This window comes from Dromaius novaehollandiae, chromosome 2, assembly GCF_036370855.1.
Source record: "Dromaius novaehollandiae isolate bDroNov1 chromosome 2, bDroNov1.hap1, whole genome shotgun sequence".
NCBI lineage: Eukaryota > Metazoa > Chordata > Aves > Casuariiformes > Dromaiidae > Dromaius > Dromaius novaehollandiae.
Genome location: NC_088099.1, coordinates 82,272,915 through 82,345,003, shown reverse-complemented (window position 1 = coordinate 82,345,003; position 72,089 = coordinate 82,272,915). Strand labels below are relative to the sequence as shown.

At 38.3% G+C, this 72,089-nt stretch overlaps 1 long non-coding RNA gene across 1 annotated transcript; it reads left to right on the top strand.

Annotated features, from left to right (window-relative positions):
• Window positions 1–14,932: 14,932 nt before the first annotated feature.
• Window positions 14,933–67,473, top strand: LOC112990964 (uncharacterized). Its single transcript, XR_003261197.2, has 4 exons — window positions 14,933–15,078; window positions 58,688–58,791; window positions 66,819–66,930; window positions 67,191–67,473. It is a non-coding gene; the product is annotated as an uncharacterized LOC112990964 (long non-coding RNA).
• The last annotated feature ends 4,616 nt before the right edge of the window (window positions 67,474–72,089 follow it).

The window sequence follows — 72,089 nt, the reverse complement described above, 5'->3', positions numbered from 1 at the left end:
TATCGTACAAAAAAAGCAAAATGTAGAATGAAGAAAAAGAAAAAAAAACTTACTTAAAGAAGTTACGTTCTGCTGTGTTACCACTGAAAAATCTAAGTTGAAACTCAAAAATGCAGAAAGTAGCCTGTTCTTGTATGGTGCTTAATCAGTTCTCAAAGTTCTTAATTGTCTTTAATATATAGAAATAATGTTAGCTTGGTCCTATTGAACAGGAGCGCTGCAAAGAGGAATAGCTGAACTGAACTGTTACAGTAGCCTTGCTTTTGTCAGGTAAGCTAGCCAGTGATAGCTACTTACTGTTAGCATTTTGTGTCCTCACATAAATGCATAACTATGTAATTTTTGACCTTATATAAAAATATTCTGTATTAGCATTTGCTAAACTGCATAATACCTTAATCTCAATTTGAGTCATAACAGACTCTTGCCAGCTTATATTCTCTATGAAGCCCATATTGTTTGGTGCATCTTGAATCCAATAAATCCCCAGACAAGTTTTAGAATTTGCTATTTTCCATCTACTCTAGTGAACATAGGGCTTGCTTGCAATGCAAGATCAAGTTCGGATTTTCACATGCTTAATTTAGAACAGAAATCTCACCCAGATATCTCAAAGGAATTCCACATTCAAGTTTAGGATGGAGTTCACTTTTTCTTCAATTCAAACCTTCTTGGGTCCTTTTGTCTAATAAATTAGATACTCTGGTTTGTTACCTTCTATAGTGATGCTTTTCCTGTCACAGTGGTTGTTATCTTTTTTTAGTTAACCAAAGAAGTGGAACAGTTTCACCTGGGGCAAATGACAGCTCTACCTAAGTGTATTCTATATCTTTGTGGATTAGGAACTCAGACTGGAGATAAAAGTTCAAATCAGTCAAATTAGGGATTGAAACCATGATTTCTCAAATCATACAAGAGCTTTAACTAACAACTTAATAACAGCGGAATGTCTCCTCTCTAGAGCTGGGTTCGTAAGCCAGACTCAGCCTTTCTTATAGGACAAGACTTAAAGCTTGGGAATAGAGAGCAAACCTCTGTTTTATGCAATGGTATACTGAGCACACTAGCTTCTGTGCAAACTGCTATTGAATTGGGGAGTTCAGACAAAGGGCTCACATTGCAAAACCTATGTGCATAACGGCTAAGTGCAACAGAGAAGGAGTGAATTCCAAAGAATGGTAGGATGCTCCCTGTATTGAGAGTAAACTTGGTGCTCAATTCTTTTTATTCATAAATGGTAATGAATTAGCTTGACAAACAATATTTTATTAAAGAGAAAATAAAAAAACCCCAAAACAGATAAGAAAAGGCTGAAAGATAAAACCCTATTACTCTATTATCTTAGTGCCTCTGTTCTTGATAAGGCGACTGTGCCAAAAGGTTTGCTAGGCTATTCCCTGTCTGATTTTCCCAAGCATTTGATGGCCTTGATAAGCATATTCCTGGTAACAGAGCATTCCACATCCGAAGACTGCATTTTTTCAAATGAAATAACAATTCTGTCAAGTCAGGGAAGAAACTAGTCATGTCTACTTAAGTTCTTCAAGTTGCATTATTTTATGTGCTATTACTTCTGTGCATTGACTCGATCAATATAATTTACAGTAGGGTTACTCTTGACCCAAGTCAAGTTTCTAGTGGAGGAAATTAAACAACTGATGCAGGATCCTCTGGCAAGTTGGAAGGTGTTTATGGATCAGCCTGGAGGAGTGTTGGTCCTATGCTTTTTTCCTGGGGAAAAAAAAAAAAAAAAAAAAAAAAAAAAAAAAAAAAAAAAAAAAAGACTGCTATGGAGACCAGGATGTCTCCCTTCCTCTTGTTGAACAGATCACGTAAAGACTTTTGATGGATGTTGCTGTGTTCCTCAGTTCATGGAATCTCATTGACAGTAGTACAAGCAATACAGCTGCAACTGAAACCAACAGAAATTTCATGAAGGAAATACCAGCTTTGATAATAGCCAATTATAATTGTAGTATTAAAAAGCATACTAATCTCAGATTGAGCATCTAAAATGGAATATTTTTGCCTTTTCTATCTTAATGATAATATTTTATGGATTTGTGTGGTGTTTGTGATGTGACCTATAGAAAAAATAATAAAGAAAGTAACTTTTAAACTGGACTTAACACAAAATCATAGGAAACTATAATGGACCCCACAGTAAAAAATGGAAAATTAAACACTGAAATGAAATGAGCACTGACACTTCTTAGACTAGATAAGCATAAGTACACTAGGAAACAGGATATTGTAACAGATTGGGGAGGGGAAGAGAGCCAACTCACACTAATCTTAATTCTAATTTCTTCTATGTGATGAAAGAATCAAAATTAAGCAATTTTAGCATGTATTTAATCAGAGAAATCCATATATTTCCTTGGACTGGTGCACTTCTCTCCCCAGTTTTATGTCCTACAATATCGTTGGCTAAATTCTTTCTCTTTTTTCACTTATCCATTCTAAGATCAAAGACAGATGCCTAGGACCTCAAATATTGCTCTTCTTTCCCATCCACTAACTATCTCAGCCTCACTGTATAAAATGTATAGATTTTGTAAAAGTAGTGACATTCATTTTCCTTTGTTTTTTAAAACCCTTTGGCACACTGGACATCGATGCATTTTTTTCAGGTGTTTGTTTCTTTTAATTTCCTAAAGATTTCTGTAATTTCATTCTAAGAAATTGCTTTTATAACTATGACAGGCCGTATTGTACTGTAAGCATAATTACTTATTAAAGCTAAATCAGATTTACAAGCTTGACATGGAAATATAATTCATAACAAATTTTCTCTTTGACCTGGTGATGGTGTGTTTTGATAAATGCCAGATATTCCTGGTAGGTTAGTAGAGCTATAAAAAAAGAAGGAGCTGAATTGCTAGCCAATTAAATACTGAACATGGAGAGGTCAAAGTAGAACAGCTCTGGACTTCCACAGTAAATGAGTCATTTAAAATTGTGATATCTCATTTTCTTGATGAATATTCTAATGAGGGGAGAAAATGGCTCAATATTAATCCCCCTCTTGTGACGGGGGGGGTAAGAAATGGAGAAATGATATTAAATTAATCTTCTTATAGGTTTGATACTAGCCTTTTGATTCTTATTACCTGATGTTCCCAGCTCTTTATATTTACAGTGACTTTGTTCATGCTAAGTTAGTTTATACCAAGAAGAAACATAGCATTTTAGTGTATTGGGGGGGGGGAGGGTTGGAGTAAGACTCTTAAATGTGAATAAAAATGAAGTAATCTTTCAGATGTACAACTGCTGTATAATGCCTTACTTCAGTGTTCATGATCCTCTTTTCCCTTTAACTTCGGAAATGTTAGATCGCAGCAGGAACAGATTCTCAGTGAAGTCTGCATCTGTCCTTACTGATCATTTGCCAAGAAGGTGATACTACTTGTTACAAACTGGTGGATGTTACAATTCTCAAGTTAGCTTAGCTTAGTTAGATTAAACTCTATCTGCTGCTACAATTTTTTGGCTCACTTAGTGGTAACAAACATCGCCACAGATGTATGAAGTTTTTTGGATTAAATGAATATATTATCCTCTGAAATATCTTGGCACTTCCATGAGTCTGACAGATTCATCAGGAAAAAAAAATCCAGAAAAGGGCAGAGTCAGTCAGTAATCCGCAATGTCACATTTTCTGATATTCTGATATTAAAATATCTGGGAATAAGTTATTATCCAGAATACTTTCTCTATAATGATCTGCTAAATTATTTTCTATAGAACACTACATAGTCTTATGTCTCTACTGAATTTTGTGCTGCTTCCCTAGAGAAACAAATTTCTCCATGTGTCTCTGTCAAAGCTCTTAGATCCTTTCTGCTAAACCTGGTAAAGACCAGTCTCCAAATGTTGAATTTATGTGAAAAGTGAACTTTCACTGACAGTTACAGCCATACAGGTTGGAGAAATAAGCTGGGGCATGTAGAAACTAGAAAACCAGGTCTCATTAATTCTAGAGCTCACAGAAGGACACTTTTGCAGATCTGGGAAGGGATGGTAAGATTGAACAATGACTTGACCAGACTGCGTTCCTCACATTGCACCTACCATACCTTCACAATGTTTGGAAAATACACTGCCACATCTTCAAAGCAGCTGCTTTAAAATCCTTCTGTTGATTTTCAGGGTGGTTTCAGTCAGGTATTCTCCTAGCTGTGGAATTAAATTGGACCATTTCCTAGTTTTTACTTCTTGCAATGGCAAAGGTCTTTGAAACTATTGTATCTTGTATACTATCCCCCATTCAGGAATTTTGTTGTCATTCATAAAATCAAATGCTCAAATGTTTTCATCAAGGTTGCTATCTGCTTGTGTCCATGAAAAAAAAAAAAAAAAAAAAAGTAGTATTTGGATATCATACCTCTCAACTTTGATATAGGAGTATGAAAGCAGCCCTTTTCCTTTGTGGTAGTGCAGGGAAACACAACTGGTGAAGCCAAATAATGTACACTATTTTGAGTGACTGCCAGGAGCAGCTGTCTGTTACCCTGGAGCTATGACTGTGGTACTGATGAGGCTTCCAAAACTGCCCTTCAGTACATAAGGAATATCCCCATTTCTCTAGCCCCTTGACTAGCAGTCATTTCTTGGATTTCTGTGCTGAGTGTGAAGATGGTTCCCTTGACAACAAGCAGTTTAAGGCAACGTAGTACATTACATTTTAAAACAGCATTTTGACAAGCATCTCTTGCAGACATTTCTCCTTCACCTTATTCAGACTCTGTTTACTTTGTATCAGAACCAAAAGTTCTTCATCTGCAGAATAGCTGAACTATTCATTTGCATTATCATGCGGTACCAACTTAATTGCTGTTGCGACTGTATGTTGAAAGAGTTGTACTGAGTTAGAGAAAAAAGGCACTAATCACTACAAAGAACAGCCCAGTTGCTTCAAAGTAGAAACTATTGATCCTTTTCCTCCTAATGGCAGGAGTCATGGTTCCAGAGAAATGGCGAGGTATTCTTCCTAAACATTCATGCATAAACTCCAGCAGTGTGAGCTTTTGTGGTTTCCCCAGTTAGACTCTTAATAAAATTCTGGTAAAAAACAAACAAATGAGAAGAAACCTGCAAGCTTGAAGAGTCGCACTGTGATGTTACTAGAAGTGTTTCTGTTACTGTTAGCGGAGGCAAGAGTTCAGTTCAACTCTTAATGCAAAATTTTGATACACTTCCAAAAGAATAATGTAGAAAAGAGCAAGCAGCAGTGGGGAAAAAAAGGTAATTGCCTTTACAGAAAATCATGTTTTTTATCAGTTGGGTGCAGAAAATACAACCAAATTTTAAATTCAGTTACAGTGAGTGCTAAACTTTCACAGTCCAAGTAAATAACAAATGCTTGTTAAGAATGTCACAGTTGAAAGATAAGAGACATAAAAATTAGACACTCAAAGTCATAGAGAAGCAGTAGCAAACCATTGAAGAACTCCACAGAGCAGATAATGGAAGTGAGATTCTGAATCAGTGCTGACAGAATTATTGATATTCCTGTAGTGGAGTGAAAATGTTGATAGGCAGAAACCCTAAGACTCAATTCAAATGGCACCTTTCTGAATTTAAGAGCTCTTTAACCTAGATTGAGTAATCTGTTGTCTGTCAGGCTTAGTCATGTCATACACACAAATGAAATAAAGTTATCCAATTACTTTCAAAAGGACTGGAAAACATTCTATAAAAGTAGCCACTAGTAACTGATATCAGGGAGACCAAGCATTTACCTACTTCAGAAATATAATGTTGACCTTCATAGTGACACAGGATATTGAGATGTTTGAACAGGAATGAACAGTTTGCAGCAGGTGTTAGGTGCAAATGGTTCATTTGACTATCAAATATCTTCACAGTCACCTAGTAAGGCAAGCACAGGTTACTAATTTTTTGTTGCCATTTATAGTTGCTTATTATTTTTTACAGTGATGGAGCTGAGAAAATAGCTCAAGTTGAACTACGCTTGATGAAAAAAAATTTACAGAGATGAAAAAGAGAAAATGCAAATGTTAAAACATTGCTACAGTTCTGTATTGGCATTTTTAGAAATCAATTTTGTTGTTTTATAGCAATTTCCTAGAATACAGGATAAAGCTCAATAGTTCTAAACACTTCTTCTACTTCTGTTATTTAACAGCAACCTTGGAATGTTTTAATAGTATAGATGAGTATGACTTTCTGACCTGCTGAAATCAGATCTAGTAGTTTATTGAGTCAGTAAATTTCAGGGTGATGTCCAAGTGATGTTTGTGATCTCCAGATGTTCTTTAGAAAGAATTTTAACACAACTGCATGCCATGCCTAGTCTTCTGTTCATGTATTTAGCCAAGCTCAAGTTACAATAACCGTTTTGGAGCTTGCTATGCCTTTAGTGCTTCCCAAAGAAAAACAAACCAAAACAAAATAGGGTGTTAGATTGTGGTAGTCATCATGTTGCTATGGCTATATTTTTATCCCTCTGCAAGTTCTTTAGTTGCAAACTTGTTTAAGAGGCAAAGCACAGACATACAGTCCCAGGAGAAGGCATGAAAGGTGGTTCTCCTTGTTTGGTGTCCTGTGGACCAGGGCAGTATAGGCCCCAGTATTGACCCTTGAGGAGCTGCACTCATGACCAGCTGCTGGTTTGACTTTGAGCCATTCACCACCACCATTTGAGATTGACAGTTTAGCCAGTTTCCCACCCATCTTGTGGTTCATCTGTCCAATTCAGATCTTACCCACTTGTTAATAAGGATGTCGTGGGAGACCATGTCAAAAGGCTTGCTAAAATCAAGGTAAATGACATCCATGGTCCCCCCTCATCCACTGAGCAAATTCTTTCCTCACAGAAGGCAATCAGGTTGGTCAAGCAGGATTTGCCCTTCGTAAATCCATGTTGTTGTGACCAACCCGTACAATGGAAGAAGGGTCAGAGAAGATGGGGAAGGACAATGTGCTCATGAAATACAGGGAAGAATATAGGATGTAACTGACCACAGCTGTTGCAAAGAAAGCTGAATTTATCTCAACATAAAGGGGCCTGGAGGGTGGCCTTCATTTTAGATAAATGTTGTATCAGCTGAGTGGATCAACTAGTTGTGTAAATGTTTTCCCCCGAGTTAACCAAAAGAGTGTGAATGTCTCCCTGAACTAGCCAGACCAGCATGGGGGAGTTACATATATGTGGCTCAGCCCAACACAGTACACAAACTGAAAAGCAAAAAGGACTTTGAAGAGAGCAACGCACTTGAGCTTGTTTCAGCCTATATATTCCTCTCCAGCGAGGGGGGAAACCCAGCATTGTGATGGTGAGCATAGTATAGAGACTGGTAATGGGAATCACATTTGTATTGTGTTTCAACTGTATGTTGCAGTTGCTCTATAACTTACACTTGTATTGTGATTTCAGCACACTGCTGTATCATGCTGCTAAACCAAAATCCCATGTAGCATCAGGTATCTTCAAATAAATAAATCTGATATTATACATTACACACTCCAGGCATGGACTATCTAAAAAACCTGGTTAGAGTTCTGAATGTTGACAGTTGACACTTCCCAATGATCTTCTTGTCCTTCGTGTGCTTCCATGATCACCTATTCTTTCTTTTATAGTGCAGAAGGTAATTACTCTTCCTAGATGTTGAGCTCTCAGAGCTTCTTTGCATTATTCTTGTATTTTTGGCAAATATGAAAGGGATGAATGGGATTAAGGATTTTACCATAGAAGGTATCTTAAGTAGCTGAATTATCTAACTTCATAACAAAGTCCTTTTATCATAAAATATATTAACTATGTTAATAGAATATATGAACTAAGTTAACTATAGTAGAAAATATTAACTAGCTCTTCTAATTGGATCGTATTTAATAAACTCACAATTTAAATTTTTATGGCTGAATTTGAAGAGAAATTTTGGCTGTTTTTGCTTTTGAAATTTATGGAAATTAGAAGAATTCTTAAAAAGAGACCCTTACTGTGACATACTTCCAAATACTTCCTGCAAGTCAGGTCTCAAAGAAATATTGTTTGAGAGAGCTTTTTACAGGTGAAAGAAATACATCTTTTGTACTTTTATTCTGAATGAATTTATCAGTGTTTCATATTTTCCATTTTCCTTTGTTAACCTTTTGAAATGGAGCTTATTTTGAGTACTGTTATGTATTTAGATGATCCCTTAAGGTCTTTCTACTGCTATGAACAGAGAAAGTTATGTGTCAGTGTCACTGCTTTGTCAAATATAGTTACATTATGGTCAGCAGATGTTTTCAGCCAGTGAGAGCAATAAACTAACAAGATACATATTTGCAAGACACATAGAAATAGGAAAAAAGAATAAGGAATGAAATTGCTATTAAAATTATGGAAGCATCATTCCTCTCCAATGCAAGTAAAAATGCTTATATTAACAATATATTTCAATTCACTGTACCCAGGGGCCCTCTATTCTCTTTTATAGCTGAGGAAACTATCCCAAACCTTTACAGAACTAGCTTTGGAAATTTGTGCATGTAAATTTAGAATCTTAAACATGTGGCTTGACAGAATAGAGCTCATAAAGTTCTCACTGAATTTTAGTTGTGCCAGTAAAACTCTAATTTGGGCCACTTGTTCTATGCATAATTTTATATACCCAAGACTGAAAGTGTAGTAAATAACAGAGTTCTGAATTGAAACCATCAGCCTCTATCTAAATGCACAGTTAAACTTCATCCACCTCAATACCAGGTAGTAAGTACTTTAGTAAGTGTTGTGGAACAGATAACTTGCACACTCCATCTAGATGCATCTGTTGATGCTGACCACCATTTTTTCTATATAGCTTTAAATTACAAATAAAGCCCTCTGAATTATTCACTATATAAAAACATTTATATTTTGAGAAATCATTGGGAAAATCTTAAGGTAGATACATAACATATTAAACATTTTGCAACTGGTTCATGTTCACAATTCAAGTAGCATTTGTACTGCTTCTAAGTAAAAATTTAAAAAGCTGAAAGTTGCCCAAAATGTGTTAAATTACTAGAGTTTTGCTGGGATTGTATTTCAGTGCAGCTCAGACTTTTAGTCTTGGGTGCCCTGTATTTCATAATGAGAAAATCTGTAAATTAACTCTCCCCACTTAATTAAAATTCTTAAAGAATTTCCCTCTGTCATTTCTTGCACTTAGAAGGCCTGTAAGCATTGCCATGTGGAGAGGTCTTCAGAAGTACCTCAATGCTGCAGAAAGTTCCTAATGATTGATAATCGAATTCGAACTACATTTTGTTCAAGACTGATGATTAGCTGCAATGTCCTTTTCAAAGGCCATCTTGAATATTTGCATCTTAGCTGCTCACTTGTGATTCAAGATAAAGCTGTGCTTTCTTGTGGACTTTGGAAACAGCAGGCAGATTCTGTCAAGAGATGACAACGCTTTTCCTTGTGAGGTTTTCAGTTTAAATGTTAATTCCTGTAGGTATTCCTGTCTGTGTAGTGAGTCCCATGCTGATTCCCATTAATCCATAGCTTGCAGAAGCATAACAGAGTTGAAAGGTGCTTTCAAGATCTTTTAATGTACAAGATACTCTGTCTAATAGCTTCTTGAGTACTGCCTCAGTGAAAATCCATCAACATTTTAGCATACTTCAGGTACTTCAGATTTAAGGCTGTCTATTTGAACGATGTATGACTTTGTAGCGTGTTTTTGTCATGAGCATGAACACATCCCTGACTAAAGAAAACCGACATAGGAAAAGGAGTTTATTTTCAGGAAGAGTCTATTATCTCTGATGTGGCATGAAATAACACTGGTCTGGGAAATGAAACGAAGTACATGGAAGCGCTCAAGGACATAGAAATAATCTGTTGGATTGAGCACAGGACTAGAAATACATGAATAAACAAACGCATCAGTGCTGTGCTGAACCACTTCCCCAGTCCTTCTCCCCACATGCTCAGACAAGACAAGCAGTCAGAAGGAAAGCAGCAAATAACTGAGCAATTTATTCTTTGTTGTGCCTCTGAGAGCAAAACCAGGCAGAATCCCCCTTTCACTTCAGATGCGATGTCAAGACCAGAGGCATAAGGCTGTCTTCCTTCAATCCGTCAGTTAAAAAGAAGAATGGAAAAGGCACTCCCCCACTGGGTGACTATAGAGGTCTAGTTTAAAGTTTTTGTCTATATTAACAACATTTTTGCTCCACCTACTGGTAAGACGGTTTGGAGTCCTCTGAATTGCTGTCAGGCACTTGCACCTCCTGCAGCTAATCCTTTTTGTTCCAATTCGAAGTTCCATCGCTATGCAGAAAGAGGGAAAAAAATGTTCATACCTGTTTCTAAAATTTGGAAGTAAAAGGCAAATTCTAATTTCAAGGGGAAAAGAATCATCATGGCTCAAAATGTAAAAGCATAAAAATGTTTCATGGGGTGAGGCTGATGCTGCTAATTCTGAAAAAACAAACCAAAACATTCGACATGTTTGTAATTTAATTTTTTAGCAATTAATTGGCCATTGTCTAAATTCTGTCTTGTTATAGCAAAGAAAAAAACTCTTTGAAGTCTTTATGTCATCTTCCTTTCTAGCCTTGTAAGGGAGCTGACAGTCCTTCTAAAATGCTGGTTTGATATCAATGAGTACATCTGAGTTCTGTTGGCTCAGTTTGCTACATTTTTTGATTACTGGGTGATGTCAAGAAAAATGGGACTTGTGAGTTTATTTGCACAGCTGTTGTAATTGCTTATGTTTGGTGTTAAGCCAAGAGGTCCTCAAAGGTTTATTCTGCTGTTTTTGAAGTTGTCGGCTCACTGCCTCTGTTTATTAGAATGATATCCAAGCACTGATTTGTTAGATGTATTGTTTCAGTCTTGCTCACTGGACTGAAGTCAATGAATAACCTTCTTTGAGAATTACTGATTCAACAGCTGTAGCTTTCTCTTCTGATTGCAGGCTCAGATCTTCATGAGGAGACTGCAGTAATATCATGACAAATCTTTTATAAGCTTTGTCAGGTGAAGTTCATATCACTAAATTGATCAGACCACAATTTTTCAAATGGAGAAAAAAAATCCTCACTCATAGCTGAGGTTCTGTGGATGCTTCTAGTTTTATTAGCTACAATACTTTATGGACTGGTGTATTTGAATTCATATTAAAACGATCTCTGTTAACTATGTATAGAATCACAGAATGGGTGAGGCTGGAAGGGACCTCTGGACATCATCTGGTCCAACCCCCCAGTGTCCAGTTGGGTTTGGAATGTCTCCAAGGATGGAGACTCCACAACCTCTCTGGACAACCTGTTCCAGTGTTTGACCACCCTCACGATAAAAAGTTTTTTACACACATAAGCTTTCAGCCCACAACAAGTTATGCTGGTACTTCACCATATGTGTATCACAGATAAAAAGTGAAGTGCTTGTGTACTTTTGCAAAACTGCATTATTATGACTAAAACTATAAAAAGAATGAGGCTGCTTAGCACAGAACTGGAGATAGAATTCATATACCTGAGCCTACAAATGGGATCAGAAAACCCATGTTCCATCTTTTATTTTACTATTTTATTATTTTTATTTTATTATTATTTTATTTATGTTCCAGCTGTCCAACTTCTATTTAATGAAGAAGAAATGCTTGAAATAGCTGACTGTCTTTGATTCTGTAGGTTTCCTTAGCTGTGTTTCTGAGACTGTCTAAAGTCCTACAAGTTTGACAGATGAATTTTTGAATATTCAGAAGCTAAACAAAAAGTCTGCCTGTCTATTGTCCTCTAAATGTAATGCAGAAAAATTTAAGTGCTTTTCAACTCTTTCTAAGAGGAATAAATACCAAATCTCAGAATTATCAACATAGTGGATATGCCTTCGTGCAGCCTCAAGATGTGTAAATCCCAGACAACACTTGGATTTCAGGTGTTGCTGGAACTATTCCTATCAGCTGCTTTTAGGTCTTGACTAACTATAAACTGACTAATACTGTCTGATTCTGACTTCCTTTCTGCAGTGTCTTTAAATCTGTTGTATGTAAGAAGTAAGAAGTAGGTGCAAAGTTCTTTTAGTAAAGATTAGGGGCTAGAACAATTAATTATGTACTTGCCAATGCTGGCATAACCAGAAAATATGTGGGGGTATTCACCAGAGAATTTGCAGCTTTTTGTATCAACAGACTGCTACAATAAATAGCTATGTTGCATCTGAGTTTACTTGGACTTGGTGCCTCAGAATCAGTCACTTTGTGTGGCAAGGCTGGCAGAGGAAACACACATATTACACACACACGGACACACTTACACGGACACACACAACACACAAAACCACAATTACTAATCCCCGTAATATAGTAGAAAGTAATTGCTAAGTTGGAGTTGCAAAAGATAGTAAAAGGCAAAGCAAAAAAGTAGTGCTTTCTCTACAAAAAGGGAGAGGGACCTACTGACACTGAAGTACTAGCATTGATCTGGTGAAACATCCTTAACTGGGAGGCACAATGCTGGAAAAAAATTCTGTCTTTCTTTTTTTTCTTTGGTATCATTCTTGTGGCTTTGATAGTCTTCTGTATCTTCTCTGTGGTGGCACATCATCATGTGCTCTTGGAGGCCACTGCTACAGTTTCCAGTGATCCTCTTATCTAGCTCTAGTCACAGAAAAAAGGACTTTTAAAGAACAAGCATTTGCCCATTTTTTTTTGAAAGTGCATCTGTTATGATGTAAGGTTTTAATCTTCACAAGTCGAAATACACTCATAAAACAATTGACCTCATGAGAATGCCAGAATCTTAACTTTGCAATTAAGACAATTTGATCTGACAAGAATGTCAGTAGTGTTAGTAAAGCTCAGCAGATTCCATGAAACTGATTAAAATCACAGGGCTAGATACCTATTCATTGGACTGTTATGGCAAGACTAGAATGAATTTTTAATACCTGGTCCACTAAAGTGATGAAACATTCTTAGCAGAGACTATGCTATGAAAAAATATCTTAATGAATAGACTTCAGTAGTCTTAGGGCTACACTTTTCTTCTGAGCAGAACAACAGCTCATTTGGACAGCTAAATGTATGGCATATTTGAAAATGAAATAAGTATATAATAATTAAAGTGTTAATTAGCTTTGAGTTATTGGTGTTATTTGAGGTCAAGTGAAAGAGTTCAGGAAAATAACAGATTTTTCTAGAAAGATTTTTAGCAAAATAACATCAGAAATGCCAAGACTGAATATCTTTGGATGGTATTAGAAAGGAGAATAGTATTGATGTTGTGATGTATTTAGTTAACATCTTGGTTTTCTGAAGGCTGATCAAGGTAAAACTAACCTTTTTTATAATCTGTGATCTTCAATATTTAAGGAGACTGAAAAAGTAGGGCTTAGGAATGTAAAAGGAGAGAGAAAAGAACATAGCTGGGATCAAGACAGAACTTTAAAGCAGGAGTTTAAAACGGGTAATGCAAGAGTAGGAACAGAATTATTTTTAAACTATTGTAGTACACAATGGATTGAGAGAACGTGTAGGAGTGTAGATCCAGAAATGGAATGAAAGATACCTGTACTCCTACAGAGTATTTCACGTTCAGTCATATTGTCAATATAAAGTTCTTCAGCAATACCATAAATCACATTCCATGTTCGAAATTCCTACAACTGGTTCCTTTCTAAAATCTGTAATAATTTTGAAATATTATTGGAAAAATACCCTGCCCAGGATTGCTGCCTCTGACTCTCAAAGAAGGTTATTCTGTCTGCATTACATTCCTCCCTAAAAAAAAAGCGTTAATATTGCTGTTTTCTTCATTTTAGCAGACAACAGAAAAACAGCTTTTACATAAATATTTCTGTTTCTCTTCCATATTACAAGCAGTTAATATTCCTTTTCATCTTGTTGGACTGAGGTGTTTTTCAAAAGGGGTACCAAAGTAAACAATCTGTGTGTAATAAATTGCCTCAGGTTAGTCTTAACCACCTTACCGGGATGTAAAATTCGACTGAAGTTAAAGAAACTTTACGGTGCATAAAAGCCATTTTGTAAGGAGAAGTGGAAGAATGAAGTAATGCATTTTATTCACATTGTGTACACCAGGTCAAGAATTTTATCTCTTCAAGTAGCTTTCGAGGAGGAGGAAGGTGGGTTCAAACCTGGTGAAGTGGCATGTGTTAATCTTCTCCAGTTAAAAACTCCATTATGTTTTGATTGGCATGTATCTCGCAACTTCAACTTCTTTCTGCACATGCTCTGTTAAAAACCAATTAACTTCCAGTGTAATCAGGTATTTATCAGTTATGCAGTGAAAAATGTTGGGGGTGATAGCAATGACAAACAGGCTTACTAACTAATCAGCTGTCTAATTAATTTGAAAGACTTTCATGTTTAATAAAAATTATACATAATATCAACTATTTAAAGCCTGGTGATAAATCTATCTGTGGAAAAGCCTTTGGGAAGGTTTAGCTTGAAATATGTTCAAAAGGATGCTGAAAAATATAAGGATTCTACAGTACAAGATATTTTGGTCTCCAGTTGCTTATGTAACCTTCCTCAGAGGTTAATAGAAAAATCTAGGAAGAGAAAATGATTTAACTAGGGTTCATTAATAAACAACCCTTGCAGTGATGACAGAGGAACTAGCATCCCTGGAAAGACCCGTGTCTGTCATTGGGGAATATTTAATTTTCCGATGACTCCAGAGCAGATTTGCACTTGTCTTCAGTTATTTAAAAACATGACAGCTTTTTTTCCCCCTGTTGCCTCCCAGGTAGGTAATTCTGTGCTTCGCGTAAGGGCCTGGCTCCGGGCAGCGGGGCCACGGGGTGCCCTGTGCAGGCGGGGCCGCCAGCTGCCCTGCGCCGGTCACACCCGGTTCCAGCCGCCCCGAGGCGGGTGGAACCGGCCCCGCGCAGCAGCGCTGCGGCCGCTCGGGGGCTGCCGTGGCGTGAGGAGGCAGAAGGTGGTGTGTGAAGCGCTGCGTTTTTGGAGCAGACAGAGGAGAGGCGGGGAAGGGGACGTTGTTGCGGACGCGGCAGGGGACGCTCCACGCCAGAGCAGGCGTGCCTCCGAGGGACTGCGGCCCGACCCGTGGAGGCCCCAGTCCCCAGCTGAGTGTAAGGTGAGGCGAAAGCAGGGGGAGTTGAAGGGAGCAGGAGAAGTGCTGGGCTGAAGTTGAGCCTTGGAAGGGGGAGAAAAGGTGTTCCCCTAAAGGTCTATTTAATGGTTTGTCTTTTTTTAATCAATATTGGGATCAGGAACTAAAAGTTTAAGTTAACTGGCAGTGAATTAAGTGAAATTCACCGAGTTGAGACTGTTTTGCCTGTGACGCTAATGGAAATGTGACCTAGCTTTTTAAGCTTACTGATTTCTTTTGCATGCTGACTTTAGACATGCCTCCTTATTGTGGTGGTATTCTTCAAGCTGTTTGAACTGATACTGGTTTCTGAAGGTGTTTTTCTTCCCCCCCCTTTTTTTTTCTGGTTTGCAAGAATGAATGTTCATGAATTTATGGTAAGATATATGCATGTTAATAGGTATGGCTAATGGAAAATCTGGACATGCATTGGCCAACTTTAATGTTTTTTTATGCAGTCTGGAGACCAGAACTATGGTCTGGATGCCTTGATTTCTTATCCAGTGCTTTGGGCACACAGTGCTTTGAGAACTCAAAGACAGGCAAGCGCAAGCCAGACAAGCAAAGCAGGCAGCATTATCCTGCCCTGCAGACTCAGACCTTTTTTTGGGTTGCCTCTTCTAGATGTTGAGCAGCTGGCTAAACTGCACATTAATCACTGCTTTAAATTTCACTTTACATCCCTGGTTATTAAAAACACTGCAGCTGGTTTTTAGATTTCTTTAGCAGATATTGGGAGTAGTGGCAATCTAGGTATAGGCTAAACTTACCAGCTGCTGTGCATGCGGCTCAGCAGTTATTGCTGTAAAGACAGTAGGTTCTTGGGGCAGGAACGGTGGTTTAGATATCAGCAGGGAGTAGTAACAGTTTTGCTTATGATTTAAACTTACCTGTGATTTGTTCTTCATTTCGGAAATGGATCTTATACAAACACTAGGCTATGCAGGAAGGTGCCTAGAGCTAGCCACTAGGGAAAGTAATTAGGGGTTACTGAAAATTTTCCAGCTGTTCTAGTTATAAAGAATGGTTTTGAGTACCTGCCTTCCAAAGTAGTTGAACTATTATGAGGAAGCAAATGACACCTATCTCTGTTTTGAAGGAATTTAAATTACAGGTTTGTTTGCAAACATTTTTCAAAGGACAATGAAACAGTTCAATTAATGATGCTTGTGGGGGGGGAGGCTTACTAATGGGGACTGGAGCATGCTTTTGTGCTCCATGGTTAGAATATCAGTTGGGAGAGTGGGCTCTCTTTTCTTCCCCCCCCCCCCCCCCACCTCCTTAAGACTTTCTGCATTTTTCTCTGACTTTAAAGTGATCCCTAGAACAGGGAGCAGAACAGAAAACTATCTTACTGAATCTCATCTGGTTTGGCAGGTACCTGAACACTTTCATTTCCTTCACTCAGCGTTTCAACCACTGAGCTCTTCTAGTCTCACAGGAATGAATATTAGATGCTGTGATGGGTTTTAAGCAATGATATATCTTGCACTTTTTAGTTGCTCGGGATCTCAACAGAAAATCCTGTCATAGGCTTGGACACACATCAGTGTGTGTGTGCGCGCATGCTTTCTTGTGCATGCTTTGCACAAAATAGACGTTTAAGAGTACAGAATAGCACAAAAGAACATTATACATTATTCATCATGAACAATAACAAGAATATTTAGTTGCTGTGTTTTGAAAAACAGGAAATGTGGCCCCTATGTGAAGGATCTTACAATTTCTCCTATGTGGCACTTTTACTCTTGAGCCCAAGTTACCTGATGCCTGCATCCCAGAGCTTGGGAGTAGCTCATGGAAATCCTTGTTCATGGCTAATACTCAGGACGTTTTCTAAATCCTAGTGTACCCACACGATGATGAACTTGCTTCAGCATTTTCTGTATATTTTATCTTTATTACTTTTAATATTCATGGTATATACTTAATATTCATTGCAGTTTATGTCATTTTTGTTAGCACTTCACAAAAATCTTTTTGCTTTACACAATGAGTGTATTTGGATGGATTTGGAGAAAAAATTTTCCTACCTGAATATGACTTAAAATGATGACTGCCAGGATCTTGGTGGAGGTCAGGTAACTAGCAAGCCTGTAGAAGGCACAGGATTAGAAGGAAGCTTCCTGGTCTCGTCCCAGGGAAGACGGAGCATTTGTGTTGGAGTCGGGTGCATTTTTGACAGAACCTATGCTTAGGTAGTATGAGGGTTTTTGTACACTTCAGGAGAACATAAGCTATCCAAAATTAATTGATCTTGTTTGAATAGCATTAAATTCAATATGAGAAATAAATATACAAAAAGTCTTCATTCCGAGAACATCTGAATACTTCTCAAATTGTATAGATGCTGTAGATCATGTGCTACATCCAGAACTTCTCCAAGTCTGTTGAAGTAAATTTGAAATACCAAACCAGTTTCTCTTTGCTCCATACAATTTTGAAAAGCCTCTGACAACTCTTTGCTAGTTGTTACCTTAAATGCTTGAAGAAAATCCCATTAACAGTATAATCTTTATTCAAGAGAAAAATCTCAATGTGTATTTTGCAATCATAATTGGAACAAATTCAGTGGAGTATAAATGCCCTTTTCTACTACTAAAATTTATCCTTAGAGCTATACTAGCGAGGAAAAAAAAAATCCCTTTTCATTTAATCCCTTTTTCTTACTGGCATGCTGGGTTAGTCTGTCTCCTTCAACTGTGCCTTAAAAAGTTCTGCTTTTCCACTTGGCTCCCCAAACTGATGCCTTTTCTTGAGAAGAAATTCTTTTGAATTACCAGTCCTTCAGTATTCAGGTCAAAACTAAACATTCCAGACTCTGTGGTTCTGATGCTGTCCGCTTATGATTCTGAGTTACAGAAGCACTGGTTTTTAAAGGACATTCTTTACCTGATGTTATTTTCTTTTACTATCGCAAACTGACTAGTCCTGAATTATCACTGTCTCTTATATAAAATGCTGTATCATACAGGTCAGTGTATCGCATTCATAAATTAAGTTTGCCACTGCAAATAGTCATAGAAATTTAACTTAAACTAATTTGTGGGAATTACATAAGCCGTCAGAAATATTCTTTTTGAATATGTCATTACATGCAACACTAATTTTCTACAGAATCACAGAATATTTGAGGTTGGAAAGGGGTCTCTAGAGATCATCTAGTCCAACAGCTTTGCTCAGAGCAGGGTTGACTAGAGCAGGTTGCTTATGAAACTTCAGGACTTTAAATTCCAGGTTTGAGTTTGTATGTCTGTCTTGGCCATATTTTTTTTCCCCTGCCTTAGCCAGCTCTACTTTAAATTCACTTAAAAATCATTCTGTTGCTGAAGGGACAAACTGGACATTTTTTGCACAATTGCTGTGGTCAAAAATCATCATTGTGTTAATAGCTCAGCAATACAGAGTATTCATAACTCAGTATCATTTAATAGTTGCATATTTGACTTACTAATTTCTTACAAATCAGGAGTGCAGATAAGGTTATCAGTAACTGGACTAATGCTGTTACTGCAGACTGAAGTGACTTCAATTTTAACAGAACTGCACTACAGTTTGCCAGAGTAGGAGTAGGGAAATACAGAAACAAATATGTGATGTCAAGGGAGTTTTACGCATAGATCTACTATGATGAAACTAAGACTGAACTTTCAGTCATGGGTTCGTACATAATAGTGCTGAAATTAAGACCATGCTTTCAGTGATGTCATTCACGGTAGTCGTGCTTCTTATCCAGAAACATGTTGAATTTAGTGAAATAGTGTACATTTTGTCTGTTTCGTCAGGCATGTGATGAAGTATTAGAGATGAAAACTACTCTCTGACTCGGTGCATTTGATAATTTCTGACTTTTGACTTTGCACTCAGAACAGTGATTGTCTCCTAGATCTTTTGGTTTGGACAAAATTCATCTGAGAGTTGGAAGAACAATGACTGTAATCAATAATGTGTCTTCCTACAGGAACTTAAACAGGATCAACATACTAATATACCCAACCCTACTGAGTAGAACACAAGGCATGTTCCTTCACAAGATCAGAACCCTAAAAGAATATGGCAGCTCTTATCCAAAGCCTCAAAGATAACATTATCACTGAAGCTGGAATCATGTAATAAAATAAGGCAAGAAGGTGATTCTTTCCTCACTCATATGCTTAGGCTATGTTTTTCTGAAACATTAAATAGTGTTCTGCATTTGTTTGTGACATTTGTCTTATGAAAGTATGTACTAAATAATCTTATACTACAGAAGGAGGTGTCTTTTCCTAAGATACTAGTAAGAAACGTATACTGAAAACAAATGATACCCAAGGTGTATATGTTTTTACAATACCTGTTACCACGAATTGGCAATTCCTCTGCTTGCTCAGGGAAAAGTTTATGAGTATCTCAGCCTCTAGATTATGAAATCATCAGGAGGTCTTGAAAAGATCTTCTGTGATTTAGATGGGTAGTGGAATTGACTTGGAGTGGGATGAGAATGAGTGGTAAAACAGCCTACCAAACTGAACTCAGTTCTGATTGTTCTTTAAAGTCAGGGTTTGAATAAATTCTTAAGAATAATAATGCACATATGTTCTGTAATACTTATTTAATGTACATGCTTTTATTTAGGTATAGAAGTTGATGTTTATCACTGATTTGCACTACTGAATCCCAAGCTTAAGAAAATTATCCTAAAATCAGCACTTAAAAAACCAACTGAACAAAAACCCTCTAGAATATGTAACTTAATTTTATTGGGCAGAACATGTTTAAAAGGTGCTCCACCTGGGTAAATCAAATGTTTGATTAAATTTGATATGCTAGTCTTCACTTTTTTCAGTTAATAGCATCTTCAGATGCTGCAGAAGTGACACAGGATGAGTATAAAATGTTACTACTCTGTGTGATAGCAGAAAGACATTTCCTATGCCACGACATAGCAAATACATTTTGAGCTGTGTATATAAAAGAAAGTGTTGGAATTGTTCACTTTAAAACATTGCCTTCTTGACAGTGTAACGTAAGATGTATTTCTCCCATTAAGTGGTGATAGCTCTTGCCCTGCTTCTGGCAAGTGAACAAGAACTGGGTTGAAGCAATTGCAGGTTTTGTGCACTTGAACTGCTAGTGAATTCATTTATCTAAGAGGTGGCAAGTCCTCAGATGAACAGTGACACTTACTTCAAAGACTATCGCTCGTCAGCCCCAGGACGAGTCCAGAGAGGGTACAAAAAAAGGAAACACACCGAGCAATTTCTGGAGCTGAATCTCTGCTCCACACAGCAGCAACTTGATAGCAAATCCTTTCATGCTCTGGTGTTCTCTGCTGCCTCCTTTTCAAGGCTAATTGTAAGACATTATTCAATTCGTTATGAGGAGTAACCCTCCAAAAACCTGTGCAAATTCATGTCAGTGTGTTTCTTACTTTTTTATGTGTATATGAATCAGAATGTTCCTGTAACAAAGAGTCCATTTTGTTCTGTGAGGTTTATCTGCAGCGTGCAGAAAACCAGCTGAATTCAGGTGTAGGGGAGGAAAGGGAAAGCACTGGAGGAAGAAGTGAAAGAAGCCTAAAGGTTTGGATGTTTGATTAGTTCTACATCATCTTCTCAGTAACTTTTAATTTTTTAGTTTACTCCTTACAGAGGAATTGGAAATGCATACCTTTCTGGATACTTAAGTTCTACAACATTTATTTGAGGGATTGTGGGAAAATATAATTTATATATCTCTCTTCTTCAGGATTCATTTATGTGACAGTACTTACTGATAACATTTCAGTTCCTTTTACTGCACTGACTGAAACAAAACAAATGGACCATGTGAATACCCTGAACTGGAAAAAGCTGCCTTTTGCTGCCACAGTAAGGGAGTGGGAGGGATGTTATCTTAAATAAAGAATTACAGTTCTTGTGCCTGTTATGCTCAAGAGTAATAGATTACCTAGTATTCAACACATGGGATTCATGTTCCCATGGTTTTTGCATTTTTACATTTTAAAAAAGAATATTCACCAGTAGGGCAAAATTCCAGAGGAAGCTATAGCTGAAGTCTGAGGGTGCAGCAGGAAGAGGAGAGAGAAGGTGTTGGTATACAAGCTGACTAGCCTCAACTGACAGCCCAGTGACAGCACAGGATAGTGGGAGTAGATGTGAATGGTTGCCCTTAGACACCCTTGAGTAAGTCCATTCTTTCAAATTCCTACCTCTGCAATGGACTGGAAGCAATCTATTTCAGACAAGAAGAAATTATGTTTTCCAAGTATATAGGCAAACAGTCTTAAACAGAATACAAACTGAAGTGTGTCTGTTAAAATCTGTTAAAATGGCGTTTTTATTTCTTTGGAGGTATGGCTAAAGTAAAATCGATAAATAGTTGGGGGAGAGGGACAGTTACTCTAAATTGACTGGTAGGGTATTTTGGTGAAATTTTCTAAATAAATACCTTTAAAATGTTATGTTGCATGGACAGGAAATAAAATGACAATTCCTAGGACTTGCTATATCTGCAGGATCTGCAGATACTTGTGAAGGTGAGAAGTTCAGGGTCCCAACTTTTCTTTTGTTCTTCCAAGTAAGAAAAATTGAAGGGCAGTTACTTGATACTGCAGTTGTTTGACTTGGCTCCTGTTGATCCAATAGCTTTTGTAAAAAGAAGTGAAGTTTTATAATTCCTTTAGGCTTTTTATCAAAAGAAATGATGACTGATGTTATTCTGGTCTCGATGGAGAAGTTCAAAATGAAAGTGATATACAGCTGTGACTCCCTGTGTATTTTGTGGTTTAAGAATGCAGATTTTTCTAGCTGAGGTTTTCTTTTAGAATCTGTGTTTGTAGTCTGGAGAAGGAAGGGACCTTCATCATTAAAGACTGGGATTAGAACTACAAGACAAGGAAGTTCTGTAAAATAGTTTTGTTTGTTGCACAGTGTACTCCAGAAAAGTTGTTTGGTTTTAGAATACTAGCTCTTAGAAGAGGTTAGATTGTATAGAGGGAGATGGGATTGAGGTGAGGCTGTCTGATCTGTAGATCCTCCTTTTTGCCCTTCTTAAAGATTGGGATGACATTTGCTCTATTCCAGTCCTCAGGAAGCTCTCCTAATCACCATGACCTTTCAAAGGTAATTGAGAGTGGCTTCACAGTGACACTGGCCAGCTCCCTCAGCACTCGTGGGTACATGCCATCAGGGCCCATGGACTCGTGTGTCTCCAGTTTGTCTCAGTGTTCCCTAACCTGATCTTCTTCCACAAAGGGTGAGTCTTCACTGCTCCAGACTTCCTATCTGGTCTCGGGCTTGAGATTCCTGAAGACCAATCTTATCAGTAAAGACTGAAGCAAAGAAGGTGTTCACTCCTCTGGCTTTTCTGTGTCCTTCATCACCAGGACCCCTGCCCCATTTAGCAGCAGGCTCACATTTTTCCTAGCCTGCCTTTTGCTGCCCATGTACTTATAGAAGCCTTTCATGTTGTCTTCACATCCCATGCCAGTTTCAACTTGAGGTAGACTTTAGCACTCCTAATTCCCTCCCTGCATTTTCAGACAGTCTCTATATTCCCCCTGGGTCATCTGCCCCTCCTTCCACCTCTTGTACGCATCCTTTGTATGTTCGAGTTTACTGAGGAGCTCCTTACTCATCCATGCAGGCCTCCTGCTGCCTTTGTTTTACTTTCTGTGTGTTGGGATGGACCATATGTGAACTTGCAGGAGATGATCCCTGAATATCAGCTACGTGTCCTGGACTTTTCCCTCCAGGGCCGTAGCCCATGGGATTCTTCCAAGCAGATCCCAGAACAGGTCTAAGTCTGATCTCCAGAAGGCCAGGGTTCTGATCCTGCTTTTTCCCTTCCTCTCAAGATCCTGAGCTCCACCATCTTGTGGTAGCTGCAGCCAAGGCTGCCCCCAACTTTCACCTCTCTGTCCAGTTCTTCCTTGTTTGTAAGTATGATGATCCAGCAGAGCACCTCTCCTTGTTGATTCCTTGATCAGCTGAGTTAGGAAGTTTTTGTGAGTGCACTCCAGAAACCTGGACTGCTTGCGCCCTGCTGTGTTGTCCCTCTAGCAGATATCAAAATGGTTGAAGTCCCCCATAAGGACCAAGGCCTACAAACGTCTGAGGCTTCTTCCAGTTGTCCAGAAGTCCTCATCTTCTTTCTGATCAAATGTCTATAGCAGACACCCACTACAATGTCACCCATGCTGGTCTGCTAACTAATCCTGACCTGTAAGCTCTCAGCTAGCCCCTCACCTATCCACAGGCAGAGCTCCACACACTCTCACAGCTCCCTCATGTAAAGGGGAACTCCTCCTCCTTGCCTTCCTAGCCTGTTCTCCCCAAGGAGCCTTTATCCATCCATTGCATCATTCCAGTCCTGTGAGTTATCCCACCACGTCTCTGATCCCAATGAGATCATAGAAGTCCGCGTGCAGTTACAGGACTAATTTTTCCTGTTTATTCCCCATGCTGCATTCATTAGTGTACAGGCACTTCAAAGAGGCACCTCAGCATGCTGACTTCCTAGAAAGGGCAGGAGAGCTTTCCCCACAATGTGGTGCCATAGTGTCCCGATCCAGTATTGGGGGGGTTTCGTTACGATCCCAAGGACAAGATTAAGACGCTAAAACCAGTCAAATATCGTACAACCTTTTAACTTTATTTTCCACGAAGTGGGGAGAAAAGGTGGGGAAAGGCGAAGGGGAGGAGAGAGAGAAAAAGAGAGAGAGAGAGAGAGAGAAAGGGATATCACCACCCGTGGATCCAGTGGCGTCCTGTTGGTCCTCTTCACCCTGGGTGTAAATTTTAGCGATGCGCATGCAGTAATTACAACTCGAGCAGGGTCTGACCCTAGGTTCCCGCTGAAAAGTTTGGAGCCAAATCAAGGCAAATTAAATAAATAAATTGTAATGACACGCGTGCAGTAGTTACAGCTCAAGTTGGGTGCCTCTGAAGAGGGACCCCGAACAAAGAAATCCCTGGGCAATTATACTTTCCAATCTAAGCTCTCCACCCTTCACGCAGTAGTTTGGACCAATAGTAATATTTAGGTCTGGGGTCTCCTGCTCCTTACTGGGTCCCTAGGTAGGTTGTTTACTGTTGTGGTTTCTGCTGACAGATGTGTTTTCAATCTTCGGGTCTTGCCCTTATCTCTCAAAGCCCTGACAATTTATTACTTCCCCAGCAGTGACGGTAGGTGTTATTTCCCAAGGTCCAGACAAAGGGAATATGATCTGGACCCCAAGATAGCCCAGACCCCCCAATCAGCATTGTTTCTGCAGCGAGAGGAGGCCCTGCTCCCCAGGGTCCCAGTGCCCAAGCAGGCCTCACTTCAATGCCTTGACATCCTTCCTCCCGGAGCGTGAAGCATGGAAATTCAAACTGCTGGTAACCCCCTTGTCTTTCCTGCCTGCACCAGCTCTGGGGCCCTTTCTCACTGAACTAGGGAGTGCGGCCTAAGGCTTCAGCAAATTTAGCTACTCATGCTAAGCAATTTTTATAGAAGTTGTGCTAAGCAGCAGTAATTTACAGTCCAGGTCCCAAAGTCTCTGCCCGATCGTGGTCTGGTTCAGCGCAGGCTCGGTGTGTCCCGGGTGGTCGCAGGGAGACCATTTTGGGGGTCGCAGCAGCTCAGTCCTGTTTCCGCCGGGAACAGATGGTTTGTTTGGGGTTATGGTTTGCTTGCGCCTTATGTACCAAGAAATGTTTAAGGCAAAAGTTCACTCATCTGTCTGCCACACATAGACACTTCCTTATTTACTTTCATACACTTGGGGTGATTCTACTTCAGTCCTGTTCTGTTGATCAAGAGGTCCCTTCAGTTTCCACCAGTCTAGACCCGTTGGTTGCCAACCCTTTCCACCACTTCCTTACTTGAGTATTCGTCCTCCTCTCCCACCCCATTCTTAACAATGCATATAAGTATCTGCAGGGAGGGTGTAGAGAGAATGGGGCCAGACTCTTTTCAGTGGTGCCCAGTGATAGGATGAGAGGCAACAGGCACAAACTGAACACAGGAAGTTCCATCTGAATCTAAAGAAAAGCTTTTTCACTGTGAGGGTGGCTCAGCACTGGAACAGGTTTCCCAGAGAGGTTGTGGAGTATCCTTCCTTGGAGATGTTCAAAAGCCATCTGGACATATTCCTTGGAAACATGCTTCAGGTGACCCTGCTTGAGCGGGTTAAGGCAACAAATAGGAATGAATTATGCATGTGCTGGAGTGATCCAGCAGGCTGTGGGGCAACTGGATATAAGAATTCAAAAGAATGGCAGTTCAGGGAAGTCATATCTGATCCACCTGAAGATGCTGTTGCCAGGACCTTTGTGAAAGAGACCTCTGTCACCATCTAGACAGTGGCCTATTTTCTCATTTGAGAAATTTGATACCCCATGTGAGCGTTACTCTGTGCAGTGGTTACAAGAAATAAGGTTTTGTTTTCTTGGATTTTTTTTTTAAACAAACACTCTTTCCATGAGCGTCTTTGCAACAAGTTGCTAGTCTCTATAAACCACCAAAGGGAAATACTACCATATGACAGCAGGTGCATCAGAAGGTTTTATCTTAAGAAGAAATTCGCCTTAAAGAGTCATCATCATCGTCCTCGATTTCAAGAGGGAGTGAGTTTCTTGAGCTGCAGGATTATAGCAAAAATCCAGTCCTAGGCTGCATCTGACGTGCTTTACCTGCTTATGACTGAGACATGTGCTGTAAACATGTTTTCTTGCTTTTTTTGTTAATCTGATTTATAGCGTTGCACATTGCATATTGTATACATAATATACATAGTACACTGGCAAGTTTGGGATTGTTTCCTGAGCTTTCCTTTCCATTTCTAATAGTGTCATGACTTTTGAATTTGGCATTTCATGTCACTTGACCTTGATGCCTGAGCATGTCTCCACCAGTTTAGTATTGCTTTCCTTGCTACTACTTATCCTGTTCATGTCTAGAACTTTACAATGCTATCTGGCAGAGTGTCAAGATGCAGAGACAAACATCCTGTCTGGAAGGCTCTACATCTTGGGGATTAGAGCACTCCTTGCCATAAAAGCAAAACAGAGATGTCATCTTTATGATAGTGTCAATGACCTTCCTCATGTCATGATTGCAGAATTCTAGGTCTGCCTCTTCAGGACCAGTCTCCTTCCATCCAGCTGACTTGTGGGCTGTTCCTGGGTGCACTGTTTTCCCTGTCGTGCTGCAAGGGGACATAAGGCAGATGTACTTACTCCTCCTTCTGGGAAGTCCTGTCTTTCTCGAGATACTTTCATGATTTTTTTTTTTGGTAGGATTTTTTTTCTTAGGCTAGGATTTCATATTTTTGTCACAACATAGGTTTCCTTGTAATAACATTCTTACAAAGCATTTTTGGGGAGATGAATAAAAACTTAGCATGGTAAGAGATGAAATCAGTGTCCTTCTGGTAAAGTCCCATATTAATCTTTTATAATATCAACATTTTACTGACCCTCTCTGGAAACAATTTTCCTGTTACATAGTGCACAAGCAATCATTACCAGCAGTTCAGCTGCTTCTCCAGTTCTCTTGTATGTGACCAGAACAAAGCAGATTTACTAGAACACGGATATGGGGTCAGCTGTATTTCTATAGGATGCTTCAGAAATGCGGTAGAGGCTAATGGAAAATATTGGTGGTGTTTCTCCACTTGTATATCAGTGTTCCACTTTATGGAATGGACACTGGACAGTTTCCTTAATTAGAGTAATCTTACTGAAGAAATTCTTTTGAGTAGTACAGAGATTGCCAGGTCTAGCTGTCTTGCTTAACGAGTCAGGTTTTCAGGTCAGTCTAAATTCATTCCATTGTATCATCTTTATCTCCAGCACTGCACTGGGTTATCCATCCAAATTTAAAGTTTTCAGATCCTCATTTTAGCCCTGGACCTTTGCTTGGGTTTGACATCACCTAATCTGTGAAGGGGGTGGGGCAGAAATAGGCAACAAGGTTTTGGATCTCAGAAGGCCTGTTAAGATCTTTTTTTTCCTTTAAGATCTAGATCTTCAGTGGGACTTGAACCTGTTTGTCTTTCCTTTAAAACATGAGATGGAAGGAGATGGGTTTTATTTTTTTTTATTGTCTTGTAGGAGGGTAATAAAAATCCTCAATCTGTTAAGGGGGATTTTCCTTAGAAATACACACACACACGCGCGCACGTGCACATGTATATATGTGTGTGTGTGTGTGTATATATATATATATATATATATAAAAGAGTATCTTTGGATACTTTGACTTTTGATACTTTTGGTTTAAATTGTCTTTCATTCTCTGCATAGTAGAGATGATGAATAGAAGGTGCTACATTCCTGACTGATAATATTTTACAGTGTTGGAAAAAGGTGGTTCTCAAAAGAACTTTCTTAAATGTCTTTTTGCACCATATGTATGCTGTATAAAAAAGAGAATTTAAATTTTGAACCTTTTTCCTTTTATCTTTTCCTGACCAGTGAATAATGTGATGAGACTCTGTCAAAATTTGGAGCAGTTTCCCATATTCTGCTTGCTTTTTTTTTTTCCTACTGCATATTTTAACATAATCTCTTCAGTTTGGGAAAAGCTATGAAGGGTCGTATTTTGAGCTTGAAAAGCAGAGGAAAAAAGCTGAAAAGTTAGTTCCAGCATAGTAGTCAGTAACTGCGGACAACAGCATCCTCTAAAACCCTGAAAACTTACCTGCATTTAAAAAGAAAAGAATAAATTCACCTATCTTATATCCTGAAAACTAGAAATAGTTCTGTTTTCTAACTCTACTTTTAGCCCTTATGTTTTGATCAAATCAACTTTGGACATTTTTTTGCCTACAGACATCTTCTGTGCCATTTCAGTTGGAAGAGGCTTTTTTTTTCTTCAGTAAAACTGCTGAATAACCAGCTTCAGCGATGCTAAATAAGGATTACTGCACATATGTAGCTCATAGACAGCCTGAAAATTTTAGTAGTAAGGTCTCTCTCTCTCTCTCTCTTTCTCTCTTTCTCTTTTTTTTTTTTTTTTTTTTAAGTTTGAGAAGTCAAACTTCATCCACAGTATTCCATACTGCTGAAAGTCCATTAGAAAATGCTGAATATGAGTTGTTTTCAGCAATTTTATTGGCTGGTGACAGGCGCCACACAGGCAAGCGTGGGACTCTGGATGGTGCAGCCCATAGAAAAGTGGTTTGCTCTGGGGTGCTCCCCAAGAGTTAATAAACCCTGGGTGCACCAGAGCACACTGTGGGGTTGCTGCAGCCTGGGGGCACACCCTCTAATGACCCCATCATTGATAAGTCCAGACAGAGGAGAAATGACTGGCACCGTAAACATCTTGGTGCTGTGGAATTCCGCACAGAATGACCTGTTAGCGGGCGTATTGTTACCAGTTGAGCAGTGTTGTGGGCTGAGCACTAGCTTATCTGTTGATACACACACTCTTACTAGAGCCATACGGCTTTTGTATGACTGTGGCCTGGCACTGTTTTGACTGACTATAATGAGCGTAAACCACATACATTTGGTGTGGACCCAAGTTCAGCTGGCATGGGGACCCGAGGACCCACCAATCAGTGGAGATGCCCCCAATGTCAAAGACGTGGCGAGGAGAATCCAGGGAAAACTATACCAGAAGGGCGGCCCATAAAGGGCGAGAGCAGTTGTTACATGATGCACCAGTTGCTTGAGAATCTGGAGAAAACTGTATCAGAGGGGTGACCCGTAAAGAGTGAGAGCGGTCACTGTACTGTGCACTCGTCATTTGAGAATCCGGGGATAACTATGCTGGAGGGGTGGCCCTCAAGGAAAGGGCGAGAGCAGTTGTTATGTTGTGTACCTGTGATTTAGCTGTAGAGCTCTGATATGTATATGTATTTTCAGTTCTGTTATATTTCTAGCTTTACTATACTTTTAGCTTTGTTATAGCCTGTTTTCGCTAATAAATTCTCATACTTGACAAATCATGATCTCTTGAGTTCAGTGCAGCTAATTCCGGAATACAGAAGAATCCTGGACGCCACTCTGTTGCTGTGTCACAGCTGGCTGTTTGTTTCACTTTTAAAATCAAAAACCGTCATTGCTTGAAGAACGTAAAAAGTAAAGCAAGCTATTTCTAACATAACTGCTTCACATCAATGGATGATAATTACAGTTAGTGGTAATAGCCTTAGGGGTATTTTCCAGGGTTTCTATTTGATGTGACCTCGAAATAGTATCTTAAAAATCAAACCTTTTTAAAACTAGTAATAAATTTTCAAAGTGCTCTCTGTCTTTATTCCATATCCAACTTTAATGACAAGTTCAACACGGGGAACCTCATGATGTAAAACAGAAGAAAAGTTGATTTTTTAAAAAAATCAAATTTAGTGAAGACATCATACACGTACAATGAAATACGAGTGCTGTTTGGAGAGTGTTGTCAAATAGAGGCAGAAGTTGTGCTTACCTTTCCTTTCTCTTGTTTATTATAGTTAACTCTGCATATTTCAAATACAGTACTGAGGTTCATAAATATATTAGAAAGGATAAGGTTATATTTAGCACATCTTGGATCATCTATGACTTCAGGTAAAAACTATATGAATTTAGGACTTCAGATTCATAGTTCAGAATAAATTAATTTCCAGTTTGTAAAGCTGTCTTGTATTTCAGTTTAACTTTTCCTTAAACAATAGGTACTCTTCCTTGGAAGTCAGGAAGGCTATAAAAATACCGTTCTGACATTTCATTACAGTTACCTGTCTTTTATTATAGATGAGAACTCTTCAATCCAGTTGCTTGAATCAAACACAAAGCTTACAGTTGATTGCAGACTTAATTCCTGTCTCCTTTGCTTTTAATTGTATGATCATACCCATTTCCAAGCCAGACCTTTTTCACTGTGCGGTGTGGCAGCTGAATGTTATTTTTTACTTGCTCTATTCGTTGAAATGTCATGTATTTGGGAAGCTGTGTGTTAAATTAGGGCTCCTGACCATGATGCATTAGTGAGAGTCATCTGACAGTATGTAAATCTCCTTGATAAATAATGTTGAAGGAAAATGAGCTCTAACGGCTTGGATTCCTTTATTACCCTTCTACCAGGGTTAATAACAATATGACATAAAAGTTTAAAAACACTGCAAGTTCATTGTGATGCTATGCAAGAACACTGCCCCAGCCTCAGCTGTTTACAACATGAGGACTCTTGAGTCAGAAGCAATGTCTCTGTATTTACTAAACCTTAGTGAATTTCTCTTCTGGCAACTTGTCCAGTGTCTCCTTCTGGCATCCAGAACATTCCTTGTCAAGAAATTCCAAAGCTTAATTGCAAGCTATATGGAAGAAAAATCTTGCCCTACTAGCTTTGTGTTTCCTAGCACGAAGTGAAAAATTGACCCCAGTTAATCTCTATGCCACCTAAGAACAGATAGACTTTTGTCCTATCTCCCCAGTCATTTTTCTTAATAATTCTCATAGACCTTTTCCTGATTTCCACTATATCCTTTCTGTGATGTCAACCAGAACTGTGTATCAAATTCAAACGTTAGCCATTGCATGGACTCATGCCGTAGCAGAATGATGGCTTTTTGTTTTCTGTATCTTTTCTATTAACTTCTGACACATACTTTTTTTTGTTCTTTTTTTAGGGATTTTTTTTAATAACAGTTGAGCACTGAGCTGATGTTTCATGGAACTACTAGTTAACCCTCATAACCCCAAGTTTGTTTGAGTTATAATGGTCAGCTCAGAATCCATCTGTGGTACATGTTAAATTTTATCTGTGGTTTTACTGGTCAGTCACTGAGTAAAATTAGAATGCCTCAATAGCTGAGCATGCAAGTACTCTTCATAGCTTGTGTTATCTTTATCATTTGCTTAGCATTTGCAAAAAGACCTCAAATGTTAGTTTTTAATTTCAGTGACTCAAGAGACTGCTATTTACATTCTTTTAGCAGAACTGACTTTTTACCATATAGGAAGGCTATGATATACTTAAAAGTTATCATTGGCTTATATGGCTTAGAAGAGGTGATATATAGCTCATGCATGCTACACGTTTCATGTCATCCCACTTCATTCAGTATCTGTTTTGTGTGTTGAGGCAACAACAACACAGAAAATTTTGGTATATTCTTTTTTAAATGTTCATGTAAGGCGTATTTGTGATAGTTAAATTATAAATTAAGGCTGCAAAGAGAGCTTCATCAGTCCAAAGAAAACAAAGATACTAAGTTTTGAAAGAATATTGGATGTACTGCTAGTGCTACTTTCTCTTGCTTTTACTGTTAGGAAGTTAGCATTCTCTCGTACATCTCTATTTCATGTCCTGAAATTTCAAGTCACATAACTGGCTGCATGGATATACTCTCCATAAGGTGAGTCACAATTTATTAACAAGACTGTTTTTCAGCAGAAGGTTGAGTTTGAATGAATCTTTTTGGATAGAAGCAGGAAGGTGAGGGAAATTCTGTCTTTGAAAAAGTCAATATGTGATTGAAAATGTAGAGCCTGAGAATTAGAATGTCTGTAATTTAAACAAACATTTTGGAAAATTTGTCATTCTCTGTTTGCATAGCTTATCTTCCTCATTGCCTACGTCCATCCTCCTTTATTGCCTACGTCCATCCTAGAATTTTTTCTTCTTGTGCATTGACACAGTGATAGCAAGGCTGTCATTGTGTTTATCCGTTCAGTTTAGATAGCCCCCACATATAATCATAAAAAAGCATGTGGGTTCTTAATTTAAGAAGTCCGAAGAGTGGGGACGTTTATCTTCCTGAATAAGTTTAATATTCAGAACCTGAGATTATTTCTATTTTTCTGGTAGCAAAGGCAGGATTTCAAAGAAGTAGCTTTCTGGTCAGTGTTTCCAACCTTTATCTGTTAGCAGTATTTAGTCTTGAATGTGGAGAATTCACTATTAAGATTACTGACTATGCATGGCAAAATAAGGCCTTGTGTAATTATGACTTCTGGCATCTTTCATCCTGAATGTAATTCTTTACATAGCTCTATTCAAATCAGTAATACTCTTTCTATTTACAGTATGTTTCATGAAGAATAAATATCGTATGATCCAGGTTAAACATCTAGATTAATGACACATCCATCAATTATTTGAGTAGTAGAGGTCTGATTCCTAATGTGTCTCAAAAGAGCAGACTTGTGTGTGCTGAAAAGCCCTAAGAAGTTTGGGTTCTTTTTAACAATTTTGCAAACATGTCCCTTGGTGTTTTTCTTTTTTTAATGTTACACAGGTGAAGAAGTTAACATTGGCCTTTTAGAATGGTGAAAAGATGTCGTTAAAAATATGTTAGAAGTAGCTTTAAAAAAAGCCAGCCTTTCTTAAAGTTCCTCAAGTCCATACAGTTATTGACATTCCCAGTGATAAAGGAAGGGGAAAGAAAATACTACCGAATACAGTTCTGTTGACTTGTAAACAGTGATGGTCTGATTTACTGATGTTATTTTTTATCTCAGTTGGAGAGATAATGGAGTGACTTAAATTATATTAGCAAGTTCACCCACTTTTCCTGTTGTAGGAATAACTCTGTTAAGTATTACTTGACAAAGTGAAAACATCTGCCTCCTCCCTTCCAGGTTAATACAGCAGTGGCTGATAGAACATGTATATTACCTCTCCATTCGAGATGGAGCCTAACTGAACTTAACAAAAGCATAATAGAAAATCTTCAGGTTTTATTAACTTCTAAAAATAGTTTCTATTTTCTAGCATCTAAAGAACATCTCTTCTAAATAAGCATCCTGTGAGATTCTCCCCCACCCCATACACTTGCGCACACACACACAAGCAAATACAGAAAAATCTTGGAACAGAACTCTATTATTGTATTAAAGTGTCAGAAGCTGATTATTTTGGATGCATAGTGTTGTCATGCTGAATTACTATACAAGAAATACCTGATTTTTTTCCCTCTGGAAAGTCTGAACATATGCTAGCAGTTAATTGGTTACTTTTTAACTTCATCTGAAATCTTGCAGAAATGTGCTTGCATGCCTTCTCTCTCTGTTCACCCCCACTGCCTCTTTTTTACTTAGAAACTGTTTTGGGTAAATAAAACTCTTCTGAAAGTGTTCTGGAAAAATGCACCAACAATTTAATTGGTTGTTACTAGTTACTGATGTAATGGACAAATCTGTGGATAAAAAGATGTCTTTTCTTCTACTGTTGGATTTATAGATATATTCAGGAAATTATCTGTGCTATTAAAGCTGCCCAGCTTAAAAAAAAAAAAAAAAAGAAAATAGAAATATCTTAGTTAAACAACTTGGATTTGCTCCCTTCTTTCAATATTTAGAATTTTTTTCAGACTAGCACTACAGGAACGTTGTGGAGTGGAAGACTGGTCTGTCAGAAAACTTGAAAAGCAATGGGTTCTGAAGGAGGATAGATTCTTGGAGGAAAAAAGTTTTTGTTCAGTCAGTGTCTGTTTTTCTTCTTCTCGAAATGGAACACTTCCTTTTTGGGCACTAGATTGACACAACCACTAATGGAGATGCTGGCATCCTAGCCCAGTAAGTCACATTCGTGCTAGAATAGGACACCAGAGTTTGAATCCCCCCTTCCAGTTACATATAGGGAGAGAGCTTCAGTCTCATTCTAGGTACTGGGCAGCTTTTCTTCAAAGAGATGTTCCAGTTTGCATGAGCTTTTTCTAGAATTAGTATTGTTGAACTGAACCCTTCTTTTCGGACAATGACTCAGCTTCTGACTATGGCGAAGGCCCCCATTAGATGCAAGGACCAGACTTCTATTATTGTCCCTTAAAAATGGTTGGCCTTTTCAGGAATCTCTTCAGCTTTGACAGCTGCTTCTGCTCATTGTTTCTGGAACAGCTGTCCCCAGTGGCTTCAGTAGTCTCTTCAGAGTTTTGCCTTAGCTTCTAATAGCTACTGCCTCAGTTTCTGTAAGAACACTGTAAAACTGAATGATATTTGAGAGCTGGGGATATCAAAATATCAAAATGAGCAAGTGCTACTGTATGTGTTTCCTAACATAATTATTAGCAACTGCTTATCTTTGTGTACCCTTCATGGAGTTGAATTCCTCCTTTTTACTGGGAATAATATCTGGTAGTTTTAACCTATTTAAAAATACAGCATGATTTTTTTTTCAAATGTTGATATCTAAAATTAAAGAACTAAATCCAGGCTGAGCACGTAAAAGGTATGGCTATATATCAGAAACAATACTCCTGCAAATCCCACTGAAGTGTGCAGAAACTACCACATGCTTCTGACAAAATGTTACATTTACTTTTATGTCCAGTTGTGGCTTTTTTCTTAATGTTCTCAGTGGATCCAGGTAGTGGCACATGGTATGGTAAAACTTGAAAATGAGTGTATATTTCAGTTTACTGGGGTCACTTTATTTCCCATCTGAGAAAAAAAAAAAAAGACAAGACTTTCATATTAGGTCTTTTGTGAGTATTATATCCAGTATTTTTCAAAACATTCTCATTGCAGCCACAGTTTCTTTGAACATACAACAACAAAATAGTATAGAAAAGTCCTTTATGGATACCCAAAGGTAGAGAAATAAAACTGAGCAAAGTTATTCAGTATTTGTTTCATTACTATTAAATTTCATTGCCGTTAGTATAATTCCCATAAGCACACCCAAGATGTTTAAAAGAGTCATTTAAGTGCTTTTTTTCTAGAGAAGAAAAATGAATTGATTATTTCAACAACATCACTTCAGCCACTGCTATACAAGCATAACTTCATGACCTGACATGTTTAAGCAGTCTACTCTGAGGACATATGATAGTTACACATTATACATCACGTGCATTTGTATTCCAAAACTGTGTTCTCGAAAGGAGACTTCACACACAGAATAGTCTCACTTGTTATTTTAAGAGTCCAAAAAGCAATAACTTACACCAAGATCCCAAATCTTCGTCATATCTTAGTTGTTTATTGAACTGAAGTCTGCTCAGTTCAGAGGTTCTATTTTCATTTTTCTTCAATAAGTGAAAAACAATTTTTGAGAACAGGTTTTCATTCCTGTAAGATTTAATGCTTTCTGTGATCTCGATGAAGAATTTCTTTGGAGAGTCACCTATAAACATGGAGAGTCATCTATAAAAAGTCTGATTAGCGCTTCTAAAAAAAGCATGGTTTTCCATATAAATAAAGTGCTCAGATGCTTTTCTAGTTCCCTAGATACCTTTTCTGGACATATTATTAACCTTATATATTATTTAATCATTACTAATGGAAATAATGAATGGTAAACTAGGCAGGTAGTTCTATATTGTATTATTGGTTTTCCAGACAGTGGTTCTTCTTTTTCCTCAGCTCTTGTTTTTTTCCAGTAAATTTAAAAGCCTAAACAAAGTAATGAATATGCCAGGAAATGACTGAACAGCCTGCTTCACTAATTGCAAGTTTCTCGGATCATTTTTCATAAAACATGTTATTAAGGAAAGATGGTTTTATTGCTTTCCATCTGAAAAAAAAAGAATATTAAGTTGTATTTTTTTAATAGTGATCGAATTCCTGAATAGCTAGGTCCTAATAAACCTGTTGCCAGCTATAGGCATGAAAACCTGCATGCTGTTTTTAAAGAAGATAGCAGAAAGAATTAACATTGGTTACTTTCTTACCTAATCCAGCTATCCTGGGCAGCCTTTTACAGACTCCTAAATGAGAAAGTCATTAAAACTTATTTTTCTTAGACTGACTTTTTTAGATAGTTCATAGGACTTTCCGTATTTAGTTCACATTAAAGCAAATGTATAGCCAGGACCATCTGTCCACTGAAAGTCAAATGTATAAAGGTAAAAAATGGTCACTGCCTCTGACTAAAGACACTGTTTTACTTAGTCTCGTGGATTTAGTCAAGGAATATATATTCCCTTCTACATAATATGTCAGGTCGGTAATTGTAACCACGAGAAGTTCTGCAAGTTCTAAAAAGCTAGCTAATTCAAACAGAATTATGGTGAACTAAACTTCCTATAAATTATCTAAGTATGGTACGTCTTCACAAGAACATTGATTACTGTGTATACTCATATCACAGCTTTGCTAAAATGTCACTCGGAATAGGTCCTATGTAAAAACTGACCAGTAGGTATACTGGATGCACAAAAGTTTTCTAATGAAGCGGAGAAAAGGGTAGAAGATGAATGGTCCTGCCAAGTAGGAGATAGAGGTAAAAGCAATAAGGGAGACGTTTATTGAGCACAGAATGACCTGAGGCCCTGTGATAGGTATGCAGTATAAATGTCCAGATCAGGATGCAAGCACTGTTTAATAAGTAAATCACTTTGAAAAATGAATCAAAAAATATGTAAGTGTTGAACTGGTAAGGGGAGAGGGTTCATAATGTTGTGCTAGTGCCTTGTTGCTAGCATACCTTTGTTAACACTTAGTTGTAATGCATATATTAGGATTATGCCCTGTAGACAGTAAACCTGGCTGAGTCTTTGCCACTGAATTTAGCAAGCGAGTACTGCTGGTCAAACATAGTCTGAGTCTCTTAGAAGGAACCTGAAACTTATAGTAGCATGTGATTCTTTCTTGCTTTGCCCAACACCGTTTCTGAAAACTTTGAGATACCAATTGCAGATCAAACTTAAATATTAAAAACCTGGATGCTTAGTCAGTTTCTAATTTGCATTTTATTGGCTTTGCTTTTGGCTGTAGGTTTTTGATGTATATATTCCCTACGTAGTATGGAGTATTGGTCAACACATGTTATGCAATTGGAGTTTATATTTTTCAGGTGCAACTGAGCATCATTGTCTTGATGCAAGGTATAAGAGCTAAGCACTCTTGCTTTCAGTGTGAGTATCATTCGGAAGTATTTTTATCTCCTAAATATTTGCAAGGTATTACAAAATTTATGTCTTATACTTCTATGTTATGTAATACATATAGACTCTAATGGAATTTTCTGTGATACTGTCACTTCAGAATTGCAGATTTGCTCACCACAGGGTAAGTAAATGATGTTTTAATATTAAAGATATATATAGAAAAGAATGTAGAAAACTAGGGCAAAAAGCTTTAGTCCCTGAAGGTAAATCCCTGAATGGACAGATTTGTTTTGAAGTTTGCAGTATGAAATAAGGAATTGTCATAAAATACTCTGTCACTGACTTGACACTTTCATAGAAAATAAAGATGAGAAAGAAGCACGTGATCTGCTTCATAACAAAATAAAATAATTGCATTTCTAAGTGGCTCTGTCTTAAACAAAAGGAGTATCACTTTCTTTAAAGTAATGTAATACTGCATTTCCTTTTGTATTTCTTGAATGAATATGCCTATTTGGACTTTGACATGAATTGATAAGGATGACACTTTTGACAGACTTGAAGTGCAACTTGCCTGTGGGTTTTCATTTAGCAGAGGGTACTACAGATACCTATGGGAGATGACAGTAGTACATTTTGCTTGTTTTCAATTTAAAATGGTAATGTTGTTGTCCACCTCCATCACTTGTACTTTAAAGCTGTGTTCTGTCATGTTGTGTGTGGGCTAGAACTAAGGAAAGAGACAAAGTGATCTATAGAAACTGGAAGAATTTAATAAAAGTATAACCGGGTATACTGAACTGCTTTAGCATAATTCATGTATTTATTGGAGTTAAACAATGGGAATTTAGGAATCTGGTTTTGGTGGATTAAGGAATGAATATCCTTAAGGTGATGTGAGAATATAGACTGTAGGTATCTTGGCAGCAGCATCTGTAACTCTAATCAGTAGTATCACTTTCAGTAATCTTTGCTCAGTTGAGCTAAAAGGAAACAAATAATGTTGCAAACAAGCTTTCTTTGATATGTAAAGGAATCCTAAATGAAGAAAACAGATCTACCTGGAAAATAGAATTTAACACATTAAACTTGGGGAAAAAAATGTAAAATAACTTAGGGATGAGGGAATTGCAATCTTGAATACCATTTGTAAGACAGCCATTAGCATTACCATCTAAAGTTTTGAGGTCGCTTAGATCTTTTAGGGCTAGACTGGCCCACTGGTCTGCTTGCTTGTGTGGATAAAAGGAGGAGTGAGGTCTGCATATTCTGCATAATCTTTTCTGGTAGTCATTGCAAGTAAAAGAATCTGAGTCTCTTCCTGATGCTTCTGGGCTGATGAATGACTGCTGGAAAGAAATAGGATGAAGTTTGGCAAGACTTGTCCTAAATAGGCTGATCATCTGGCAAAATAGATCTTATCTTGCTAAGGGAGCTGGCTGTTAACTAGAAAGATGCTCAGATTAGAAAATCCCTCCTAATGGCACTGGCTACTAGTTTTGTCACTAGTTTATCCATCTGTTATGGATAAAGTGTGGTGCTTTGGTACCTTTATAAAAAGTATTTTAGAGTTTTTTTTGTTGTTATTTTTAAATTAAATACAAGTACAGGGTCAAATAATTTTCCCTTTGCTATTACAGCAAGTTCAGTCCTGGTTTATTAAAGTGTTCCTGTTGCTTTGTCTGCCTCAGATTGCAATAAAATAAAGGTGAGAATAAATAATCTGCTCTCATCCACTTGAGTAGATCTTGAAAGTTTCTGTATCCTTTTCTCCACTTAAGATATATGTGGTACTGTCACAGTTTTTTCAGCTAATCATTAGTACCTTTTTTACACCTGTTTTCCTTTAACTTGCCATATGACTGAAGTATAAGATTAATACAGTGAAATTTGCTATTTGTTACTTAAGTAATTAGTATCTATCATTTGCTGCCCAGTCTGTTTTGTGGCTTTTTTCCTTGTTAAGTGTATTGCTATGTCCTCTCAGGTCCTCTCAGTGTCCATTCATGTTACATAGTCCCTTAAAAAATTCAGAATTTAAGCATTTGGTTTGAAACACATTAAGCAGTGGGATTGTTAGTCTATTATGACTTGCTCGAGGATGGCTGAATTCATCCAACAACAATGGTCTTCCCCATCTGCTTTGCCAACTAAAGGTTTATGTAGTTCCTATACCACAAGAAACTGGATTATACTTCATTTATTTCTCTCCTTCCAAAGCAAACTGCAGTTTCTACAAACTGATTCAAACTTAAATATTTTTTTCTATTCCCATATCACATTAAATTTTCAGGCTTTATCCAATTAAAATTAATGAGACTCACTTAAAATTGTCCTATAATGTGAAAGTTCAGTTTGTCAGGGCACCACGGTGCCCCAGAGCTGGGGGCCAGTATGCGCAGGGGTTCCCAGTGGTGGCAGGGCCAGGCCTTGCCACCAGAGCCCATCCCACCACCTCGGAGGGAGCTGGGCAGATGGGGGCAGCCAGGGCAGCCCCAGCCCTGGCGCACCGCCACAGGGATGGGGGTGAGCCAAAGCCAGGATGGGCAGTTGCCCATGGGCTGGGACCGGTGGGGCCCATGGCTGAGCAGAGGCAGGGCTGGAGCTGGCACTGCTGCGGCATTGCAGCATTGTGGGGCATGGACTGATGGCCCCAGGCTGGGCTGAAATGGGGGCCTGGGACTGGGCAGGGTGGGGGAGGCCCAAGGGGTGCGCCCAGGGCTGGGAATGCCCTCAGGGACCTGACAAAACTAGAATAAAGCACTTCTGAGCGTATTGTCATGGGTTACTATTGTCAAATTCTATATATAAAGTTATTCTGTACAGCATCAAGATACTATTTCAGTTGTTACTGACACATTGTCTGTCGGGCTGACAAGTCAAAACTATTTGTTCTGTTAGTGTCAAGATACATGGACTGCAGATGCATTAGTGCATTGGTATGTAGCATATGTTACCACTCATCCTCACTTACCATGCATGGTTTTGGAAAGTGTTTTTCAGGTGCATAAGCTATATTCCATCAGAAGATACACTCCAATTCCTTTTGCTAGAGAAAGTGGGAGATATAAGCAGCTGACATTAGGATACTGGGAATATGTTCCTTTCTTTATACTTCGCATTATGTTTACAACAATGCAAAAAGACCTTGTCAGTTAATAGCATTCTTTCTATCTCACTTAGTCCACTCCTGGATGCTCGGAGTGTCCATGGCCTTGATCACTGCAAGATAGGGGCACCATCCTGAGTGCCCTGGCTTCTTGAAGGGGATATTGGAGGTTGAACATAAAGCTGCCAAAGAAGCTGATCCTCACTTTTCTAGTCTGGGTGAAAAGTGTCCTCCCTGAATTTGTGCAGGGTAACAGGAGCCCATGATTTGGAGGATGCTAAAAACAGCTACATCTCATCCGTTGTATAAGACGCTGGCGCATTGCAGTCAAACAGCTAAATGTACACGCTACTTCCAGTCTGCGCACTGTGAGGATATGGTTAAAGTAGCCATGTATTGGGTTGCTGTCTAGCCACCCACTGGTGCAAGGACATGTCAGTTCTCCCATGGTGCAGATGGGCATTTGAACACCACAAATGATCCTGTGCCTACTTGAAAACAAAATAGCAATGGCCCTTTTGATACTGAGTCTGGAGCTGCAGAAGACATGGGCATCATTGAAAGAAGTTTGCCAAAATTACCATAGCTCTGTCTTGGTGGTGTAACAAAGCTTACGTAACCAGGAATTTCTTTATTTCATGAGCAGAATAGAAGTTCCAATGTAGAATCAATGTAAGGGTGGTCGGTAAGATTCCATAGAACTTTTTTTTTAATGAAAGCCAATCTATAGGCCTAGGTTTTTGTCCTGCAAGATAATCTAATAACTTAAAGGCCACATACCTTAAAATCCCTTTCGAAGTCTTGGAATCATAGAGAATCATTTGCCTTAACAGCATGTATTTGGGATTATGGTAACTAAAATGCATGCTAGTACTGACACATTTGCTGCTACTTTCTCAAATGGTTTAGCACAAATGTGTTATTTCATGATTATATGATCTGATTTATTGGGATGGGGCAAACTGGGGAGAACAGCAGTCTGTGTATAGAAACATTGCTGGTAGAAGAGCACTGGCGATTCCTTCAGCACTATGTTAGTGCTTTTCAGTAATTCAGCCAAGATATAGCTGCTCTGTAAGAACAACTGTTCTTGGAAGACATTTATAGAGTAGAGTAAAAGCTGGAGACTTAGATACTGTTTCAACTTGACCTGCTACCACATGGCTAAAAGGGAATTACCAGAGAATAACAAAAGCTCTAAAACATCTTTTTCTTTTATTGAAAGATGAAATTGGAGTGATCAAAAAAGCAATGAACAGTTGCAGTAGTGTTGGCTGTGCGGCGGTTATGACATACTGTTAAGCTTCCTGATACGTTCTTTCACATGACTTGTTCTGGGTATAAATGGGATACAAACATCCTGGAAGGAACTTTCTTCTGAAAGTAATTCTTCTGTGTTTGAACACTGATGAAGTCCTCCACTCTTCGCAAGATATTCGGCTGTTCTTTGCAGCTCCTAAGAGGAATCAATTATTTTATCCTTTTTATCATCTGCTTCCCTCTGCACTACAGAATTCACCTCCACACTTTCCCTCTGGACGGTCATTTGACTTTTCTGGTTGATGACAGTGTTTTGGCTGTCACGGGTTTCCTATCGTCTCTTACCTTCAAACAGGTGCTGCAAAAGAGCATTCCAAAGCCTGCTGTTATTTCTGCACTCAACCAGTTCGGATTGGCTGCAGTTGTGTTTGTGGTGTGATATGACTTGACCTGTCATTTGATATGACATACCTTAGCATTTCACTGTATTTCAGATACTTGGGTCCTGGATAATAGTGCTCTTAGCAATTGATCCACTTGGGTTTTTGCTGCTTCCTACTCTCCTAATTCAGTCCTGTCTTAGGGAATCAATCCTTGGCACAAGATCCAATGCTTAAGAGGGGCTGTAGTAGCTGTATTAGTACAGAACAAAGGGAAAGGATTTTAGAGTGGCTGGTTCTTCAAATCTAAACAGGAAAGCATCTGGGATTTCATTAGGAATTTCTGTAAACAACAATGCAGTCATTCGGCTCTTTGGTGACAAATCTGCTACATATCTTGCCAAAGTGACTGGTTTGCATCTCTTACCTCTCAGGGTACTTGTCTTCTTGTGGCTGTCAGTCTGGTCCACTGTGAAGAATTACCTAGCACTGGACAGATTTGCTGAAGAAGTGACTTAAATCTGCAATAGTTTGGAGGAAATCTTCCAAACTGTAGAATTGCCTGTCTTGTAGGGGGCCTATTGTGACATTCATCTGCGTGATATCCCATGCCCAAATTTGCTTCTGAGATGCTTAAGTCAATTTGTTCTTCTGGACAGCAGTTGTCCTATGTAAACAATTACTCTGCCAGTTGTCAGCACTTTCAAAGCTGAGGAAGTACTGAATGCATGGTGACAGGGATATGCCTCTTCATCTCTCCCTACAGAGGAAGGTTCATATGATGGTCACATCCCTCACATGTGGAGAGTTGTCAGTTTTCTTCAAAGGACCATACCCTCCGCATCAGTGTCTTTTAAGTTTTTTGCAGTGTATTTCATGAAACTTTATTTCTGTTTTGGTTTGTACATTGTAGATACACATGATGACTGCTGTTATGTTGCTGTCATACTAAGCAGAAGAAACCAGGGCTTCTCTGCTTTTTGGGGAATGACCAAAAAAGTGGTGGATCTGGAACATCATCCATGAGCCAGCCTAAGTTCTCTGTTCGTCTTTCTGGATCTTGCAGCTCTTTCGCAGCTCTCTTGCAGACCGTCCAGCTAGTGTATGTATCTGGATCTTAAGTTTCTATTTACTTATTCATGTCAGTCAAGCTATCGGAACAAGTATTGGGAAACTTCTCTTTAAGGTGGGACCAGTCAAAGAGGACCAGTTCATCATCATTACCAGAAGAAATTACTTGTTGGCCTAGTTTTGCTCAAGGGTGAGTTGAGGACAAGGATCTTCCTGTGTGTGTTTTTCTTTCTGTGGCAAGAAGCTTTGCTGAATCCCTTTCCCTAGTTGTTCTTCTCCAGTATGTTCACACCAGGTGAAAGCAACAGGGTGCTGCCAAGTCAGAGTGCACCAGCTTCAATTAAGGATTTCTGGTTCTGCTATCTGCTCAGTCTGTCCATTTAGGTCTGTAGGAATCCTCTTCCCACATTCAGATCAAATGCTCCCTCTTCTCATTCCTGAGACCCCTCTGTCTCACGACCTGCTTAATACAAGATTCCCCATGGGACATGAGTCATGTTCTTCAGTCTACATGATTCTTCTAGTAGCACGAAGTTTCTGTTAGACAATTATGCTACATTAAATGAACCAGTTTCAGTTTCTCTTCTTTTTGGTCCTCCAATACTTCAAATCTGACTATCTTAGTGTAACTCTAAAAGTGAAATGCACTCAGCTTCTCATCAAGTCCTCTCCTGTGCTGCCTATTGATAGACACTTTAATGAACAAATTTCCTTCTTCCTTCCCCATTTGACAACAGTGAGCTCCTACACTAATGGAAAAATTAGGGAAGGCTTGTTTATTTGGGAGAAATCACAGAAGTACGTAATAGTTGAGTTTGAAGGGGACATACAGAGATTGTCTAGTCCAACCTCCTTGCTCAAAGCATTGACAACTACAGCAGATTGCTCAGGGCACTGCCCAGCCAGGTTTTGAATATCTCCAAGGATGGAGACTGGACACACCCTTCAGCAGCCTGTTTCAGTGTTTGACTATCCTTACAGTAAAAAAGTTTCTTCCCATTTTTAAATAAAACGGTTTATGGTGTTAGTTAACTTGAAAACAAGCGTAAGAAACTTAAGATGGGAGGAAGTTGAATACACAGATTTGACTTTAGTTTTAAATTTATCACAGTCATTGTAGAATTTTATATTTAAAAGTATTAAATATGACTCAAGATAAAAGCAGATAATTTGTTCTAGGTATGACTCTACTAGGCTTCATCTCAAAGTAGCTGTGCCCAGCACAACCATTAGATTTCAGATGCTTACATGTTAAGATTACTGTCACATGCAAACATATTTCATACCAAAAGATTAGATAGGAATTTCGTTCAAAATGCAGTTCTGCTTGAGTTGGCTTATACTGCCAGTAGAAACTACCAGTTTAACTTTCTGAATCAGCAAGCCTTTCAATAGTTACCATTTAAACTATACAGAATGTCTCCTCAAATAAATAGCCACTTTTTTTAAACTGAATTTAATTCTAAGGCCAAGCAAAATACTCATTTTCTGTATTGAGAGAAATAGGCTGCTCTTTTGTGGCATTTAAACCAGAATGTGAACTTAAATAAGACCTGAATTCAGCAAGGTAAACAATTCTGAAAAAAATCTATTTTCCCACATTTCTAAACACTGTGCTAAATCACTTACCACAGACCAAGCCAATGCAGATCACAATGAGCTGCACACTGTAATGAATGGCTTTTCTATTTCTGGCACTTTCCGTATTGAGTGGTTTTGCTCAGGAGGCAAATCCATTAGGTGCTGAAGTAAAAATGTTTTCTCATGATACTGTCAAGGTGTCTCTATGGAGACAGTCAACAGCAGCTTTGTTGTCTTCATACATTTCGAAGGGCTGAGAGAGAAAAGAAAATGCTGCACAAGGGTAAATTACAGTAGACATTGGAAACTGCACAAATGTAGATTTTTATGATTTTATATCGTATCATAACATATATCAATATCATACAGAACATCTAAAGCTTTTGAATAAAATGATTAAAAAAAAAAAAAAAAAAAAACAGCCAAGCATTAGATGCTTACATATCTAGTTTTAGACTGTTGACCAAAAGAACAGATACCTGGAAGAAGTTAATAAAGCCCAAAACTTTACTTTCAAAATAGAGATAGTTGGTAAAATTCTCTAAATACGATCTTGATTAATGAGACTTTGTACCCAGGAATGAAGATAGAGGAGGTAAATAGGTTTCTAATGTTAGTATGTGTTTTGTGCATTTGTGAATGTTCTCAGAAACACTTGAACCTGAAAGGCCACCTTTTGTTTTCTTGAGGGGCAAGAGGCTGAGAACAGTCTTAGTTCAAATCAATAAATGGGAAATCAAAATGTATCACTTTCTAATGGTTAATTACAAACATTTTTGTTGTGTTTTATTCCCAGTACTCTCACATGCTTCTATGTAAAACATAGACTGTTAACTTTAGAGTGATCGTACTCTCTTAAGGTATAACACTAATTCATTCATAGCTTTTTTATATTGAGAAGAAAAATATGAAATAAGTTCTCTGATTAGTCTAAGTCTGAAATTTTCTTGATAGTTTTTGCTGAGAAGTGCTATTTTTTTCAGCATTAGAACTATCTGGAAATGAATTCATATAAATTATTTTTGAAAGGGTCTTGGCATTTTATCAAACAAGCATAATATAAAATGAATATAGAAGAACTCAGGGGGTTTCAGAAAGCTGTGTTCAGCCTTCTAAACTGACAGCTGAATCTGGGACTTTAAACTGGGACTTTTAGCTGGACTTCTACAGTTTGCAAGTGGATTTCTCCTTAACTGTTAGGCTCTTGGATCTTATGAGGTGGGACATGCCACCCTCTGTTAGTTGAATTGAATTTATTTTTTTCCAAAGTTTCCTGTAGAAGTGAAATGGGAAAAAGTATTGTTAAAAAAAATACTTCTTTCCGTCATTGAATACTCAAAGCAAAAAGAAAGAATGTACTGTTCAGTAACACTATAGGAGTAAGTCCAAGTTAATATCATGTTTTTTCTGACTCAAAAAGAGGAAAGATCAAACTGGAGAAATGATCAGCTAATTATACAGTACCAAGCATAAGCTCTAATTAAACTGGTTGACATCTTAAAACTTATCCTTTAATTAATGTTGGATGTTTGTTTTTTCTGTGCCATAACACTTCTGAATATGGTTAAGAATCTGTCATTCCATATGACTGACTGACTTTATCCACATTTGTAACCACAGTTGCATAGAGCATTCGTGTTAATTGTCTGCTTTGACAAATTGAGTAATATGGTAAATGTTAAAGCAGGTAATCCCCTACATAAGGCAAAGTGACAAAAAGTCAGTGTTGACGTCTTACTCAGAAGAAGTACTGGTCTTCAGCATCACCAACCTTGAAGTTATCAAGTAATGGTATAGCTAAAATTTGGAATACTTGTACTTTAGCAGTAATGTATTGTTCAAATAAAACAATGTGCAATCAAAATGTGAAAATTTTATTTCATTCCCTTTAAAATGTGCAACTGTGACAGTGAGTTATGGACTACATTTGTAGAATGAGGGTGCTAAAGACAATTAAATGTTATAAATGTAGTAATTATTTGAAACAGAGAATCAGGAAGATAAATATGGTAATCAAATTCCCCATGTGATTTCAAGTACATATATCTAAAGAGCCTGTATTCTTAAAACTTTAACTTATTTTTGTATTTTTTTCTGAAAATTGGACTTTGATTAATTTGCCACACATGCATGCCACACAAATACATATACTAAAGTAAAACCTGAAGTCTCTTTGTACCTGTATACTTTCAATGTGTATTGTAGCTATGAATTCTTTGGTTGGGGAAATCAAAACATGCTTGGATTATGGTGCGCCAGCGCAATTCATCTTCACCTAGAATAAAAGAAACTGGAAATTACATGAGACAGTCAGAGCCCATTTCAGATTCCCATTGAAAAGCAACCTTATTCATGCTACTGTATTAGCCATGTGACTTGGGTGTAATGGAGGATGTCCCACCCACTCCAGTTTGCTTGAAATTTTAGAGTACTGTCTCTTTTATAGCTGAAGAAATACTTGACTTCGAAATGCAAGACCCAAAGGTGCTGCAGAAAAATATCTTAGTAGCTATGAGACAGATCACACATAAAAAATAGATTGCCTTTCAATCTTATTGAAAACTCAACAAGCAAGACAAGTTTGCCTGTGCCGATTGCCTGTACAAGTAAATGCAGTAGCAGTGTAAATATCTTGGCTGGAATGAATGAGAGCCATATGATTAAAGGCAGTGCATGGAGATTAGAGGAATTACTGAATCAGTCAAAGACTTCATACATGAGTTGAGGAAATTCATCTAAGTTTGGACTATACTTAAATGTTTCATTAGTGTATTATCTGCAGAGCAGATGACTGTTTTTGCTAACACAATTGTAAAATTTTCTTTGCTGTGAAAATGGCTGATGTACCAGAAAATTTGGTCCTATGCTCATATGAGAGCTGTATTATTGGTCTTTCATCCTGATCTTTTTGTCTACATTTTTCAGTATTTGTCTACATTTGATATGATATTCTTGAAGAACTACTTACAGTGGCCTGAGCCTAGTCTATTAAAGTGTGTAGAAGATAGACTGCTGTTTTAAGATGGTATGAGATGCGTAAGTCTGAAAGGAGATGGAGCACAAGCAGAGGCAAATTTTAAAATGATATTTTAAAGTAACACTGTGATTATTAGAGGTCAGATGCTGACACATTCACTTACTTTGGTTGTTCCTTGCTTTATGAGTGGTCCCTTTAGAATAATTTAATCTTCATGCAGAATAACTCACTGTTACAAATGAGCATACTAAAATCTGCTTCTGGTGGAATGAGTGACAGAAACTGGTGCTATCCATGGAATGTTAGAAAAGATGGGTTAACAAAAAAAAGAGGAGTCATGCCAGTGTGGTGTGCACTTAAGAAAAGCATTGATTATTTTAATAGGGCAATAAAACTAATTAAGCTGGAATTACTTTTTAAAATTACCTGTAAACATTTTGTTATATTTAATAATCTGCCCTGTCTCTGGACTGTTTTTCTTCCTCTCTGTTTTATCCAGGTCACTATTAGGAAGCAACTCCAATTTTTTTCCAAGCCCAAGTCACAGGCATCTAGCACAGGTCAAGCCAGGAGAATGGATGTTCAGTCACAAAGCAAAGAACAGAAAAAGTAAAAAAAAAGATACTATGAATTAGGATATCCACAGCTGCAGTGATTCTCTGTTGCAATTTTTCTTGCAGTTTAACGTAATAAAGCTTGATATTCCAACCTCAAAAAAGAGATGGTAGAACATGGAAAATTCCAAATGAAAATATTCCTTAACTTACACATTTTGACCAGAAAAAAATAGATTTTTTCACATGTGCCACTGGAACTGGTAGAAAAGAGTGCTTGACTTTATTCTAATGTGACTACTTGTCCTTTTCAAGATCACTATCCATGGTGTAGTCTTTTCCATAACTTCCTGGTAGATCCGGGAGAAGTTCCATCAATGACCAGTTGCCATAGAAAATAAAAATGCTTCATAGATGCAACATTTTTTATTTTCTCAGATTGTTGTGAGCATTCATTTGTCACATTTTTTCCTACTGTGGCACACCTCCTGTAAGCTTCAGAGTTCAAGCATGCACCCCAGAGCACATGCCAGCAGCTGTTGGAACTTCAGCCTCTTCTCGTACACTCTGTGGACTGCATAGCTGAAATAAGGGCCCACTGTATCTCCCTTTTCGATACAGCAGCTAATGTGTTGGGGATCTGCAGTGCGTGATGAGATGTTCCAGTTGGTAGATTGGCCATGTCCCTGGCTTTGCTGTAATCCATTTAGTTGCTTCCCCTGTCTTGAGCCAGGATGTGGTAAAAATGCAACAAAAATATTTATTCATACCGTCTTAAGTAAGCTTCAGACTTACTGGTATTTATAACACAAAGATGTAAATACTGCTTCGCCTCTTCAAATACACAAATATGTCCTTGCTGGACAAAGGATTACATCTGTATATGACCAAGTGGTAGACATCTAGTTTCACTGAGGACTAAACTCCTTTGCTGTCCTTGGTAACTCACCCATATGTTTCAGTACAAAACATGATCTTACATTCTATAATGCATGTGTTACAAACATACAGAATACTGTTGAATAGGATACATATACATACCTATTTTCTGATACTGCACTAAGGCGAGACACAGCAGTCATCAGTTGGTCTGGGATACTCATACCCAGCTTCTTTCTCCTATACATCCTAATATGCATAAACTTCCTCTGTCTCCCAGACAGCAATAATGTACTGTTAGTTTTAGTTATTTGCTGGTGGCTGGGCTTAACTCGCTCGAATTAAGATAGCTTATTTCAGACATTATGAAAAAAGGATCTAAGTTTTTATTAAAAGCATATACAATTATCTATTACAATCAGAACCATTAAACTTTAATGGTCAAATTCTTCATTAACTCTGAAAACAGGCAATTCCTTCAGGTTCAGCTTATATCTGTTCCAGGTTCCAGGGAGAGACAGTTTGTCCATATTTCATTATGCTTTGTTGCTCTTTTAGCATGCCTATGCTAGAGTGATTTCCAAAGTCTTGCTCATGCTGCTTACATTATTTCACTTTCTGTTCGTGTCTCCCAGTATGTGATCTTAACTGTGACTCTCAGCGAGACTGAGATGAGAGAGAGAGATGGTTGGCTTCCAGTCCCTGAAGTTATTTTCCTCCCACTCCCTTTCAAAACCAACTTGCTATTAGCAGAACCCTCTCAGCTGGCAGCTGCCAGTGCTGTTGCTAGAGTGGTTTTGCTGGTGTGTGCTCTCGCTGAGATACTGCCCACGAACCTCATGATACTTCCTATTTGGATGTCTTGGCCTTTTCAAAGTCACTCCACAGCAAACTGCCTTATGGCAAATCTTTTTTCAGAGGGATTGTAATATACCAGACTTGCCTACAGTGAATGGTAGAAATTCTGCATCAGTTTCCTGTTATTCGCGCTCTTTTACTGCATACTGCTTGTAATAATTTTTTGTTGATTCTGGGTTTCATGTGCCTGTCTCTCTGCCACTTTGCAATCAAAAATACAGACTTACATATTTCCTATGGCTCTTTTAAAGAAAGGGCAGTTCCTTCTTTGGCAGTTGTAAATTCAGAAGCTGAAAGGAAGCAGTATGAATATTTTTGGTAGAAGATGAGAACCAAGCAGCCGTACTGCTAATGTCATAGACCTGGGGTGACTGAAGTACTGGAGAGCTTTTGAATGATATTCTAGTACTCTGCTAAGCTGGCCCTATTTCTTCAGCTTACCAGCAACATATGAAGTGAAATCTCCGTCCTTTGTTCCCCACAGTCATTCCCTGTGGGAACTGAGATTTCATTTGAGATTGCAGTCAGTCGGTGGGCATTCACCTGACAGATAGTGCCTGGGTTAAATTTTAGATGCCAAGTAGAGTAAGTAATGTATGCTGCATCCACCTAAGCTTCCTTGTCCTGTCATTGCTAAGCCTTGGGAATGGGCGACGTCTGTCTGACTGCTGAAGAGCACGAGACTTTCTACTTGATTGGCATCCTGTAGACCTCTCTACAGTGAGCTGGTTTTCTCTGGCCACTGCTGAGGTTCCCATCTCTGGTTCCTGAAATGACAAGGTGCCACAGTCACAGGGCTAGCAGGCATGACCTGAAGAGTTATTAGTAGGTGTGCCTTGCAGCTTAATAGAAAGGAAGTATTTACAAAAAGTTTGCACTGTGTTCTGTGGGCAAAGAGGATGATCCAGCAGAGGATCGTACTGAGTTTAGCCATTGCGAATGCAAAGCATTGGCCATTGCTGTTCCAAAGCCCAGTTCCTTACCACTTAAATTCCCTTTGTTTTCCACACAATTGATGTCTAGAAACTCCATTCCTTGCTCTTGCAGAAACCCCAAGCTGCATGCTGGCTATCCAGTATCTCTCCTAGGAGGAGAAGAAATTCTCTGAAATCTGTATTAAATTAACACAAGTGATTCTACAGTTCCTCTTGAAATGGTTGAAGTAAAGAGTAAGCATCCAAAAACACAGGTGTAAGGTGATACTGTCTAAATAATGGGTTATTCTCACTCTAGAATTCATTCTTTTTTTACTTTTCGGATGTTAATGCAGCATGTATTTTATTATTATTAGAATCTCTATATAGAGACCATGATTAACGTTCAAAAACTCTCTACCAGTAAGTTGTCTAGCTGTGATGTGTTCAGCTAACAAAAGAAAATATTGTCCACTTACATGGATGTGTTATTGAGCAATATTGCCATTTACATAAGCATCACGGCTTTAGAAAATCTAATGATATACATTTGGTAATATAAAATAAATTCTGCTTGTTCATCTGCTCTTTTCAGATGCTTTTTTTTTTTTTTTTTAAGTCCTTAAATTCCTTGGTTTCAAACATCTCAATTCATAAAGATAGTATATAGCCTTCTATATATTCTACCATCCACTGGCAAAAACAGATATAGTTCTCTTCTTTTTGGTCATCACAGTAACTTGTACTAGTTGAAGCAAATATACAAAAACAATTAGATATATTGAAGGTGAAGGAACAAAAATCATTAATTTTCATGTAACGATGCTTAAAAATGACTCAGCAAGGTTAAACTACCTGTTGTGCAAACAAATGGATCTGAATGGCATCTTGCTTTTCTTTGGATTTTCCAGAGGTAGTATCAAACTCTTCTAATTGTTCGTGATTATAGGTTGAGAGAGTATACTGTTTAAAAGAAATATTAATATAAAAGATCATGAAGTTAAAATGTATCAGTATATATACTCTACTATGTTTGCCTGCACACAAATCTCACCTTTTCAGATGCTCCAGTAACACCTGTTTGGCTGTTTTCGTACTAAATAGCTCCCAAGCATCAACTTCTCCAGAAAAAAGAATGAGTGTCACCTGTTACCGCCGAGAGTTCCTTTATTCCTGAGCATATAGCCCTGTCAGAATCAGCTCTGTTAGCTTCAGAGGATGCCAAACTAGGCATTATGGAGTCACTGTCAGTGCCATTTCCACAAGTACTTGCTACGCTGTAGCTTATCACACCCCTGTTTGTTTTTCTGAGTCATGCTGAAGGCCACTGCAGATGTACAAGGGAATAGAGGTTAACAAGAGGGCTCATTAATTAATCAGTGGTTTCATTTAAAGAATTCAGCAACTTCCACATACTTATCTAAAGATTTATTTTTTCTGTATCTTAAATGCCTCATTTTTTACAAGTGTCCAACATCATACTGTAGATATGATGTCTGATAGCAACCAATTTATGATCCTCAGTATTAAAATTTCAGGCTGACCATTAGTACATTTGGTATGGAGAATATGTGTGTGCTTGCTAAGGGCGTGATTCCAAAATCTGAGAAATTTAAATTCTTTCTCTTGCTAGCAGTTACCTTTGATCAGAGCTCTGTTACAGAGAAACAGGAACTGGTGCTATTCCAACTGCCATTCATTATCAGTATAGCAAAGTTTTTTCTTTTTTTTTCCTGTGCCTCTGTGAAAAGAATAGAGTAAATCTTTCATGATGTAATAATTATGAAGTGTTTTGAGATACTTGTATGATAGACATTATAGCAATACTGATGTGCATGTGTGTTTTGAAGGGGAGGTGTTTGGGACAAGAAAGAAGTCTAATCTGTGCTTATCACTGTTTTACAAATGAGACACCAATTTTAGCCTTCCACCTACCGTCTGTTTTCTTTATCTGTTGCAAAAATAATTGTTTCTAACCAGTGTTAAGGCAGAGTACCATTATACTATCATGTGAGGTACACCTCAGGAAACAAAAAAAATCCAGATTAAAAAACTAAGTGCAATGCTAACTGAGTAAGGATGTTTTTAAAGGAATGTCTAGCTTAATATGAATGTTGGGCCGCTGTAAAGGCATGACACAATATGAACATCAGAAATCTTACCTGAGTTTTGTCATATCCTTTGGATTCGTGGTTTGCAAAGAAATTGTAAGGTTCCTCAGTGAAGAATGGTGGAAAAGTTGACTTTTTTTCCTAGCGACAAGCTAACATTAGACATCAAGTAGTACTCTGGCAAGAAGCTGTCATACAGCTCCGTAATGTATGTACAAGGTGAAGATAGGACCCAATATGGGAAATTTATTTATCAATGACAAGTCAAATACATAACAAAAATAAACTAATTCCTAATGACTTAAATTTATTTCCTGCCAGCTCATCTCTGGATTCATCCTGAATCAGCTTCATTCATCTCTAGCAGAGCTATTGCAGTTCAGAAATAGAGACAAAACCACAGAAATGATGTGTCTAGTGGAATATACAGGCTATAGGATCACGCATGCACTGACAGCTTTGAAATACACATTCAGTTGAACAACCATCTGTTTTATGTGCTTTAAGGTAGGCTAAGTAAATTTATGAATAAAGTAGTTTTTCTGAATATGAAATCACTTAGCTTACAACTGTACCAACTGTAGATGTGTGCAGAATGTTCAAGAAATCCAGTTTAGGTTTAGCATTGAAATACAGGTAACTACATGAATATAAGGAGTACTTACAGTAGGAAATGAGCCATTTTCCATGTGTTGGCATAAACAATAACTACTTAAAATGGATATAGTTTGTGCACTTAAATAACAAGGCTGTTTTGAGTGGGACAACAAAACTGAAGTTACAAATTCAGACAATGCAGAGAGTTTAATTCATAAAAGTAAGATTTTTTTCTTTGTAATTGAGATCACAAGAGTAGGAGTCACCTTTAGAAGTTGTGATGCCCTGTGCTGAAGGACATGGAATTCATGATAAATTCTTGGTGAATTACTTTGGTGCTTTTCTGAGGCTATTCAGATATTAAAGCTTATGTTGATGTAACATAAATACGAATTCTCTTCTCAGTAAGGAAAACTGTATGACATGAAATGTAAATTATGAAAAGCACAACTTTGAAATTAAAATCAAGCTCTAGTGCCTATACATTTTGCAGTTGTTTATTTTAACATTTAAATTCTGCTATAAACCATGCACTTTAATCTGTTTCAAAGTAAATTTAAGATTCACTTGTCTTCAGTCTAACATCATTATCTATAAATAACATCCTGATATTGCACATTTTCGTTTGCAACTGTTCAGTTTCCAAACCTTCATTCTACAGGGTTAGTTTTAATCCAAAGAAAATGTAATATAAATTTGAATGAAATGGTAAAAGGAATACTTCAATTTTAAATCAGTTCTGTAAGAGAGTTTTTAAAGTACTTGTTCTGTGGAGTGTGTTTGTTACTGACTTTTGCAAACATAATCAACTGAAGAGTGAGCACTAAAGCCAAAAAATTTACTTACTTGAATTTTTTAATAGCTTGTCCTGTAACAATATTAATGGAGCAATCTGACCATAAATGCTGATGTGAGAAATGCCCTTTCATAGTTTGCCACTTCAACCACTCAAGAGAAGATACTGTTATAAGTAAAATAGTATAAATATTTTAATGCAGAAAAAAGGAAATAGATATCTGTACTTCTCAACAAATAGATGTCTGTAGCTCTCCAAGTTTATTCTTAGACTTCAAGCAGATTCAAGAGCTTTTAGATCATTATTCTGAAGCTGACAATCTTAGTTTGAGGGAATTCCTGTTCTTGGAGTTTTTTTGTTTGTGTTTTCTTGAATATACATGTTCAGCAAATTTTTCCTAGAGTTCCAAATCATAAAGAAAATGGCATCGTTTTGGAATTGCTCACATTTTGTCAAGCTTAGCTCTCAGCCTACATGCTACATTAGGATTTATTAATATTTCTTTGGGATATCAAAAGAGTCATCTACATTTTCAGATGAATGATGAACATGTAAAAGGTTTATATAAATTAATGATTTCATAGAAAATATATCATTGTATTATAATGTTTTTCTTGTTAGTCTAGGACACCATCATACTCACCCTTGTTTAGGGTCTACCCTTGACATAAAGGTAGATGATATGCAAATAATATCAGAGGAAGAAGGAAAAAAAGACCATGGAGTACAGTTAACCTGTAAAACATGATAAACAAAACTAGCTCCCAGTACACTGGGATCACCGGCCCAATTTAATAAGTGCCAACCATCAGAACTCCTGCATATATTCGTGGAGTTGCTTGAACATCCTGCAGTTCAGCATTTTGACCAGGAAGATGTTTTTGAGACAGTAATACATACTCAGAAATCTAAAAAAATGGAAAAGAAATGCCTAAATTGTCAAAGCATTTCTTTTTTAGAGAGTTTAAAATTGAAAGTTCTTTTTTTTTTCTTTTTCTGTTCACATTTACTGCTTTTAAATTTTTCAGTCTAACTAACATTGGGTTGTGACTGCAAAATCTAATACTGGTCCCAATATTTCCTACCAGAGTTTTTCTATCTAAATTTTACCAAAAAACAGCTATTTCTTCCTTCCTCCATTCTCTTCCTGTTCTTTCCCACTTTGCATAGTCCATATAAAATAGCCCAATGTTAGAGAAGATTGTGAAAATGAAGAGTGCTTCTGATTATCAGTGGTAACTGCTGAGAAGATCTTTGTCCACATGTTTTCTCATGTTTAAATGCAAGACTGTCCTCTGACCCTCTGTTTAGCTCTCTGCTCTCCATTAGCGAGTGGAGGTGATCTCCTGCTGTTGTTTAGAAATATAGTTTAAGGATGACAGTCTGTCATCCCTGCTCTCCAGGTTTCTACCTGTTCCTTCCAGCAGTGTGAGACTGCACATTGAGACATACTGACTAGTAAATACTGGATGTTGGAAAGCCATTTATTGGCTTAGTTTTGCTTTGTTTGAAAGGCTTAGGAGGAAGAGGAGAAGATGGATTGTCTAGCTGTTTTTACTGTAGTATGGTATATACTTTGTATAGTATATGAAGAGCAAAATCGACTTGTGTAGTCCTTTCAACTTTTACAGTATGTCATGCATCTAATACCAGTATCAGTATATTGGTACTGATATCTTTTTCTACAGTCAAAGCTTTCTTGTTGCAAGTTTTTCCAATACCGATGTGGAACACTCTTTTCTACAGGCTCAGCATCACATCATTTCCACAATACTTTTAAATCCAAGCTGTCGAGAAAAACTTTTTGAGAGCACAAGGGTAGAATGTCAACACTGTAAAGTTGTTCAAATAATAGACAGTTTGGACTGGAAGTGTCCACTCTTGCCCACTCTTGTAAATCTCCAAGTCAGGCAAGATTTCAATGTCTATTTAAGAAATAGTCTGTTTAAGAATAGTGTCATTTTTTATTTGACTTTCCAGATAACAGAACAATGGCATGGATTGATAGTCAATGATTTTTGATGAAGATGTGGTAGCTGTGGTCCTCACTGGCTCTAAAATAATTGACAAGTAATAAAATTTGAAACTCTTACACCATGAAGAAGCAAAAGTGTCCTTTCTTGCAGCTCCTCCATAACTTATGTTTAGTTTGTATTTCATAATGCATTTGGAAAAGTTAGAATAAATGAGATTTATCTGCGGTTTTAGGGGAAAATTAACCAACTATGACTCCGAAGCAGAAGGCAGTGAGCAAACTGGGAGTGGACAGATAAAGATTTTCTCACATCTCAGTAGAGACTGGCTGATGTGGCAGACTTTGCATCTTTTAGCTACTGAATTTTGTATGCGTTTGTACTTGTGCAGCATCTTATTTCTACAGCATGCTCTCAGCTTTGTTACAGCAAATGAAAATAAGATGAGCATCTGTATTGTTCAGTCCGATACAAAATAGTCTGTCATGTTTAGCCACATGCTGCAGCATGTTGAGGAACTGCAGAAAATACATTTAGATTTTTAAGCTGTTGAATAAGGAACCTATTGTTAGAATATGTGCATAGTATATTTTGGAAACCTCAAGGTAGAGATAGAACACACAAAAAATTTTAAAAAATGAAAACATGACATTCTATCACCAAAAAAAAAAAAATTGTAATCTTAAAATCTGCTTTTTAAACTCTTTTGTTACTTGTTTCCAACAGGGTGACTTGCTTCAAGGCCATAAGCTCTTCAAAGATGGAAATTTTTTTCCTATTTTTTTTTAGTATACCATCTATAATACTGTCAATTAATGAAATGTGATATGACTAATAGCAATTACTCTGGCACCCTGGTTAGGTATTTTTTCTGAAAGTCTCTGTTTGGAATTGTCTTGTACCTCACTCCAAAAATGTTGATATTTATGCTGATTGCTTCAAAACTTTCCTGACAAAAAGTGTTTAACCCATTTCCTCAGAAAATGAACAGAGGATCCATTTCAAAGCATGCCTGTTTTAAAGCAGACTGCCTAGCACTGCAACTTTTTCAAAGACAACCATGCTTTTACTTTTCCGTTGTTTGAAATGTAGATGTTCTGAGAGATCAAGACTACAGGCTTTTTGCAACAAGCAAATCCTCCCTTCGTCAGTGAAAAGAGTGTTATTTTCTAGTGATCATTGTATTATTAATGATTATACAGCTTTTGCTGACTGGTCCAACAATTTGCAGTTGAGAAAGACTGTTTTGATCAAGGCATGTGTAGGTATATCTCCTGGTATGGCTGCGAAGTTTTTTCAAACATTCTTTTAAACAATCCAGTAAGTGGCTGTTGTTCCTGATAGATGCTTTGTCCCTAGAAGCTCTTCTTCCCAGATCTGATTCTGAAAGTTTGATGTTTCTGTTCCTGCAACGGTTCTAATTATGAAGGATTTACACTTTCCAAAGCTTAAAAATTATGCATTTGGTTACTTCATGTTATCCACACAAGATGGAAAGCTGAGTCACTTTATTCCTTCACCATTGAGGTAGAAGGTCCTCTTCACTGTTTTACAAACACAGTTCTGACTGCCTCATCTGGAGTCTCCAAAGCTTTATTTTCTTGTCTGCTTTTACTTAGTGGCATAATGCCAGCTTAAATTTACAGAGAAGTTGTAAATTAAGATTGTGTATCAGAAATGCTGTGTAGGACCCTAAGCTGTCTTTCTTCGACAATTTTTCTAACTGAATCTTTGAGTTGCCTAGATTTTTTGCTATTTGTATTGCTTGTGATAATTCCACTTCTTTTTGGAATAAAGCATATTTGCCTTGCTCCTCCTGATAATGATCCTCTTTAAAAGTATTATTGATTCCACAAACAAGTCTTTGTGTAGAATGTGCTTTAGAGCTCTTTCCACATTCTTTTTTTAATTCTGCAATATTTGATACCGATTGCAAAACAATGCCACTTATTCTTTTATGAAAGTAAAGTTGGATAGCGGTGATTGCCATCAATTTGTAGAGGTCTCCAATGGTATTATGCACTTCTGAACTTTTATTTCATTGTTCCAAGGCTGCCAAAAATATCTTCATTTTTAGACCTTTGAAATGGAAGCAAAATGGAGACTGTGCCCTTCATTTCCTTCTGTTGTCAGAAATGGCCTCAAATATATAACATTTAATCTTCCAGAACATTCTGTTCTTTTTTTTATTAGAAATGCCACATTGTGATGTGTTATCCATGCATAAAAGGACACTTTTAAGCAAGTAGAGTCAAATTGTATTATAATAAAATCATAACATTGTCTTTCTGGCCTTGAATTTGGAGAGTAAGAAATGCAATCAGGAACTGTTACTCTTTATACTTTTTTCCCTAACTTAATTTTGGCTTGTATCCAAATACAAACAAAACAGTAAAGGGAGACATGAAAAATGTAGAAAGCTTCATTTTTTGAAGTCTGCTGGGAAAAGCGGAGAGAAGGGACCTTATTGCAGTTCACACTTTAAACAAAACTGCCAAAGCATGGATAAATGCAACACCGTCTGGCACCAGAAATGAGTCATGATTATCAATCTTGTAGCTAAAACTTCTTATTATCTGAATCAGTTGACATTTATAGCATCAACATTTTTAGAAATATTTAGAATTTTTAACATTATGAGACTCTTGTTTAAAATTTACCGTGTTTTAAAAAAAGCAAATCACTTGATAGGGAATTGGGAGATAGTGTAAGATGTGTTCTTTGTGTGTTATAATGTGAGCACTGCCACAATGGAGAAGATTAAGGGCTTGTTTGTCCTCATATCCTGTCTCATGTAACAGATATGTAGGAAGGAAATAAGAACAGGGTGAACTTGCAGTGATACTTCGCCAGAAAAATCTTCCAGGCTTCAGCAATTCGTGGCTCTGGGATTCATGAGCTAAAGGTATGGTGGTGATGTATTTGATAGCCTATAATGCTTTCCTCTTCTTCCATCAGTTTTTCTGTTGGCTTTTTGAACTCACAAATTTTGCATTCACAGGATCCTATGGCAAGGAGTTACAGAGCTTAACTACTTAGCATGCGAAGAATAGTCTCTTTTTGTTTCCTACTGAACCTGTCTCCTGACAACTGTCTTTGAAGTCTGACTGATCTTGAATGGGAAGAGGCAACAAATAATTCATTCTTACTCTTTCCATGCCATTCATGATTTTAGAAAATTTATTCCTACAGTCATCTGTTCTCCAGGCTGAAGAGCTTCAGCATAGGTAATCTCCTCTCATATGGAAATCATGCCATTGTTTGCTTTTATTGACCTCTGCCAAACACTGACCTGATCCTTTCGCAGTACTATCTGTTTATAGAGACAAGACCTCATTCCTGAGCAGCCTTAAAATTTCAGCTGCAAGCAAATCATATATGTGAAATGAGTTTTTTTGTTTCTGTGTATGCTCTTTCATATCTGCCTGCACTGAAGTTAATCTACCATTTCAACACCTAATCATTCAGTGTTGTAAAGGCTTGTGTAATTCTCCATAGTTTGCTCTTACCTTTGCTATGCTGAATAATGAGAACTGACAGTTAACTTTTTGCTTCCTTATTATTTATCTATCCATGTAATTATATATCATTCCCTTAGTTTTCTCATGGCTATTTCATCTTCTTAAGACCCAGGGATAGAAATCTATAGAAAGCCTTTAAAAATCTGAGTAGGCTTTGTCAGCCAGGCCACCTTTCCTCATATGGTTCTTGATCTTGTTAGAAAATTTCAGTGGGACTTCCAGTATTTTCCACTTGAAAAACTATGTTGGCTCCTTCCTAGAGTGTTATCTTTATATGGCTACTCATTTTATTTTTCAGTATGTTTTTTATCAAGTACCGATATCAGACTTAGCAGCCTGTAATTTGCTGGATCTTCTCTAACCTTCTTTAAAAAAGGCATCATGTTATTCACTTTCCCATCCTGTTTTATCAAGGTACTTTTAAAATAAGAGATTGCATACAGAAACAGTTGAATGGAAGATTTTGCGGTGAAAAGCTAAGTCTTCCTACTGTTCCGCTTTTGGAGGAGACAGCTCAGAGAGCTAATATTCTGATGATACTAACTCAAGCGGAACAGGGCAATATGCCACCTTGATGCCAATATAGATATGTGCTGAAGACAGCAGGAAGGTACAAAGACTGAAGAGTTTCAGAGAAAAAGCACTAGTAGGATGAAGTTAAGAATTGCTAGGTGACATATCCTCAGTGATTCTGACAACTGCTTACAGGTTGTTTGGGAAGCAGCTGTAGGAGCTTTTAAAATAAAAATGTCTTATTTGTCACTCTGCATCACAGACAGAAGCAAAGTGGGAAAAAAATGCAGAGCAAGAAAACCAGTTTTGAAAACTTTCTGGAGAAATCTCATGGAGTGCTCAGAAATCTCTAGGCTTTTTTCTTCTTCACAAAGCTGCATCATAAGAGTTCCTTACTTTGTTTCGCCCTTGCTAGGAGGAGGACTTAGCAGAGCTGGGGGAAAGAATTCTGTGGTCCTAGGAGAGTCTAAATTCACTTTGGGTACTTAATCTGATTTCTTTTATTGAACCATATTAGTCTTCTATGTCCAACTCCTGCGAAGAAGCTCTCCACTCCAAACGCAATCCCTGAGAAGGGGGTTCTCAAGTAGTTACATCAATTCAGGTGTTTATTGCTGCAGTCTGTTGTTTTTCCTTCCTCTATCCTAGCATATTTGCAGATCAAGGCTGACATACAGTCCTGCACTTAGTTTTTTTTTACTCTGTTTCTTGGAATATTTTTTTTCTAGTTGTCACTGAGTCTTCGTGAAATGATGCTGCTTATCTCCAAGTGTTTAACCTACTGTACCTTCAGCTTATTAATTAAACATTGCTAAAATGCATTTATTTCATTGTCTGAGGTATACCTGTGATATTTTTGGAGATAGAGTGAATACTGCCATTCTGCAGGAGGAATTTAATTTTTATATTCAAAAGTCTTGCTGCCTTGCAGAAAGCTAATTTAAAAATGGAATTACTGGGAAAATTCTTACATAAAGCTGGTCAGAATTGTGTTAAGTTGTACAGCACCCAAGGACTCTGTGAAAGCTAATAGAGGATTGTATTGTAGCTGGACTCAGCTGGACTTCCCAATATCCTTTGCAAAACCCATTTAAATAAGAAATTATTGTTGCACTAATGCTATTCTTCGTCCTTTTTTTTTTTTTTTAATAGACAGACATTGGAGTTTGCTTTTGAGTATAGACATCAAGTGGCTTTGTTTACTTATGTAAATAAAGCAGGTCGGTTGTGCATTTTGGGGACCAAGGAAGTATATTTGTAGAACTGCCAAAGCATGTTTTATTTTGAAATAGGGACAAAAGAGACTACTATGTGTCTAAAACTGTAAGTTTTAATTGTGTTTATACTTCAAAACTATCTGAAATAAAGTGTATATTTACTTTTTCAAAGCAGTTTTATCAGGTAAAAATGCTCCTATCATCTGTTCTTAAAAATAATGCGTTCTGCTTAATGTGTCTGTCTGCTGTCTAAAATACCCTGTTTTGAATGCATGTCTGGTTTAGATATGTGCTTATCCACTTTCTAAACACAGTAAGTCACAGGCAAACACAACAGAATTACTTAACTTTCAATCATTGCTTGAGTTTGAGAGATGCATTTGCTTCTTGCAGTTTCTGGATTGCCATGTGATTTTTTTTTTTTATCTTGCACAGATACTAATGAAGTGCAATCATAAGGGACTGTCAATGTATATGTATATATAATAATATTCAGAAATATACATATTTAGTTACACTTTGTGAAAGAGAAGGGAAGTATTTTAATTTGAGGGATTTATCAGTAACCTGAGACAAAATTTGGGACTTTGTAGAGTTTGATAGGAAGATGTTTACCATCTTAATAATGATAAGGATAGGAGTTAGGATTAATAGTGATGGAACGAAGCATTGCCATATTTGTTTCAAGACAATGAATAAGATCTCTTTCAGCTAAGTGCATGATTTTTGATACTCTTCTTATCCTTTAGTTATATCACAACTATGTGCGTAAGTCCTATAACAAAACTGAAAGTTTTCTGAGTTTGGAAAAATAATTGTATTGCTCCATGGGAAGGAGAAGCTATGGTGATTTTCAAGTGGTATCTAGCTGGGCCAAAGTACTTAGTATCCATCTGTGTAATGTCACTTCTCACAATATGTTATCACTAACATTCTGACATGTCATACCAAGGTAATTGTAATACTGTAGCTAAAAGCTGAAGCTGATAGAATTCAAGGTATCCATCCTTTGCATACAGTTTTTAATGTTTGCAGAATGCTAGACATCTGGAGCATTGTTTTACTTTCTTATTTTATTAATTTCCCATTAGTAGTACAAATTAAAACAGCATATTTAAATAATAGATGCTACTGCAGAAATCGTATGAAGAAATTCATCTGAAGGCTTATTAAAAAAAGAAGGGCCAGTGTTGCAGTATCATGGAGGCTTGCAGGGTCAGAAATTACTGTGTCTTGTGAGTGATGCGTGAAGCTCATCCATAGAAGAATCTGATATGTGAACTTCACAAATAAGGTGTCTTCAGAAATAAATCTCTAATTATTAATCTGACAGTGTATGGAAGCCTTGTCTTAGCAGGAGCAAGAAGTTTATTTCTAGTTAATTGCACAATAATCACAGAATCATGGAATGGTTGTGGTTGGAAGGGACCTCTGGGCATGATCTAGTCCAACACCCCTGCTCAAGCAGGGTCACCTACAGCACGTTGCACAGGATTGTGTCCAGGTGGGTTTTGAATATCTCCAGAGAAGGAGACTCCACAGCCTCGCTGGGAAACCTGTTCCAGTGCTCAGTCACCCTCACAATAAAGAATTTTTTCGTTATGTTCAGATGGAGTTTCCTGTGTTTCAGTTTGTGCCTGTTGCCTCTTGTCCTGTTGCTAGGCACCACTGAAAATAGTCTGGCACCATCCTCTTGACACCCTCCCTTCAGGTATTTGTATATGTTGATGAGATACCCTCTCAGTCTTCTCTTTTCCAGGCTAAACAGGCCCAGCTCTCTCAGCCTTTCCTCATAGGGGAGATGCTTCAGTCCTCTAATCATCTTCGTAGCCCTACACTGGACTCTGTCCAGTAGTTCCATGTCTCTCTTGTACTGGGGAGCCCAGAAGTGCACTCTACTCCAGGTGTGGCCTCACCGGGGTTGAGTAGAGGAGGATCACCTCCCTTCACCTGCTGGCCACACTCTTCCTAATGCAGCCCAGGAGACCATTGGCGTTCTTGGCCACAAGGGCACATTGTTGGCTTGTGGTCAACTTTTGTCCACCAGGACTCCCAGCTCCTTCTCTGCAGAGCTGCTTTCCAGCAGGTCAGCCCCCAGCCTGTACTGGTGCATGGAGTTATTCCTCCCCAGGTGCAGGACCCTGCACTTACCTCTGTTGAACTTCATGAGGTTCCTCTCTGCCCCAACTCTCCAGCCTTTCCAGGCCTCTCTGAATGGCAGCACAGCCCTCTGGTGTATCAGCCACTCCTCCCAGGTTTGCATCATCAGCAAACTTGCTGAGGATGCACTCTGTCCCTTCATTCACGTCATGATGAATAAGTTGAACAATACTGGACCCAGTATTGACCCCGGGGGACAGCGCTAGCTACAGGCCTCCAGCTAGACTCTGCGCTGCTGATCACAGCCCTCTGAGCTCTACCATTCAGCCAGTTCTCAATCCACATCACTGTCCACTCATCTAGCCCACACTTCCTCAGCTTGCCTGCGAGGATGTTAAGGGAGACAGTGTGGAAAGCCTTGCTGAAGTCAAGGTAGACAAAATCCACTGCTCTCCCTTCATCTCCCCAGGCAGTCATTCCATCATAGATGGCTATCAGATTGGTTAAGCGTGATTTTCCTTTTGTGAATCCATGCTGACTACTCCTGATCACCTTCTTTTCCTCCACATGCTTAGAGAGGACATCCAGGATGAGCTTGTTCCATCACCTTTCCAGGGATGAAGATGAGGCTGACTGGCCTGTAGTTTCCTGGGTCCTCCTTCTTGCCCTTTTTGAAGACTGGAGTGACATTGGCTTTCTTCTAGTCCTCAGGCACCTCTCCTGTTCTCCATGCCCTTTCAGAGATGATGGAGAGTGGCTTAGCAATAACATCCTCCAGCTCTCTTAGCACTCAGTGCATTCCATTGGGGCCCATGGATTTGTGCGTGTCAAGTATGCCCAAATGATCTCTAACCCGATTCTCCTCGACCGAGGGAAAGTCTTCTTTTCTCCAGGCTTTCTGTCTTGTCTCCAGGATCTGGGCTTCCTGAGGGCTGACCTTAGCAGTAAAGACTGAAGCAAAGGCATTCAGTAACTCTGCCTTCTCTGTATCCTTTGTCACCAGGGCACCCACCCCATTCAGCAGCAGGCCCACATTTTCCCCAGTCTTCCTTTTGCTACTGATGTATTTGAAGAAGCCCTTCTTGTTGTCCTTGACATCTCTTGCCAGATTTAATTCCAAATGGGCCTTAGCCTTCCTCATCGCATTCCGGCACACTCTGACAGTGTTTCTATATTCCTCCCAAGTGGCCCATCCCATTTTTCCACATTCTGTATACTTCCTTCTTCTGTTTGAATTTTGCCAGGAGCACCTTGCTCATCCACACAGGTCTCCTGCCTGCTTTGCTTGATTTCTTACTCACAGGGATGCACCGATCTTGAGGCTGGAGGAAGTGATGCTTGAATATTAACCAGCTTTCTTGGACCCCCTTACCTTCTAGGGCCCTAAGCCATGGGATTCCTCCAGGTAGGTCCCTGAAGAGGCCAAAGTTTGCTCTTCTGAGGTCCAGGATTGCGATCCTACTTACTGCCCTGCTTCCTCCTCACAGGATCCTGAACACCACCATCTCATGGTCACTGCAGCCAGGGCTGCCCCCAGCCTTCACATCTCCAGCCAGTCCTTCTTTGTTTATTAGTACAAGGTCCAGCACCACATCTATGCTCGTTGGCTCCTCCGCCACCTGTGTCAAAATGTTGTCATCAGTGCTCTGAATGAACCTCCTGGACTGTTTGTGCCTAGCTGTGTTGTCTTTCCAGCGGATGTCAGGGCGGTTGAAGTCCCCCATGAGAACCAGGGCCTGTGATCATGAGGCTGCTTCCAGCTGTCTGTGGAAGGCCTCATCAACTTCCTTTTCCTGATCAGGTGGCCTGCAGTAAATGCCCACAACAGTGTCACCCATGTTAGCCTGCCCTTTAATCCTTACCCATAAGCTCTCACCTTGCTCTTCATCCACCCCTAGGCAGAGCTTGATACATTCCAGTTGCTCTTTCACATAAAGAGCAACTCCACCACCTCGCTTTCCTGGCCTGTCTTTCCTAAAAAACACGTAGCCATCCATGACAGCATTCCTGTCATGTTGTGGTGGACAGATGAGTGAACTTTTGCCTTAAACATTTCTTGGTACGTAAGATGCGAGCCTTGCAGCGCACATTGTAGATTTTGCAGGAAACCGTAACCCCAAACAAGCCATCTGTTTCTGGCGGAAGCAGGACTGCACTGCTGCAACCCGCGAAATGGTCTCCCTGCGACCACCCGGGACACACCGAGCCTGTGCCGGACTAGACCAAATTGGGTGGAGACTTTGGGACCTGGACTGTAAATTATGGCCGCTTAGCACAACTTCTATAAAACTTGCTTAGCATGAGTATCTAAATTTGCTGAAGCCTTAGGCCAGACTCCTAGTTCAGCGAGAAAGGGCCCCAGAGCTGGCACAGGCTGGAAAGATAAGGGAGTTACAAGCAGTTTGCATTCCTGTGCTTCACACTCCGGGAGGGAGGATGTCAAGGCTTTGAAATAAGGCATGCTTGGGTGCCAGGACCCTGGGAAACAAAGTCTCCTCTCACTGAACAGTGTTAATTAGGGGGGTCTGGACTATCTCCCCCTCGTCAGGACCTTGGGAGATAACACCTACTTTCAAAGCTGGGGCAGTGTTAAGTGTTAGTTGCTGAAATTACCGCCTTCTTGCCAGGACCTTGAGAGACAATGGTGGGACCCAAGGAATGAAGACAGATCTGTCAGCAGAAACTGCAACAGTAAAGATAAAGAGCCTGCCTAGGGACAGCGATGAGACCCAATAAGGAGCAGGAGACCCCAGACTTGAATATTACTATTGGTCTGAACTACCATGTGAGGGGTGGAGAGCTTAGATTGGAAAGTTAATATTGCCCAGGGATTTCTTTGTTCAGGGTCCCTCTTTGGAGGCACCCAGCTCGAGCTGTAATTACTGCATGCATGTTATTACAATTTATTTATTTAATTTTCTTTGATTTGGCTCTGAACTTTTCCAAGACACCCAGGGTGAAGAGGACCAGCAGGACGCCACTGGGTCCACGGGTGATGCTATCTTTCTTGCGCGCGCTGTCTCTCTCTCTTTTCTTTTGATGCATGTTTATAAGATCTGTTCAAATCGTGCGGCACGGGACTTGTTTACCTAGTTAAAGTAATCGCCATCAAGTTATCATATTTAGCCACATGCCTTGTCTTTTGTATTAATAAATCATAAAACAGGTCGGCTGGTGTCATTTCACCTTAATTCAGTCCAAGAGCATCATGAACTTGGTTGTTGGTCCCAAGGGGAGGGAGGTCATCCTAAACAACTCCTTTTGGGCCGACTCCTTTCGGACCGCAACATGTGTGCTATCCCACCATGTCTCTGTAATTGCAACAAGATCATGGCCCTGCGACTGCACACAGATCTCTAATTCTTCCTGTTTATTCCCTATGCTGCGTGCATTGGTGTATGGGCATTCCAGAGAGGTAACTGAGCATGCAGGTTTCCCAGGAGGGGTGCGAGAGGATCCTACATAGCCATGTCCCGTGTGCACTTCCCCGGTTGCATGCGCCTGCTGGAGGCATCCTGAGTTGAACTGCATTTTGCTGACTACCCTGTCTGGATAACTCTCCTCTTCCCCATCTTTCCTAGTTTAAAGCCCTCCTTACCAGGCTGGCCAACCTGTTGGCAACAACACGTGTGCCCTGCTTAGCAAGGTGGATCCCATCTCTCCCTATCAGTTGTCGACCTTAATGAATGAAGAGTGAGTGGAAAACTTTGAAATCTCTTTCCTATCCAAAGTAGAGTTAAAAATTTTTTATGTTTACTACTTGAATTTCTCTTGTAGTGCAAAATGTTCTTCTAAATTCTCTTACCAAAAAATAGTACCACTATATTTACTGTCTTGAAAGGTGTTATGGTATTTGGAATTTACATTTAAATATTTTTTTTTTAACTTCCATTACCCGTAATTCCTTTGACTTCTGCCATACCTACTGTGTTTGAATTCTCTTTACCCTGCAGGTTCAGCAGTCAGCCCTGGTAGTCTGCTTCTGTCCTTACCAGCACAGACTCGGATGCCTGTGCTGTGTGGAATTCCCTTCTCCAACCTGCAACAGTCAGCAAGTAACACTTCAGGGAAGGTGTCCTCAGGCTGCCTGTGTCTGTGTGCTTTTTTGTTCTGGCTTACAAAAGTTAACAGAAGGTTGTATATTGGTCCAGTAGCCATCTGCCTACATTATCTCATGATTAAGTGCAAATTATTCTAGGAAATAAAAACAAAATGGAAACTGCCAAAATGAGCGCATTTGATGGTGTCTTAAATGTTTGCATGTTCTGTTTACCTATTTGAAAAATCACTCAAAAATATAATCTTCCCAGTTTAAAATACAGAGATGAACCTAATTTCTGCAAGAAATTAGAAGGCTATAGATAGTAGCCCTCCTGGCCTGGGGCTTTTCAAAGGGACTTGCAGGAGAATTTCAGTAAGATTTGAGTACCTGGCTGTCGCTGCTATCTGAAGCATCAGAGAAGCATCACCAACAACCTTTCTTGTTAAATAATTTCATGAGAAGCTACCCTTAAAATTTTTATTTCAAAACTAATTTTCAATGAAGTCACATTTGTTGCTTAGATCAATCAAAATAACATGCTGAAATAATCCAGCAATATTAAAAGGCACTGACAGTAAAAGCACTTTTTTACTGTTTATTTCTCTGCAGTGCCTGTTACTTAAGAGCAGGTAATGGTTATTCTTATATTATTGGATTTAATTTCTTACTCTCTTAATTTTTAATTTTGCTTAAACTTTTTACTAACTCAAAGTCTTGGGAGGTACCTACAAACCAGATAAGAGCTGTTTATGACACAGTTTTCATCTTTTTCATGGCAAACCTAAATTATGTAATGGTTCCAGGATTTAAAAGTTAGCTTTATTAAAAGCATCTACAGTTGACTGTGAAACAGCCTGAAGATCACTGAAACACTGCTGTGTAACGAGTGACTCATCTAAAGTAGCACTAGCAAAATGATTTATTAGATGAGAAAGTTGACTGTCATTCCATAGTGGGATAGCCATTGTATGCTGACTATAACTGTGTAACATGTTTGTCAGAAGATGATGTTCTTCTGGAATAATTATTTTAAATCTCAGTTATCTTCTAACAAAGTCAGTCAGCTTCACAATATACAAAGCCCTTATATGCCCCCCAAAAATCTCGCCCCTTTGCAAAGTTACTACTTAAAAACTTACATACAGAAGCACTGCAAGAATAGTGATAAAAAGCTATAAACATGTTTTAGAATGTTATAAATCAAAGTCATCTATTGGATGTGTTTAAAAGTCTATTAGAAAACATATAAGATAGACCGTATAAATCTTACTTAATTACAGAGTTACATCTTTTGCCTGAGACCTCTTCAGTATAGGATAGCTGAGGGAGGCTGAGCATATGCAAAGGATGAAATTTCAGGTAAGTGCTAGAAGCTTGCAAGGAAGAAAGCCTGAGTTTGTGTTACACCTCTTTGAAGACTAACTATGCACAGGTAATGTGGATGGGTTAGCACAATCACGTCTGGCTCATTGAATCTTCCATCATGTGTCCTATACTGCTATGTGGTAATATCATGCATCTGAGTCAGGCAGGTGTGTTACTGATACCACCTGATCCTGGGGTCTGTTGTAAGATTCTGTGGAGCTATTGGAATCGTGAAGGGATAAGACAGTACCACGGTGTAGATGCCCAGAGCACGGGTCAAGAGGTCCACTTTTGTGTAACCATAGTTGCAATCACAGAGAAGTTGCCTGTAATACTGTAACAATGCGTGTAGAGGGGGTGAATATGCTCTTTGTATGGAGGAAGGGCTCTTCCTGATCTTGAGTAGCTTGGGAAAGGTCAAGCACATACAAAAGAGCTACCATAATGTGGCCTCAGAGATGAGAAGTAGCTACCAACTATTTTTCAGTCTTTTGTTTCACTCTCGGTGATTTATTTTTGCCTTTAGTTGCAAGTGCATAATGAAGCTTTTATATTAAGATAGAGAAACTTTATGTGCATCCTTCATACCATGTGCTTATTAGTATGTTTAGTGAGGAAGTATGTCAGGTTTGGCAGGGATAGCAAATACCACACTGTTTTCATTGGTACAACACTTGAGAATTGTTGACTAATGCTTGTAACTTACCTGCAGACAACATACTTTTTTTTCCTGTTTTTATTAATTGAAAGAAGTGCATAGTTTTGGCTGAGGTTACAGAGGGAAGTGGTTGGAATTGGAAGGTTGAAGTGGGAGAAAGAGGAGGTGACTTACATCTTTGTATTGGAAGAAAGACTGAGTGAAATGGGTGTTCATTGTGGTTTTAATCTACAGACGTGTAGCATGGTATTTCCTGTGACACCAGATGCAGTGTGAAAAACTGGAGTGCAAACCTGTACATCATGGAACAACTGGAGATCTTCGCATGTCATGTAGTTGGATTTAAAATTCTGGATCTCCAAGTAGTCTTCAGTGTTGTACACAGCTTTCAACTAGCTTCTGTGAAATTAAGAATTTCCATACCAAGTGAAATGTTGGTACCTTAACACTCAGAATGTTCTTAACATCATGTGGTTTCCAGGATGTCCTTTGCAGCATAAGTAGTAGGAACTGATTAACACATTATGGAAGGTACGATGCTGTAATGTTCCTAGCCGTAGGAGAGAAATATGAACAGAACTCCTATAAAATTCTGAGGAGATAACAAAAGGTAATGTTACAGCTTGGTCTCCTAGCATGGTATAAAATATTCTGTTAAATGATTAACATCTAGTCAGGTTTGAACTGTAATGATTGAGTCAGGTTTGAACTATAATGATTGAAGAACAAAACTATAGAAGGCTGTGCATGTCAATGGAAAAAGCTCAAGCATTGCAACTGACATGAGTTTTAATTTTAGAAATTACTTCTTTTTTTTTTTTCCCTCAAGATATATTGGGTGATGAGATCTGCAGTCCAGTCTTGGGTCACTCTCACATTCTTGTAAGCCTTCTGCTTCTGAATGTGTGCATGGGCATCAGGTTCAAAGGAGGAGGTAATTACACTAGTGTTTGTAATTCATTGCATCATTTTCCTCCACAGTCTTACTCTTGGGACATTTGAAATCATGTCTGGGTCAGAAACATTAACTGCCTGCAGATCTAAATCTCCTTCCCTGTTTAAGAGCCTTCCTCCAAGGCACTGACAGCAGCTTTCCAGGCTATAGCAACAAGCCTATGGATGAGTGTTACTAGTTACAGGTGGATACTAGTTTTGTGAAACCTCACTTGTTTGGGGTATATAATCTAAAGAGTGATCCCTACCACTAAAGAACAGGGTGGGGGGTCATTGCTTCAATTTCACTGTCTTTTTTGATGCTGCATAGTCTGAATTACCACAGTGTACCTGAGGCTAAGCAGTGGAGAAGTGATTTTTTTTTTTTGAAAGGAAGGGATTTTCTTTGTTTTTGGGTTTCAGTTTGTATTTGTAAATTTGGGGATGATTGCAATTACACAAGTGCTTCTAGATCTAAATTTTCATGTGTGACTACAGGTGCTTTGAGTTGTATTTTGGGGGCTTGATTTTATTGTACAATATGATGGAAGAAATTTTGGCAACAGAACAATTGTTTGTTCATAAGGTTTAATTTAAATTGTGTGGTGCACAGATTTTATTCTGCTTTCCAAATACATTCCTCTCCTGCAAAGGAAAGGAATTTAGTTCACTGGAGTTGTACACTTGGTAATCTGACAAGCAGCATGTTCAGAGAGTTGTATAAATAACTAATGTAGAAGGAAGCAGCTGGGCTTGTTCAATCTGGCATCTTTCAGCACATTCCTCACAATTCTCTTTCAATCAACAGAATTCCAGTGTTTTTTCTGTTATCAGAAGATGACTATTTTGAAAGATTTGTTTAGTGCTTAAACATCTTAATTGTAGTGCAAGAAAGCCTTGCTCCTCGTACTTCATCACGTGCAGACGGGATTTGAGTTGTAGTCCTTGTGATCAAATGTAGGCATTTCACACTTGTATGTTCTGTTCAGTACCTAAACGGCCTCCTCGCTGTCTGAGGGATGTGTAAAGTGATGTTCACCTGCAAATACAGAGCTTTTGCTTTGTTCTACTATTAAACCAATGTACAGTAGTATAAATCCTTCACAGAATACCACTGTGAACCATTATTTCGGAATCCTAGGTTTTCTTCTTTAAAATTCCATTTATCTTGTTCTTACTGATGGAATGTATTAGAGCTCTTTGACTTCTTCTTCCTTTGAAATCAGTATCAGTAGGGGTGGCAAATGAGGACCTTAATTATCTAGATTTCTCTCCGTAGCCTGCTTTCTCATTACAGAGAATAGGAGAAAACATCCACTTAATTATGAAGTATATTGCAGCTAAAACTGGCTGGTGATAAATAGATCCTACCAATTCATTTCATTCATATTCATGACGTCTTTTGTTTGCTTATAGATGAACATTTGGTTAAATTAAATTTTATTTGCAAGTGTGTTTGCGATAAGTACAAATGTTGCATATGGGGACCCAGATAAATATTGGCAAGATACGAAACTTTGGAAGAGAGTTCTCCTGACCACTTTAAGTTCATGTCCTTCTCCTCAAACTACTTCTATTTATTTTTATGCTGTAAAATATGGAACTAAAATATCGTTATGCACACATCTTTCAACTTGGATATGTTTTGGTAAAACTGTCACCTTCTTTTCCCTCGTATTCTAATTCTCCTTTCCCTTTCTCCCACCAAATAACTTAAAGAAACTTTATTTTGAGCCTCTCTGATAATGAAAACAAAGATCTGAGTTGAACAAAGCATGTGCTTTTTTTTTTCTCCCGTTAAAATCCACAATCTAATACATTAGGGGTCATGCTACATAAAAAGGTCTTTGAGAA